This window comes from Canis aureus, chromosome 16, assembly GCF_053574225.1.
Source record: "Canis aureus isolate CA01 chromosome 16, VMU_Caureus_v.1.0, whole genome shotgun sequence".
Taxonomy (NCBI): domain Eukaryota; kingdom Metazoa; phylum Chordata; class Mammalia; order Carnivora; family Canidae; genus Canis; species Canis aureus.
This window is the reverse complement of record NC_135626.1, coordinates 67,455,837-67,527,747: the sequence shown is the minus strand read 5'-3', so window position 1 is coordinate 67,527,747 and position 71,911 is coordinate 67,455,837.

Sequence of the window (71,911 nt, the reverse complement as noted above, 5' to 3'; positions counted from 1 at the left end):
TGTAGACGTACCTGCTAACCTCCTTATGTTAGTGGCTGGGATAGGTTGTGCGAAAAGCATGTGTAAGCATTGGGCCTGAACTCCCGTGTATCTGAGTTGAATACAGCGATTTCCAACATCCTTCTTCAATAGGAGTGTAGCTAGGTTCCAACTCCCATGTCCGAGTGGGTAGCAGACATCTGCCTCCCATGCATACACACTTCTGAGAGTTGAGCTTATGGCCTGTAACCCTACATCCTGCCTGCCGCTACCTTTCGCTTCCAAAAGGCCTAGGCTCGCTGCTTGACGCAAGTGTTGGGAGAGGTAACTGGAATCTCCCGGCACACAAGACGAGTGCCTCCAAGCTCAATGAAGCGATTTCCTAGTAATTCCTGGGGTAGACTGGTGCTACGTACTAAGTTCCATACGTGAGTAGGTAGTTGAACGCCTTGTCCAAAAACATCTTACTTCTGAGAGTTGAGCTCACCCTCAGTCCCTCACAGTTCCACACTGCCTGCAGAGTGAGTTTCGCACGTCTTCACCAGAGACGTTTGCCAGAGGCTTCTGAGACGCAAGTTAACAATGCAGACCTGGAGGGTATCTCCAGGTGCAGTAGAGTGGTAATCTGGAAACCTCCTGTCTCAGAATACTGCTACCTTCACCCTGCCGTAAGAATGCAGCTAGTTGACAGCTGGCTTCAAGGCATGCTTCCCTGTGAGAGCTAAGGACAGGGCACAACCCTCCCGCATCCTGCTTGACTGTAGAAGGAGCTGCTAACGTCCTCATGTTAGTGGCAGGGAAAGGTTGTGCGAAAAGCATGTGGAATCGTTGTGCCTGAACCCACGTGTATCTGAGTTGAATACAGCGATTTCCAAAGTCCTTCTTCATCAGATAGTAGCTAGGTTCCCACTCGCATGTACGAGTGGGTAGCAGACATCTGCCTCCCATGCATACCCACTTCTGAGAGTTGAGCTTATGGCCTGTAACCCTACCTCCTGCCTGCAGCTACCTTTCGCTTCCAAAAGGCCTAGGCTCGCTGCTTCACCGAAGTGTTGGGAGAGGTAACTGGAATCTCCCGGCACACAAGACTAGTGCCTCCAAGCTCAATCCAGCGATTTCCCAGTAATTCCTGGGGTAGACTGGTGCTACATACTAAGTTCCATATGTGAGAAGGTAGCTGAACGCCTTGTCCAAAATCATCTTACTGCTGAGAGTTGAGCTCACCCTCAGTCCCTCACAGTTCCACACTGCCTGCAGAGTAGGTTTCCCACGTCTTCACCAGAGACTTTTGCCAGAGGTTTCTGAGACGCAAGTTAACAATGCAGACCTGGAGGGTATCTCCAGGTGCAGTAGAGTGGTAATCTGGGAACCTCCTTACTCAGAATACTGCTACCTTCACACTGTCATAAGAATGCAGCTAGTTGAGAGCTGGCTTCTAGGCATGCTTCCCTGTGAGAGCTGAGGACAGGGCAGAACCCTCCCGCACCCTGCCTGACTGTAGACGTACCTGCTAACCTCCTTATGTTAGTGGCTGGGATAGGTTGTGGGAAAAGTATGTGTAAGCATTGGGCCTGAACTCCCGTGTATCTGAGTTGAATACAGCGATTTCCAACATCCTTCTTCAATAGGAGTGTAGCTAGGTTCCAACTCCCATGTCCGAGTGGGTAGCAGACATCTGCCTCCCATGCATACACACTTCTGAGAGTTGAGCTTATGGCCTGTAACCCTACATCCTGCCTGCCACTACCTTTCGCTTCCAAAAGGCCTAGGCTCGCTGCTTGACGCAAGTGTTGGGAGAGGTAACTGGAATCTCCCGGCACACAAGACGAGTGCCTCCAAGCTCAATGAAGCGATTTCCTAGTAATTCCTGGGGTAGACTGGTGCTACGTACTAAGTTCCATACTTGAGTAGGTAGTTGAACGCCTTGTCCAAAAACATCTTACTTCTGAGAGTTGAGCTCACCCTCAGTCCCTCACAGTTCCACACTGCCTGCAGAGTGAGTTTCGCACGTCTTCACCAGAGACGTTTGCCAGAGGCTTCTGAGACGCAAGTTAACAAGCAGACCTGGAGGGTATCTCCAGGTGCAGTAGAGTGGTAATCTGGGAACCTCCTGTCTCAGAATACTGCTACCTTCACCCTGCCATAAGAATGCAGCTAGTTGACAGCTGGCTTCAAGGCATGCTTCCCTGTGAGAGCTAAGGACAGGGCACAACCCTCCCGCATCCTGCTTGACTGTAGAAGGAGCTGCTAACGTCCTCATGTTAGTGGCAGGGAAAGGTTGTGCGAAAAGCATGTGGAATCGTTGTGCCTGAACCCACGTGTATCTGAGTTGAATACAGCGATTTCCAAAGTCCTTCTTCATCAGAGTGTAGCTAGTTTCCCACTTGCATGTACGAGTGGGTAGCAGACATCTGCCTCCCATGCATACCCACTTCTGAGAGTTGAGCTTATGGCCTGTAACCCTACCTCCTGCCTGCAGCTACCTTTCGCTTCCAAAAGGCCTAGAATCGCTGCTTCACCGAAGTGTTGGGAGAGGTAACTGAAATCTCCCGGAACACAAGACTAGTGCCTCCACGCTCAGTCCAGCGATTTCCTAGTAATTCCTGTGGTAGACTGGTGCTACATACTAAGTTCCATACGTGAGAGTGTAGCTGAACGCCCTGTCCAAAAGCATCTTACTTCTGAGAGTTGAGCTCAGCCTCAGTCCCTCACAGTTCCACACTGCCTGCAGAGTGAGTTTCGCAGGTCTTCACCAGAGACGTTTGCCAGAGGCTTCTGAGACGCAGGGTAACAATGCAGACCTGGAGGGTATCCCCAGGTGCAGTAGACTGGTAATCTTGGAACCTCCTGACTCAGAATATTGCTAACTTCTCACTGCCATCGGAATGTAGCTAGTTGACAGCTGGCTTCAAGACATGCTTCCCTGTGAGAGCTGAGGACAGGGCAGAACCCTCCTGCATCCTGTCTGACTGTAGGAGTAGCTGCTAACATCCTTATGTTAGTGGCTGGGAGAGGTTTCGGGAAAAACATGTGTGAGCACTGGGCCTGAACTCCCGTGTATCGGAGTTGAATACAGCGATTTCCAACGGCTTTCATCAATCAGTGTGTAGCCAGGTTCCATATCCCATGTCCGAGTGGGTAGCAGACATCTGCCTCCCATGCATACACACTTCTGAGAGTTGAGCTTATGGCCTGTACCTCCACATCCAGCATGCTGGTACCCTTGGCTTCTAAAAGGCCGAGGCTCGCTGTTTGACGGAAGTGCTGGGAGAGGTAATTGGAATCACCCGGCACACAAGACTAGTGCCTCCAAGCTCAGTCCAGCGATTTCCGAGTAATCCTGTGGTAGACTGGTGCTACGTACTAAGTTCCATATGTGAGAGGGTAGCTGAACGCTTTGTCCAAAAGCATCTTACTTCTGAGAGTTGAGCTCAGCCTCAGTCCCTCACAGTTCCACACTGCCTGCAGAGTGAGTTTCGCATGTCTTCACCAGAGACGTTTGCCAGAGGCTTCTGAGACGCAGGGTAACAATGCAGACCTGGAGGGTATCCCCAGGTGCAGTAGACTGGTAATCTTGGAACCTCCTGACTCAGAATACTGCTACCTTCTCACTGCCATAGGAATGCAGCTAGTTGACAGCTAGCTTCAAGACATGCTTCCCTGTGAGAGCTGAGGACAGGGCAGAACCCTCCCACATCCTGCCTGACTGTAGGAGTAGCTGCTAACATCCTTATGTTAGTGGCTGGGAGAGGTTGCGGGAAAAGCATGTGTGAGCACGGGGCCTGAACTCCCGTGTATCGGAGTTGAATACAGCGATTTCCAACGGCTTTCCTCAACCAGAGTGTAGCTAGGTTCCAAATCCCATGTACGAGCGGGTAGCAGACATCTGCCTCCCATGCATACACACTTCTGAGAGTTGAGCTTATGGCCTGTAACCCTACATCCTGCCTGCCGCTACCTTTCGCTTCCAAAAGGCCTAGGCTCGCTGCTTGACGCAAGTGTTGGGAGAGGTAACTGGAATCTCCCGGCACACAAGACGAGTGCCTCCAAGCTCAATCAAGCGATTTCCTAGTAATTCCTGGGGTAGACTGGTGCTACGTACTAAGTTCCATACTTGAGTAGGTAGTTGAACGCCTTGTCCAAAAACATCTTACTTCTGAGAGTTGAGCTCACCCTCAGTCCCTCACAGTTCCACACTGCCTGCAGAGTGAGTTTCGCACGTCTTCACCAGAGACGTTTGCCAGAGGCTTCTGAGACGCAAGTTAACAAGCAGACCTGGAGGGTATCTCCAGGTGCAGTAGAGTGGTAATCTGTGAACCTCCTTACTCAGAATACTGCTACCTTCACACTGTCATAAGAATGCAGCTAGTTGAGAGCTGGCTTCTAGGCATGCTTCCCTGTGAGAGCTGAAAACAGGGCAGAACCCTCCCGCATCCTGCCTGACTGTAGACCTACCTGCTAACCTCCTTCTGTTAGTGGCTGGGATATGTTGTGGGAAAAGCATGTGTAAGCATTGGGCCTGAACTCCCGTGTATCTGAGTTGAATACAGCGATTTCCAACATCCTTCTTCAATAGGAGTGTAGCTAGGTTCCCACTCGCATGTCCGAGTGGGTAGCAGACATCTGCCTCCCATGCATACACACTTCTGAGCGTTGAGCTTATGGCCTGTAACCCTACCTCCTGCGTGCAGCTACCTTTCGCTTCCAAAAGGCCTAGGCTCGCTGCTTCACTGAAGTGTTGGGAGAGGTAACTGGAATCTCCCGGCACACAAGACTAGTGCCTCCAAGCTCAATCCAGCGATTTCCCAGTAATTCCTGGGGTAGACTGGTGCTACATACTAAGTTCCATATGTGAGAATGTAGCTGAACGCCTTGTCCAAAATCATCTTACTGCTGAGAGTTGAGCTCACCCTCAGTCCCTCACAGTTCCACACTGCCTGTAGAGTGAGTTTCCCACGTCTTCACCAGAGATTTTGCCAGAGGCTTCTGAGACGCAAGTTAACAATGCAGACCTGGAGGGTATCTCCAGGTGCAGTAGAGTGGTAATCTGGGAACGTCCTGTCTCAGAATACTGCTACCTTCACACTCTCATAAGAATGCAGCTAGTTGACAGCTGGCTTCAAGGCATGCTTCCTTGTGAGAGCTAAGGACAGGGTACAACCCTCCCGCATCCTGCTTGACTGTAGAAGGAGCTGCTAACGTCCTCATGTTAGTGGCAGGGAAAGGTTGTGAGAAAAGCATGTGGAATCGTTGTGCCTGAACCCACGTGTATCTGAGTTGAATACAGCGATTTCCAATGTCCTTCTTCATCAGAGTGTAGCTAGGTTCCCACTCGCATTAACGAGTGGGTAGCAGACATCTGCCTCCCATGCATACCCACTTCTGAGAGTTGAGCTTATGGCCTGTAACCCTACCTCCTGCCTGCAGCTACCTTTCGCTTCCAAAAGGCCTAGGCTCGCTGCTTCACCGAAGTGTTGGGAGAGGTAACTGGAATCTCCCGGCACACAAGACTAGTGCCTCCAAGCTCAATACAGCGATTTCCCAGTAATTCCTGGGGTAGACTGGTGCTACATACTAAGTTCCATATGTTAGAAGGTAGCTGAACGCCTTGTCCAAAATCATCTTACTGCTGAGAGTTGAGCTCACCCTCAGTCCCTCACAGTTCCACACTGCCTGCAGAGTGAGTTTCGCACGTCTTCACCAGAGACGTTTGCCAGAGGCGTCTGAGACGCAAGTTAACAATGCAGACCTGGAGGGTATCTCCAGGTGCAGTAGAGTGGTAATCTGGGAACCTCCTGTCTCAGAATACTGTTACCTTCACCCTGCCATAAGAATGCAGCTAGTTGACAGCTGGCTTCAAGGCATGCTTCCCTGTGAGAGCTAAGGACAGGGCACAACCCTCCCGCATCCTGCTTGACTGTAGAAGGAGCTGCTAACGTCCTCATGTTAGTGGCAGGGAAAGGTTGTGAGAAAAGCATGTGGAATCGTTGTGCCTGAACCCACGTGTATCTGAGTTGAATACAGCGATTTCCAAAGTCCTTCTTCATCAGAGTGTAGCTAGTTTCCCACTCGCATGTACGAGTGGGTAGCAGACATCTGCCTCCCATGCATACCCACTTCTGAGAGTTGAGCTTATGGCCTGTAACCCTACCTCCTGCCTGCAGCTACCTTTCGCTTCCAAAAGGCCTAGAATCGCTGCTTCACCGAAGTGTTGGGAGAGGTAACTGAAATCTCCCGGAACACAAGACTAGTGCCTCCACGCTCAGTCCAGCGATTTCCTAGTAATTCCTGTGGTAGACTGGTGCTACATACTAAGTTCCATACGTGAGAGTGTAGCTGAACGCCCTGTCCAAAAGCATCTTACTTCTGAGAGTTGAGCTCAGCCTCAGTCCCTCACAGTTCCACACTGCCTGCAGAGTGAGTTTCGCAGGTCTTCACCAGAGACGTTTGCCAGAGGCTTCTGAGACGCAGGGTAACAATGCAGACCTGGAGGGTATCCCCAGGTGCAGTAGACTGGTAATCTTGGAACCTCCTGACTCAGAATATTGCTAACTTCTCACTGCCATCGGAATGTAGCTAGTTGACAGCTGGCTTCAAGACATGCTTCCCTGTGAGAGCTGAGGACAGGGCAGAACCCTCCTGCATCCTGTCTGACTGTAGGAGTAGCTGCTAACATCCTTATGTTAGTGGCTGGGAGAGGTTTCGGGAAAAGCATGTGTGAGCACTGGGCCTGAACTCCCGTGTATCGGACTTGAATACAGCGATTTCCAACGGCTTTCATCAATCAGTGTGTAGCCAGGTTCCATATCCCATGTCCGAGTGGGTAGCAGACATCTGCCTCCCATGCATACACACTTCTGAGAGTTGAGCTTATGGCCTGTACCTCCACATCCAGCATGCTGGTACCCTTGGCTTCTAAAAGGCCGAGGCTCGCTGTTTGACGGAAGTGCTGGGAGAGGTAATTGGAATCACCCGGCACACAAGACTAGTGCCTCCAAGCTCAGTCCAGCGATTTCCGAGTAATCCTGTGGTAGACTGGTGCTACGTACTAAGTTCCATATGTGAGAGGGTAGCTGAACGCTTTGTCCAAAAGCATCTTACTTCTGAGAGTTGAGCTCAGCCTCAGTCCCTCACAGTTCCACACTGCCTGCAGAGTGAGTTTCACATGTCTTCACCAGAGACGTTTGCCAGAGGCTTCTGAGACGCAGGGTAACAATGCAGACCTGGAGGGTATCCCCAGGTGCAGTAGACTGGTAATCTTGGAACCTCCTGACTCAGAATACTGCTACCTTCTCACTGCCATAGGAATGCAGCTAGTTGACAGCTAGCTTCAAGACATGCTTCCCTGTGAGAGCTGAGGACAGGGCAGAACCCTCCCACATCCTGCCTGACTGTAGGAGTAGCTGCTAACATCCTTATGTTAGTGGCTGGGAGAGGTTGCGGGAAAAGCATGTGTGAGCACGGGGCCTGAACTCCCGTGTATCGGATTTGAATACAGCGATTTCCAACGGCTTTCCTCAACCAGAGTGTAGCTAGGTTCCAAATCCCATGTACGAGCGGGTAGCAGACATCTGCCTCCCATGCATACACACTTCTGAGAGTTGAGCTTATGGCCTGTACCTCCACATCCAGCCTGCTGGTACCCTTGGCTTCCAAAAGGCCTAGGTTCGCTGTTTGACGGAAGTGCTGGGAGAGGTAATTGGAATCTCCTGGCACACAAGACGAGTGCCTCCGAGCTCAATTCACGATTTCCCAGTAATTGTTGTGGTAGACTGGTGCTACATACTAAGTTCCATATGTGAGAAGGTAGCTGAACGCCTTGTCCAAAAGCATCTTCCTTCTGAGAGTTGAGCTCACCCTGAGTCCCTCACATGTTCCACAGTGCCTGCAGAGTGAGTTTCGAAGGTCTTCACCAGAGAAGTTTGCCAGAGGCTTCTGAGCGCAAGTTAACAATGCAGACCTGGAGGGTATCTCCAGGTGCAGTAGAGTGGTAAGCCTGGAACCTCCTGTCTCAGAATACTGCTACCTTCTCTCTGCCATAAGAACGCAGCTAGTTGAGAGCTGGCTTCCAGGCATGCTTCCCTGTGACTGCGGAGTTCAGGGCAGAACCCTCCCGCATCCTGCCTGACTGTAGACGTAGCTGCTAACAACCTCATGTTAGTGGCTGGGAGAGGTTGTGAGAAAAGCATGTGGAATTGTTGTTCCTGAACTACGTGTATCTGAGTTGAATACAGCGTTTTCCAAAGACCTTCTTCAATCAGAGTGTAGCTAGGTTCCAACTCACATGTACGAGTGGGTAGCAGACATCTGCCTCCCAGGAATACACAGTTCTGACAGTTGAGCTTATGGCCTGTACCTCCACATCCAGCGTGCTGGTAGCCTTCGCTTCTAAAAGGCCTAGGCTCGCTGTTTGACGGAAGTGTTGGGAGAGGTAATTGGAATCTCCCGGCACACAAGACTAGTGCCTCCAAGCTCAATCCAGCGATTTCCTAGTAATTCCTGTGGTAGACGGGTGCTACATACTATGTTCCATACGTGAGAAGGTAGTTGAACGCCTTGTCCAAAAGCATCTTCCTTCTGAGAGTTGAGCTCACCCTCAGTCCCTCAGAGTTCCACACTGCCTGCAGAGTGAGTTTCGAAGGTCTTCACCAGAGACGTTTGATAGAGGCTTCTGAGCACAAGTTAACAATGCAGACCTGGAAGTTATCTCCAGGTGCCCAAGAGTGGTAATCTTGGAACCTCCTGACTCAGAATACTGCTACCTTCTCTCTGCCATAGTAACGCAGCTAGTTGAGACCTGGCTTCTAGGCATGCTTCCCTTTGAGAGCTGTATTCAGGGAAGAACCCACCCGCATCATGCCTGAGTGTAGACGTAGCTAACACCCTCATGTTAGTTGCTGGGAGAGGTTGTGAGAAATCATATGGAATCGTTGTTTCTTACCTTACGTGTATATGAGTTGAATACAGCGATTTCCAAAGACCTTCTTCAATCAGAGTGTTGCTAGGTTCCAACTCACATGTACGAGTGGGTAGCAGACTTCTGCCTCCCAGGAATACACAGTTCTGACAGTTGAGCTTATGGCCTGTACCTCCACATCCAGCCTGCTGGTACCCTTCGCTTCTAAGAGGCCTAGGCTCGCTGCTTGACGGAAGTGTTGGGAGAGGTAATTGGAATCTCCGGGCACACAAGACTAGTGCCTCCAAGCTCAATCCAGCGATTTCCTAGTAATTCCTTTGGTAGACGGGTGCTACATACTAGGTTCCATACGTGAGAAGGTAGCTGAACACCTTGTCCAAAAGCATCTTCCTTCTGAGAGTTGAGCTCACCCTCAGTCCCTCACATGTTCCACACTTCCTGCAGAGTGAGTTTCGAAGGTCTTCACCAGAGAAGTTGCCAGAGGCCTCTGAGACGCAAGTTAACAATGCAGACCTGTACGGTATCTTCAGGTGCAGTAGAGTGGTAATCTTGGAACCTCCTGACTCAGAATACTGCTACCTTCTCTCTGCCATAATAACGCAGCTAGTTGAGAGCTGGCTTCCAGGCATGCTTCCCTGTGAGAGCTGAGTTCAGGGCAGAACCCTCCCGCATACTGCCTGACTGTAGACGTAGCTGCTAACATCCTCATATTAGTGACTGGGAGAGGTTGTGAGAAAAGCACGTGGAATCGTTGTTCCTGACCTTACGTGTATCTGAGTTGAATACAGCGATTTCCAAAGACCTTCTTCAATCAGAGTGTAAGTAAGTTCCAACTCGCATGTACGAGTGGGTAGTAGACTTCTGCCTCCCAGGAATACACAGTTCTGAGAGTTGAGCTTATGGCTTTTACCTCCCCATACAGCCTGCTGGTACCCTTCGCTTCTAAAAGGCCTATGCTTGCTGCTTGACGGAAGTATTGGGAGTGGTAATTGGAATATCGCGGAACACAAGATTAGTGCCTCCAAGCTCAATCCAGCGATTTCCTAGTAATTCCTGTGGTAGACGGGTGCTACATACTAAGTTGCATACGTGAGAAGGTAGTTGAACACCTTGTCCAAAAGCATCTTACTTCTGAGAGTAGACCTCACCCTCAGTCCCTCACAGTTCCACACTGCCTGCAGAGTGAGTTTCGAAGGTCTTCACCAGAGACGTTTGCCAGAGGCTTCTGAGCGCAAGTTAACAATGCAGACCTGTACGGTATCTCCAGGTGCAGTAGAGTGGTAAGCCTGGAACCTCCTGACTCAGAATACTGCTACCTTCTCTCTGCCATAAGAACGCAGCTAGTTGAGAGCTGGCTTCCAGGCATGCTTCCCTGTGACTGCGGTGTTCAGGGCAGAACCCTCCTGCATCCTGCCTGACTGTAGACGTAGCTGCTAACAACCTCATGTTAGTGGCTGGGAGAGGTTGTGAGAAAAGCATGTGGAATTGTTGTTCCTGAACTACGTGTATCTGAGTTGAATACAGCGATTTCCAAAGACCTTCTTCAATGAGAGTGTAGCTAGGTTCCAACTCCCATGTCAGAGTGGGTAGCAGACATCTGCCTCCCAGGAATACACAGTTCTGACAGTTGAGCTTATGGCCTGTACCTCCACATCCAGCGTGCTGGTAGCCTTCGCTTCTAAAAGGCCTAGGCTCGCTGCTTGACGGAAGTGTTGGGAGAGGTAATTGGAATCTCCCGGCACACAAGACTAGTGCCTCCAAGCTCAATCCAGCGATTTCCTAGTAATTCCTGTGTTAGACGGGTGCTACATACTATATTCCATACGTGAGAAGGTAGTTGAACGCCTTGTCCAAAAGCATCTTCCTTCTGAGAGTTGAGCTCACCCTCAGTCCCTCAGAGTTCCACACTGCCTGCAGAGTGAGTTTCGAAGGTCTTCACCAGAGACGTTTGATAGAGGCTTCTGAGCACAAGTTAACAATGCAGATTGGAAGTTATCTCCAGGTGCCCAAGAGTGGTAATCTTGGAACCTCCTGACTCAGAATACTGCTACCTTCTCTCTGCCATAGTAACGCAGCTAGTTGAGACCTGGCTTCTAGGCATGCTTCCCTGTGAGAGCTGAGGACAGAGCAGAACCCTCCCGCATCCTGCCTGACTGTAGACGTAGCTGCTAACATCCTCATGTTAGTGGCTGGGAGAGGTTGTGAGAAAAGCATGTGGAATCGTTGTTCCTGTCCTTACGTGTATCTGAGTTGAATACAGCGATTTCCAAAGACCTTCTTCAATCATAGTGTAGCTAGGTTCCAACTCACATGTACGAGTGGGTAGCAGACTTCTGCCTCCAATGAATACACTGTTCTGAGAGTTGAGCTTATGGCCTGTTCCTCCACATCCAGCCTGCTGGTACCCTTCGCTTCTAAATGGCCTAGGCTCGCTGCTTGACGGAAGTGCTGGGAGAGGTAATTGGAATCTCCGGGCACACAAAACCAGTGCCTCCAAGCTCAATCCAGCGATTTCCTAGTAATTCCTGTGGTAGAGTGGTGCTACATACTAAGTTCCATATGTGAGAAGGTAGTTCAAAGCCTGGTCCATAAACACCTTACTTCTGAGAGTTGAGCCCACCCTCAGTCCCTCACAGTTCCACACTGCCTGCAGAGTGAGTTTCGCACGTCTTCACCAGAGACGTTTGCCAGAGTTTTTTGAGACGCAAGTGGAACAATGAAAACCTGGTCGGTATCTCCAGGTGCAGTAGAGTGGTAATCTTGGTATCTCCTGACTCAGAATACTGCTACCTTCTCACTGCCATAAGAACACAGCTAGTTGAGAGTTGGCTTCCAGGCCTGCTTCCCTGTGAGAGCTGAGGTTAGGGCAGGACCCTCCCGCATACTGACTGTAGACATTCGTCCTGGCATCGTTATGTTAGGTGCTGGAAGAGGTTGTGTGAAAAGCCTGTCGAAGTGACAGGCCCGTTCTCACGTGTATCCTAGGTCAATATAGCGATTGCTAACATCCTTGTTCAATCAGAGAGTAGCTCGGTTCTAGCTCCCATGAGTAAGTGTCTGGCAGACATCTGCCTGCAAAACGGACCAACTTCTGAGAGTTGAACTTATGTCCTGTATCCCCACATCCTGCCTTCAGGTACCCTTTGCTTCTAAAAGGCCTAGTCTCACTGTGTGACGGAAGTGTTGGGAGAGGTAACTGGAATGTCCCGGCACACAAGACTAGTGCGTCCAAGCTCAATCCAGCGATTTCCTAGTAATTCCTGTGGTATACTGGTGCTACATACTATGTTCCATACGTGAGAAAGTAGCTGAACGCCTTGTCCAAAATCAACATATTTCTGAGAGTTGAGCTCACCCTCAGTCCCTCACAGTTCCACACTGCCTGCAGAGTGAGTTTCGCACATCTTCACCAGAGACGTTTGCCAGAGGCTTCTGAGTCACAAGTGGAACAATGCAGACCTGACGGTATCTCCAGGTGCAGTAGAGTGGTAATCTTGGAACCTCCTGACTCAGAATACTGCTACCTTCTCATTGCCGTAAGAACGCAGCTAGTTGAAAGCTGGCTTCTAGGCATGATTCCTTGTGACAGCTGAGGACAGGGCAGAACTCTCCCGCATTCTGCCTGCCTGTAGATGTAGCTGCTAATATCCTAATGTTAGGTGCTGGGAGAAGTTGTGAGAAACGCATGTGGAAGCCACAAGCCTGTACTCGTGTCTATCTGTGTTGAATATGGCGATGTCCTATGGCCTTCTTTTTTTTTTTTAATTTTTTATTTATTTATGATAGTCACCGAGAGAGAGAGAGAGAGAGAGAGAGAGAGAGAGAGAGAGAGAGAGAGAGGCAGAGACATAGGCAAAGGGAGAAGCAGGCTCCATGCACCGGGAGCCCGATGTGGGATTCGATCCCGGGTCTCCAGGAGTGCGCCCTGGGCCAAAGTCAGGCGCTAAACCCCTGCATCACCCAGGGATCCTTGTAGCTAGGTTCTAACTCCCATATATGTGTGGATAGCAGACATCTACCTCCCAGGCTTACAGACTTCTGATCGTTGAGCTTATGGCCTGTATCTCCCACATCCTGCCTGAAGGTACACTTCGCTCTTAACAAGTCTAGGCTCGATGCGTTACTGAAGAGTTGTGAGAGGTAAGTGGAAGGTGCCGGCCCACAAGACTAGTGCCTCCAAGCTCAATCCAGCGATTTCCTAGTAATTCCTGTCTTAGACTGGTGCTTACATACTAAGTTCCATACGTCAGAAGCTATCTGAACCCCGTGTCGAAAGGCAACTTACTTCTGAGAGTTGAACTCATACCCACTGCCTGCAGAATGAGTTTCAAACATCTTGACCAGAGACGTTTGTCAGATACTGGAGAGACGCAAGTGGAATAATGCAGGCATGGAAAGTGTCTCCCGGTGCAGTAGAGTGGTAATCTTGGAACCTCCTGACTCAGAATGCTGCTATGTTCTCACTGCCATAAGAACGCAGCTATTTGATACCTGGCTTCTAGGCATGTTTCGTTGTGAGAACTGAGGTCAGGGCATGACCCTCCTGCATCATAACTGCCTGTAGACATAAGTCCTAGCATCCTTATGTTAGGTGTTGGCAGAGGATGTGTGAAAAGCATGTGGAAGTGACAGGCTTGTACTCTCCTGTATCTCATTTCAATACAGCGATTATGAACACGTATAATGCCTCCTCAACCTGAAAAGCAGGAAAGGATAATAAATAGCAAATATCAGATAAAAATACTTCTTTTATATTAGACACCATATTGCAAGTGCATTTAAAATTAGCAATGCATAACATTTATTTCCTGACAATTGTCTTCCAAAGAGTTCACAGTGTTTCAGGGTCAGTTAAACCAGGGGAAGAATCTCAAGGAAGAATCCTTTACATAATAACATGATCATAGGTAATAGTGTGTCTCAGTTCTTTCCAAATCCATACAGATGCATTTCTTGATGAGTGACTGAGCTGTGAAGAAAGAGATGAGAAACCCTCATCCATCAGAATTACTTGTGTCAGAATATTTTAACCATAGTACTACGGATAGTAAATTATCCTTATTAACAGGAAATACGTCTCACATTGGAATCTGAGCAATCAGATGGGCAGAGAAAAACCGCTTTGACTGGCTCTTCATCTTTTAAATACAAAGGAGAGCTGTTCTATGTACAAAGTCAGTTTTCAAGATAGCCTTAGGGAATAAGAGTCTGCAGCATGGAATCCCACTGCACAACCACCCAGGTCTTCTTGATCCCAAATCCCTGGGCCTGTCCCCCAACATATGCTAGCACCAGAGGTCATTTGCAATTGCTCTCTTAGGAGCTCTGGGGAAGGGGGAAGGAGCTAGATAGGATGGGACATGTGGAGGCCAAGAAAATTAAGGCCATTTCACTTTATGTTCAGTGTTAGCACATGTACAGCCATCCCAGGCCCCTGTGAATAAGAGCTGAAATTTACATTACTTCAGTTACAGGAAAAAAAAAAAAGTTTACAGCTTAATGTCCTAGAAAGCCCCACATTACAATAAAATCTGAGCCCAAGCCAAGGGCAGGAAGCCCCTATTAGAATAAGAACAGAGCTCAATGCCCTCCAAGGCCCCATATCAAAATGTAAACAGAACTTGAGGAATTGCTCCAGCCCTTCTGGAGGTACCTGAGACCAGCCCTTAAAACTAAGCTAAAAACAAAAAACAAAAAACAAAAAACAAAACTAAGCTAAAACCCACCTCGGGGTCTAAGTCTCTGCTCTGCCCTGTCGGGTATACTTGGAGGCAAGCTCGAGTTGGTAAATCAACCCTCCTGTGTTTGAATCGGTGTCGGTTCCTTAGTGGTTTCTCGGATTCACAATCTTGAGCACAACACCCCCATGTCCCCTCCCCACCTGGGCTGACCCCCTGTCCCCTCCCACCCAGGTTGACCCTCAGTCACCTCCCAGCCCACAACAGCTGGGCAGAGGCCCATGGGACCTCTGGGCATGGTGCGCACTGCCGCCATCCCCGGCCTCCCAGGGGAAGGAAGGAGGTTTTGGCAGGACACACTCCCATGGTGACCCCAGGGCTCCCTGCCCAGGACGGCAGCTGGTGACAGGTCGGGGTCTGTGTCCCTGATGCCGGCTCCTCCTCCCCAGTTTTCGCGCAGGAAATGAAGGAGGAGGCCCTGGTCTCCTCCAGGGACATCACGCAGATAGGCCTGGACGTCAACAGGACGTTCGGCAGCCACACCATGTTTTGGGCCCGCTATGGGGTCGGTGAGGCTCCTGGGCCGGGGGGGGGGGGGTTGGGGCCCGAGGGGAGGCCCGGTAGCTTCTGGGTAGGAAACACGGGGCTTCTGAGGCCGGGGGTAGCAACAGCAGCCAACAACACACCGCCGCATGGTAAGGTGCTGGGGATGACCCCCGTGCCCCCACACCCGGAGTTCGGGGATGAGGAGGCCACTAGGATGGGGCCTCCAAGGGTTGCCATGTGAGCTGAACTCCAAAGGGTTGAGGGACAGCCGCCTGAAAGGCAAGGGGCTGGGGTGGGGTCCGTAGGGGGCAGTAAGGGGACCTGGGGGCCAGGCAGCATGGCCGTGGCTGGAGCAGGACACACATCGATCCGATGAGGGCCAGACGGCTCAGGGTGACACCCACCCTCGATGCTTTATATATTTCTAAAGTCTATGCATTTCATTTGAGACAATTTGCAATTTGTATACATACATAGTATGATGACCCCCAGATAATGCCCCCAGTCCAGCCAGGGCCCTGCACTGACCACGCGGGGCCCGAGGGGCAGGTGTCACAGCAAACCCCAGACTGGGGTCGCCTTTATCTGTACACGTCTCCGTGTGCATCTTAGAGAAAGGGATGCCTTGTGTCCGCAGGCCCCCCACGCCATCCCCCTCATACCCCACCTCCACACCATCCCCCTACATCATCATCCCCCATAGCATCGCCCCCATACCATCCCCCCTACACCATCTCCCTCACACCCCACACAATCCCCACCCACGCTATGGGTGTGTACATCCCCCACACTCCACCACCATCATACCTCTGCCCAACACCATCGGCTCCCAGCAAGGACCCGGTGCAGCTGCCCCATGTGGGACATGCTAAGCCTCCCCGGGGTTCTCTGGACAGCCTGCTCCCATCAGAAGCCCTGGTGTCCCATAGAGTACCGAGGGGTTGCAAGGAGGAGGGAATGCCGGGAGCCCCCAACAGGGTGGGTGCAGGTGGGTGGAGCACAGGATGCACTGTGCCCTGCCTCCTCCCACTGTCCGGCCTGGAGGGCGGCACACCCTGCACAGGACACCAGCCCCTAACCCAGAGGGACCTGGGCTGGCCTGGCCCCGGGCTCTGTGAGGGCTGGGGTGATTTGAGCCCCCCCCAGGCCCAACACAAAGACTAATGGGATCCAGCCCCCCCGGCCCTGGCTGGGCCTGGATTCTGGCTCTGGGCTGAGGGAGCCCTCTCACAGCTGGATGTGACCTCCTGGGTGTGCCCCACAGATCCAGGTCGCTGACCTAGGGCAGCCCTGGGGATCCCGGGACAGCCCAGAGTGGGGAGAACAGGGATAGGCCGGTTGGCCCCACCAACACCCACAGCAGGAGGCAGGCTCCTGCAGGTGTTGGGGCCCCAGGGGGCCCAAGGCCAGGGTCCAGCTGCCCTGCGGGGACCCAGCGCAGGAGCCCATGAGCTGCAGGTCCAGGTCAGCTCTGCTGTCCTCAGAACCGTCTCTCAGGCTGAAACCTGTGTTTGGGGGACACACGCCCCCAAACAGAGTCCACACATGCTTCCAGGTGGGGGACTCCAGCCCCCGCCCCCCCACCCCGTGTGATTCTTGCCCTCGCCTGAAGGACAGAAAGGGCTCCCTCCCCAGGGGAAGGTGGGCACCCTCGGCTCTGAGCCCGTTTGCCGTAGCAAGTCAAGAAAGTGTTGTGGTGCGAAAATGCACAGCCAGCCCATTTCTGTGTCTCCAGGAACTCTGTGCACGGGGCGTGGAGAGACCCCCAGAGAGGAGGAGGGGGCACCACCCAGGCCCCAACCAGCCCCTGCAGGGGCGCCGCCAGGCATACACACAGCTGACGTCCCCACGTGCCTACCAGGGGTGGCCAGACACCAGGGTCAGGACCCCACGGACTTTACTGGGACTCAGCCCGTGCCCCCGGGCCAGGAGGGGCTGGGACAGAGTGACAGTCAGGGAGCCTCAGGTCACCAGGGTCTGTGCAAAGCGACCTAGGAGGTCTGTGCTCCCTCTGTCCTGGGGGCCCGGGCTGGCCGGGTTCCGGGGCACTTCCTCCCCTCCCCGCATCCCCGTGCCTGTGTGCCTCGGGCACAGAGGGCCTGTGGGGCGGTCAGTGTGGCCCTGGAAGGGAGGTCAGGGCAGCAGGCCCTGGTCTTGTGCCCAAGATTGCAAATACGAGAAACCACCAAGGAGCTGACACCGATGCAAACACACGAGGGTTTATTTACAAGCTCCAGCATGGGTCCAAATATACCCGACACTGCGGAGCAGGGACTTGGACCCCGAGACTAAGAGGCGGCGTATCAGCTTTATAGGGGCCAGTGGCCCATGGGATTAACAGAAAGGTGCACAGTCATGCCGGTCCACACGCAGGTGGCCGATTGAATTACATCTTACCCTATAGTATCCATTTTAGCTGGCCTATTACTTTGGTCAGAATTGGCGCGCAGTTTTGGTGGCACAAAGCAGGGTTACATTGTTCTGAGCTGATTTCCGATTAGGGTGTGCCCAGCGGCTCCAATAGGGTGGGGCAGCGCCTTAAGCAATAAGCAGGTTATGTGGGGGTCATACAGGAGGTGGCAGGTGTAGCACAAAATGGAATCAGTCCTCCTCTGCTTGTCCAGGGGTAGGGGATTTTTGTTAAATTTCCTGGGTCCCACATTCCCCCTTTTTCAGAGGATCTTATGCAGGATCCAATCAAGGGTCCAGGTTGCTCTTAGGGTGAGCCAGGTGGAATGATTAAACCAGGATTTTAACCAACCTTGTTGCTGTTCTCGCTGCCATTTATATTCCAGCGAAGAAGCAGCATTCTACGTTTAAGGCAGCACATACCCCCCCCACACACCACACACACACCCTTTGTTGTAAGAAGACTAAGTCTAATCCCTTTCTATTTTGAAGGACAACCTCAGACTAGGGAGTCTTGGAGGTGTGAAATTAGTGAGAACGGTGCACTCTTAGCTTTAGGGGATTGTCCTTGTCCGGGTGGCTTTTCCATTCTGGAACAAAGTTCTTGAGAACGGTATGTGGGTCAGCTGGCTGGACGTGGGTGTAGTGGACCAGGGAGTAATCCCGTCGACCTTGAGAGCATTGGGAGTGGTCAGGATCAGGGTGTAGGTCCCTTGCAGCGAGGTTGAAGTGTCCGGTGTTGGTATCTCCACACGTACACATGTACACCCAGTCACCTGGCTGATATCGATGGGGATCCGGGGGTGGCCCAGTCTCATAGAGGGCCCTCAGCTTAGGCCACACCTGCTCATGGGTTCATGACATTTGGAGGGAGAAAAGAAGTTGGTGATCATCAAATTCAGCAAGCACCTCAAGTTTTAAAATGGGGATAACAGGTGGAGGAAGACCGAACATGATCTCGTAGGGAGTCAGTCCCATCTTATATGGGGAGTTCCTCACCCGATATAGGGCGAAGGGGAGGAGAGTCACCCAGTCCCCGCCAGTCTCCAGGGCTAATTTATTTTATTTTTTTTTTTAATTTTTATTTATTTATGATAGTTACAGAGAGAGAGAGAGGCAGAGACACAGGCAGAGGGAGAAGCAGGCTCCATGCACCGGGAGCCCGATGTGGGATTCGATCCCGGGTCTCCAGGATCGCGCCCTGGGCCAAAGGCAGGCACCAAACCGCTGCTCCACCCAGGGATCCCTCCAGGGCTAATTTAGTTAAGGTCTCCTTTAGTGTTCTGTTCATCCTCTCTACCTGTCCTGAGCTCTGGGGCCTATATGCACAATCTAATTTCCAATCTGCCCCAAGTACTAGTGCCACTCCCTGTGTTACCTTAGAGAAGAATCCTGGGCCCTTGTCTGACCCAATCTTAACAGGAAAACCATACCTTGGTAAGATGTCTTCCAGCAGTTTCTTGGTCACGGTCTGTGCCGTTTCATGTTTGGTGGGAAATGCCTCTGTGCATCCTGAAAAAGTATCTACAAACACTAATAAATACCTGTATCCATATTTTCCAGGTTTTACCTCAGTGAAGTCCACTTCCCAGTAGGCTCCTGGGCAGTCCCCCCGGAGCCAGGTGCCTGGGTTAGATCCATGGGCGGTGGCATTAGTTAACTGGCATGAGTGGCAGCTTGCCACGATCTGCTCGATCTTTGCTCGAGAGTCTTTAATAGTGATCTTTGCATGTCGTATGAGGTCTTCCATCTTCCTTGTTCCCGTGTGAGTACTCCGATGCGTTTTGGATAGGACTCGCCGTCCCAGTTCTTCTGGCAAGATGATGCTGGAGTCTGTGGCCCTCCACCAGCCACACAATCACTGGGTCATAGGCAAGCGTTTGATCCAGTGTAAGTCAGCATCACTATAGTTGGGGGTGTCCGGCAGGTTCCGATCCCCCAGATCAGGTAGCGTGGTTGCTAAGACCTGGGTCACCAAAAGGGACGCCTCCTTTGCTTTTAAATCGGCTAGCCGGTTTCCCCTGGCTACTGGTGTGTCTGCCTTTTGGTGCCCCGGACAGTGGATGATGGCTAGGGTCTTGGGCAGCCAGAGGGTCCTCAGGAGTTCAAGAATCTCCGTTTTGTTTTTAACAGTCTTTGCCTCTGCTGTCAGAAGCTCTCTCTCTCTCTGTAAAGGGCTCCGTGAATGTGAGCGGTGGCAAAGGCGTACCTGCTGTCGGTGTAGATATTTATTCGTTTACCTTCCTCCATGGTCAGTGCCTTGGCCAGTGGGATCAGTTCTGCCCATTGAGCCAACATTTAGGCTGTCAATGGCTCCGCCCAGACGGTCTCTGTCTCCGTGGTTATGGTATGGCTGCCCCCGCAAATCGGACTCCTTCTCGGACAAAACTGCTGTCGTCCGTGTACCAGGTGGCATTGGCGTTCGGCAGTGGCTGGTCCTGGAGATCAGCTCTGATTCCGTACACCTGTGCCAAAATTTCTTGACAGTCATGCAGAGGGGGGTCCCAGTCTGGGTTAGGGAGTAGCGTTGCCAGATTCAGGGTTGTCGGTGGCTTAAATAAAATTCTGGTGGGGTTTAGCAGTAGGCTCTGATAATGGGTCAGATGGGCATTGCTGATCCAGCTGTCTGGGGGCTGTTTGAGTACCCCTTTAATAGCGTGTGGGGTGGTAACATGCAGTTCTTCCGGACTTTTTCTATTATAGACTCGTTCTGCTATTGTCACTAAGTCCTGCAAGCTCTTCTCTCCCGGTCTCTCTACTCTTTGCAATTTCTTTTTAATGTTCAGAACGGCCTGGTTAACAAAAGCCATGATAATTGCGGCCTTTGTTTCCGGGGCTTCTGGGTTCATAGGGGTGTACTGCCTAAAAGCCTCTATTGCTCCCTCTAAGAAGGCTGCTGGACTCTCATCCTTACCCTGTCTCACATCATAGACCTTGGCCAGATTGGTAGTCTTGCACGCGGCAGCCTGGAGACCTGCCATTAGAGTCTGGCGGTGGACCCGGAGTCGCTCCTTACCTTCAGGCGAGTTGTGTGCTTTGGGGAGTAAAAACGGGTTTTAGCCAAGGAGGGGAATTCTCGATCATGTCCTGACAGGCAAGGATGTTGGGCATCTGGTCAGGGTGGCCATCTGGTTTGTCCCTGAAGTTCACGGCCTTAACCTGTAAGATAATAGGTAGGTGAAAATTTCCTTCTCGGGGCCATCCCACGTCAAAGGTTGGCCATTCTGATATGCAATAAATTTGGAATCTCTCTCTCTGTATGTCTATGCTCACAATAAGAGCTCTTTCCCTAACATCCGAGAAGTGGGAGAGCATAAGAGACAAGGGTATGGTTTGCATCTGCCTCATTATGTCCCCTGTCCACACCAAGGCACAGACAGTTACGACAGTTCACAAGTAACACAGTCAAACACACAGTTAACAAGAACACAGTAACACAGACCAGCACACAAACAGGTAACAGACCAGCGTGCAAAGAGGTAAGAAGAGCACAGTAACAGACAAACGTTCTAGTGCGGCTGCGGAGACAAGACAGAAAGTAATCCGAAGGGCTGGCAGCCAGCCCTCCTTACAGATGAGGACCCCCGTCCTCCATACAGACGAGGACCCCCATCCTCCTTACGGATGAGGACCCCCAGACCTCCTTATGGATGAGGACCCCTGTCGTCATTACGGATGAGGACCACATCCTCCTTATGGATGAGGACCCCCGTCCTCCTTACAGATGAGGACCCCATCCTCCATACAGATGAGGACCCCCGTCCTCCTTACAGATGAGGACCCCCGTCTTCCATACAGATGTGGACCTCCGTCCTCCTTACAGATAGGACCTCCATCCTCCAGGCAGGGGAAGGGACGTCTCCTCAAGACCCCCGGTTGATGGCCCACCAGCGCGTCCGCCTAAGCCAATGCTGACCTAATACAGATTGGAATTCCTACAGGTTGGAGCTCTCAGAGAATATACATGCAAAAGGTGGAAAAAGTTGAGTGCACTCACCACGCGTGAAATCCTCCGGATAAGGTCCTGGAGGTCTCTCAGATCCCGGACGAGCCCCCAAATGTTGTGGCCAAGATTGTGAATCCTAGAAACCACCGAGAAGCCGACACCGATGCAAACACAAGAGGGTTTATTTACAAGCTGGAGCGTGGGTCTAAGTATACCTGACACAGCGGAGCAAGGACTTGGACCCTGAGACTAAGAGGCATAGCAGCTTTATAGGGTCCAGTGGCCCATGGGATACACAGAAAGTTGCTCAGACATGTCGGTCCACACGCAGGTGGCCGATTGAATTACATCTTACCCTATAGTATCCATTTGAGCTGGCCTATTACTTTGGTCAGAATTGGCGCGCAGTTTTGGCGGGCACAAAGCAGGGTTACGTTGTTATGGGCCGATTTCTGAGTAGCGTGTGCCCAAAAGCTTGACTAGGGTGGGGCAGCACCTTAAGCAATAAGCAGTTTATGTAGGGGTCATACAGGGGGTGACAGGTGTAGCACAAAATGACATCTGTCCTCCTCTGCTAATCCCCAGGAGTAGGGGATTTTCGTTAAATTTCCTGGGTCCCGGGATCCGTGGGTGGCGCAGCGGTTTAGCGCCTGCCTTTGGCCAGGGGCGTGATCCTGGAGACCCGGGATCGATCCCATGTCGGGCTCCCGGTGCATGGAGCCTGCTTCTCCCTCTGCCTATGTCTCTGCCTCTCTATATCTCTCTTGCTGTGTGACTATCATAAATAAAAAGAAATTTCCTGGGTCCCACACTGCATGTACACTGCGCTTCTAAGAGGCCTAGGTTCGTTGCATGACAGAAGTGGTGTGAGAGGCAATTGGAAGGTGCAGGCCAGGGGACAAGTGTCTTGAAGCTCAATCCAGCGACTACCGAGGAATTCCTCTCATACATTGGCACTACATACTAACTTCTATACAAGAGAAGCTAGTTGAAAGCAGTGTCCAGGGGAACTTGATTCTGAGAGGTGAGACCACACGCAGTCACTCACAGTTCCACACTGACTGCAGATACAGTTTCGAACATCCTCACTAGAGATGTATGCCAGAAGCTCATGGTACGCAGGGGGCAAGTCGAAGGCTTCAGTGGTTGTGTCTCCAGGTGCAGTAGAGCAGTATTCATTGAACCTCCTGAACTACAGCTTTGAGCCATGTTTCCTTTTGAGACCTGAGCTCAAGACAGGACCCTCCCACATCCTGCCTGCCTGTAGATGTAGCTGCTAACCTCCTAATGTTAGGTGCTGGGAGCGGTTGTGAGAAAAGCATGTGGAAGCGACAGGCCTGTACTCACGTGTATCTGCGTTGAATACGGCGATGTCCAACGGCCTTCTTCAATCAGAGTGTAGCTAGGTTCTTTTTTTTTTAATTAATTAATTTATGATAGTCACACACACACACATACACACACATACACACACACACAGAGAGAGAGAGAGAGGCAGAGACATATGCAGAGGGAGAAGCAGGCTCCATGCACTGGGAGCCCGATGTGGGATTTGATCCCGGGTCTCCAGGATCCCACCCTGGGCCAAAGGCAGGCGCTAAACCACTGTGCCAGCCAGGGATCCCTGTAGCTAGGTTCTAACTCCCATGTATGAGTGGGTAGCAGACATCTGCCTCCCAGGCATACACACTTATGAGAGTTGGGCCTATGGCCTGTACCTCCCACATCTTGCCTGCAGGTACACTTCGCTCTTTACAAGCCTAGGCTCGATGCATGACTGAAGTGTTGTGAGAGGTTAAGTGGAAGGTGCCGGCCCACAAGACTAGTCCCTCCAAGCTCAATCCAGCGATTTCCTAGTAATTCCTGTCTTAGACTGGTGCTACATACTAAGTTCCATACGTCAGAAGCTATCTGAACCCCGTGTCCAAAGGCAACTTACTTCTGAGAGTTCAGCTCACACCCAGTCCCACAGTTCCACACTGCCTGCAGAATGAGTTTCGAACATCTTGACCAGAGACGTTTGTCAGAAGCTGGTGAGACGCAAGTGGAATAATGCAGGCCTGGAAAGTGTCTCCAGGTGCAGTAGAGTGGTATTCTTGGAACCTCCTGACTCAGAAAGCTGCTATGTTCTCACTGCCATAAGAACGCAGCTAGTTGTAACCTGGCTTCTAGACATGCTTCGTTGTGAGAGCTGAGGTCAGGGCATGACCCTCCCGCATCATAACTGCCTGTAGACATAGGTCCTAGCATCCTTATGTTAGGTGTTGGCAGAGGTTGTGTGAAAAGCATGTGGAAGTGACGGGTTTGTACTCTCGTGTATCTCAGTTCAATACAGCGATTGCCAACGTCCTTGTTCAATTAGAGTGTAGCTCGGCTTCTAGCTCCCATCAATAAGTGTCTAGCAGACATCTGCCTGCAAAGCATACACACTTCTGAGAGTTGAACTCATGCCCTGTACCTCCCACATGCTGACTGCAGATACACTTCGCTCCTATCAGGCCTAGCCTTGATGCGTGACAGAAGGGTTGTGAGAGGTTAGTGGAAGGTGCCGGCCCACACGACTAGTGTCTCATATCCCAATCCAGAGATATTTGAGGAACTGCTCTCTTAGTTTGGTGCTACATACTAAGTTCCTTACATGAGAAGCTAGTTGAACTCAGTGTCCAATGGGTACTTGCTTCTGAGACTTGAGCTCACCCCCAGTCCCTACAGTTCCACACAGCCTTCAGATGGAATTTCGAACCTCCTCACTAGACAAGTTTGTCAGAAGCTCATAGGACACAAGGGCCTACCTAGCTCAGGCTTCAATGCTTGTGTCTCCAGGTGCAGTAGAGCGGTGTACATGGAACCTCCTGACTTACAATGCTGCTATGTTCTCATGGCCATAAAAACGCAGCTAGTAGAAAGCTGGCTTCGAGGCATGCTTCCTTTTGAGAGCTGAGCTCAGGGCAGGACCCACCCGCATCCTGCCTTCCTGTAGACTTAGCTGCTAACATCCTGATGGTAGGTGCTGGGAGAGGTTGTGAGAAAAGCATGTGGAAGCGTCAGGCCTATACTCCCGTGTATCTGAGTTGAATACAGCGATTTCCAATGGCCTTCTTCAATTAGAGTGCAGCTAGGTTCTAACTCCCATGTAGGAGTGGGTAGCAGACATCTGCCTCCCAAGACTGATAAATCATGTTGATAGTATCTATCCCCTATATGATATAATAAAAATGGCAGTATAACTCTGTATATGATTCACAATCACAGTTCAATCATGAGATAAACAGACATGTCCCAACTGAGGGAAATTTTACAAAATACTCTACTTCTCAAAGTGTTCCAGTTCAACAACAATAAGGAAAGACTGAAAAACTGTCACAATCCAGAGGAGCCTAAGAAAACATGAGGACAAGTGTAATGTGATCTGAGGGATGGTAACTTAGCAAAAACTAAGGACATCTGAATAAAGTATGGTCTTTGGTTAATGCGAATATTTTAATATTGATTCATTAGCTAATATTTGTACCATACTAATATAAGATATTGATAATTGGAGAAACTGAGTGCGAGTCCATGAGAATTCTCTGTACTATCTTCTCAATTTCCCTATAAATCTTTTTTTTTTTTCTAATAAATAAGATTTATTTTGAAAATTGACTTAAATGAATCAGGCTCCAAGTGTGAAAACATTTTTAGAATAGTTTAATTAATTTTTGCCTTATTCTTAAAGAGTTCCTTAGATGAGAACAAAGTAAGAATTTTATATCAGAAGGAAAGAAAAACACTTATGAACACGAATAATGCCTCCTCAACCTGAAAAGCAGGAAAGGATAATAAATAGCAAAAATCAGATAAAAATACTTCTTTTATATTAGACACCATATTGCAAGTGCATTTAAAATTAGCAATGCATAACATTTATTTTCTTGACATTTGTCTTCCAAAGAGTTCACAGTGCTTCAGTGTCAGTTAAGAAATGATTCATGTGAAATTTTTATTAAACCAAATTTACTGGGAAATTACTGCCCAGATAATACTTTATTTTGATTTTATTGAGTTCCTTCCTAATCACTGAGCCTTTTCGTTAGAGCTTTCAACTATAGCAAATGCCTTAGAAGGCCAATTTTTAAGTTGCTATTATAATACTCTAATGGAATCACGTATCGTTTTCCTTCGCTCAGATATGGCACACAGTAGGCACCTGATAAAATACTGAATGAGTGAATGGATAAAATTGCTTTTTATCATTTCATTCAGCAATTTCATTCTTATCTTTGTCCATTTCATGTTCTAATGTTTATCAACATCAACTCAAGAAGGTTAGGGATCCATTAATTTATTAAGTATTTGGTGCATAGCTACTATGTGCAAGGTGCTAGGAATACCAAGTTAACCAGACATAGATGCAGTCCCTAGCTCCCTCCAGGCCATGCTGGTGGGAGAGACGGATACTAACCAAAAAGTGACCGAAAGACAACTAAACAAGATTTTTTTTTTAAAACTTTTTATTTTATTTATGATAGTCATACAGAGAGAGAGAGAGAGAGAGGCAGAGACACAGGCAGAGGGAGAAGCAGGCTCCATGCACCGGGAGCCCGACATGGGACTCGATCCTGGGTCTCCAGGATCGCGCCCTGGGCCAAAGGCAGGCGCCAAACCGCTGCGCCACCCAGGGATCCCTAAACAAGATTATAGTAGCCAATATAAAGGTAAATATACAGCTTACTACAAGTACATATATAAGAAGGCTTAGTCTAACTGGGGCCTCAGAGAAGATGACCAGAAGAAGCAACATTTATATTAAGACTTAGAGAAAGGAGAAGGTAAGTGGTGGAAGGAGAATATTATGAGGAAAAGGAAGGTTTCTGCCTCTGAATTGTAGGGCTCTGGACAAGTCCCTTGAGCTTAGGCTCTGAACCTACTTCTTTCTCTGCAAAACTGTGACAGTAATAATGCCTGTGCCATAGAGCTCTAATGAGTAAAGAGTTGGACTTTATTTGTACAATACCTAGGACGTTAGTAAGTACTTAATAAATATTTTCTGGTGGCCATAACGGCCTGGAGCCAGGCTTCCTGAGTTCGAATCCTTTAGTTGGCCCATCAAGACAACAGTATCTGCCCATAGGGTTGTTGGAGGATCCCATGAGTTCTTTTATGTGAAACATGACACAATTCTTGGCAAATAATATGTGCCATATGAATGTTAACCTATATTAGCAATAAAGAAATCCTACAAGAGTCTAATGAGGTGTTTAGAAATTATTCTATAGCTTTTAAGGGAATTGAAATTCAAAAAGAACCTAAGTGCCTGTCCGTGTTTATGTAGCTAACCAGTTCATTATCTGAAACCCAAACTCACAATTTCTGATTTTAACCTCACTCCAAGAGGCCTCCTCAAGCCCGAGGAAAAATTGCCTTCTTGGGATCTCAGGGAAGAATCCTTAATCTAATAATATGACCATTGGTAATAATGTCTCTTGGTTCTTTCCATATCCATAAAGATGCATTTCCTGATGAGTGACTGAGCTGTGAAGAAAGAGATGAGAAACCCTCATCCCTCTGAATTACTCGTGTCAGAATATTTTAACCATATACTATGGATAGTAAATTATCCTTATTAACAGGAAATATGTCTCAGTTTGGAATCTGAGCAATCAGATGGGCAGAGAAAAACTGCTTTGACTTGCTTTTCATCTTTTAAAGACAAAGGAGAGCTTTTCTATGTACGAAGTCAGTTGTCAAGATAGCCTTAGGGAATAAGAGTCTGCAGCATCGAATCTGGCTGCACAGCCTGGATGCCTGAGCTCCAGGTCTTCCTGATCCCAAATCCCTGGGCCTGTCCCCCAACACAGGCTGCCACCAGAGGTCATTTGCAATTGCTCTCTTAGGAGCTCCAGGGAAGGGGGAAGGAGCTAGATAGGAAGACGGGATGCGTGGAGGCCGAGAAAATTAAGGCCATTCCACTTTAAGTCCAGTGTTAGCACACGTCCAGCCATCCCACGCCCCTGCAAAGAAGAGCTGAAATTTCCATTACTTCAGTTACAGCAAAAAAACAAAAGTTTACAGCTTAATGTCTTTGAAAGCCCCACATTAGCATAAGAACTGAGCCCAGGCCTAGGGCAGGAAGCCCCTATTAGAATGAGAACAGAGCTCAATGCCCTTGAAGGCCCCATATCAAAATGTAAACAGAACTTGAGGAATTGCTCCAGCCCTTCTGGAGGTCCCTGAGACCAGCCCTTAAAACTCAGCTAAAACCCACTTCGGGGTCCAAGTCCCTGCTCCGTTGTGTCGGGTGTACTTGGACGCAAGCTTGAGCTTGTAAATAAACCCTGGTGCGTTTGCATCGGTGTCGGCTTCTCAGTGGTTTCTCGGATTCGCAATCTTGGGCACAACAGTCTGAGTAAAAAAAACAAAACCAAAAGAAGCTCGGAAGCAGGCAGAGTGAACGCAGGGTTCTGAGAGAAGCGGCAGAGACCCGGGGGCTTGGGGGCTCTTCTGTGGAGGCCCCTGCAGACTGGGGGGGCGGGATGCTCAGCCCCAGAGCCAGAGGACCCAGTGTCCCCACTCGCATCCCGCCCATCAGCGCCGAGTCTCAGGGAGCAGCACAGCGCCACCCGCTGGAGGTCAGAGGCGCTGACGCCCACCCCGCCTCTGAGCCCACAGATGTGCACCTGAGAATCAGCGCCAAGGCCCATCCCCAGACCCCGCACAGACCACTCGCTGCCACCAAGTTGTCGGACCACAGAGGCTGCAGAGCTTCAGCTCTGCCTGGAAAGTAGGGTTTAGCTTCCTTTGCACTTTGTGCTTTATTTTCATTTATTTACTTTGATTCTTTTTTATTAATTGCTTTATTTTAATTTTTATTTATGTACCTTATATATTTCTTATTTTTACTTTCATGGTACTTTAATTGTGTTTCTTATTTTGGGATTTAGAATCTTTTAACAACCAGGCCAAAATAATCTGGTGTTTTTTGGGGGAGGGCAGTTGTTATTGTTTTTCTTGTTTTTTCTTTTTCTTCCTTCTTTCTTTTCTGGAAAAAATAATGAGATGGAGAAATTCACCTCCATAAAATAACATGAGGTAGTACTCACAGCCAGGAAGTTCATCAATACACATATATGATGTCTAACTACAGTTTAAAACAATGATTAGAAAGATAGCAGCTAGGGATCCCTGGGTGGCGCAGCTGTTTGGGGCCTGCCCTTGGCCTAGGGCACGATCCTGGAGACCCGGGATCGAATCCCACATCGGGCTTCCGGTGCATGGAGCCTGCTTCTCCCTCTGCCTATGTCTCTGCCTCTCTCTCTTTCTCTCTCTGTGACTATCATAAATAAATAAAAATTAAAAAAAAAAAAAAGAAAGATAGCAGCTGGGCTGGAAAAAGAGCATAGAAGAAAACTAGAGAATCCCTTACTGTAGAACTAAAAGAACTAAAATCTAGTCAGGCCAACGTTAAAAATGCTATAACTGAGATGCAGTCCCAAGTGGAAGCCTTAAAAACAAGAAAGGTTATGGACCACAGAGGCCGACTGAGGGAACTCAGCCACTTATTAAAACAATAACATTCATATCATAGGAGACTCAGAAGATGAAGAGAGAGAAAAGGGGGTAGAAGTTTTATTTGAATGAATTATGTAAACTTCTATAACCTGAGGAAGGACACAGACACTGAAATCGAGAGACAGAGAACTCCCAATAAATTCTACAGAAGCTGACCATCACCCAGGCACCTCAGAGTCAAAGTCACAAAATACACAGACAAGAAAAGAATCCTGAAAGCAGTGGAGGTGGGGCTTGGGGGAGGTAGTCCTTAACCTACAAGGGAAGATGAATCAGTTTGCAGCAGATCTGTCCACAAACTTGGCAAGCCAGAAGGAAGTGGAAGGAAATATTCAATATGCTGAATGGGAAAAGTATGCAGCCAAGAATCCTTTCTTTTGTTTTCTTTTAAGAATAATCATCAAAATTTATTTAATCTCCCTAGGAAGAAATTAAAAATTTCTGAACATAAAATGCCGTTTTCCTCAATCATAATAGCAAAAATTTATTTTATGTTTTTAATTTTTTTTAAATTGGAGTTCAATTTGTAAGAATTCTTTCTCCAGCAAGGCTGTCATTCAGCATAGAAGGAGAGATAAAGAGTTTCTCAGACAGGCAAAAAATAAAGGAGTTCATGACCACTAAACCAGTCCAGTAAGGAATTTTAAGAGGGACTCTTCTAGTGGGGGAAAAAAAGAGACGAAAAGCAAAAAACTAGAAAGGACCAGAGAACATCACCAGCAACACCAACTCTACAGGTAACACAAAGGCACTAAGTTCATATCTTTCAATAATCACTCTGAATGTTGATAGACTAAATGCTCCAATCAAAAGATATAGGGTATCAGAGTGGCTTAAAAAACATGATCCGGGATGCCTGGGTGGCTCAGGGGTTGAGCCTCTGCCTTTGACTCAGGGTGTGATCCTGGAGTCTGGGATTGAGTCCCATATTGGGCTCCTGGTGGGGAGCCTGCTTCTCTCTCTGCCTAATTTTCTGCTTCTCTCTCTCTTAAATAAAATCTTTATTAAAAAAACAAGATCCATCTGTATGCTGCCTACAAGATGCTCACCTTAGACCTATAGACACCAGCAGATTGAAAGCCAGGGGATGGAAAATCATCTATCACGCTAATGGACAGCAAAAGAAAGCTGGAGGACCCGTACTTATATCAGACAAACTAGATTTGAAACCAAACCCTGGGGGACACCTGGTGGCTCAGTGGTTGAGCATCTGTCTTCGGCTCAGGGTGTGATCCTGGGATCCCAGGATCGAGTCCCACATTGCCCTCCCTTTGGGGAGCCTGCTTCTACCCCTAACCCTAACTGCAAACCTAAGCCCAACCCTAACTCTAACCATAACCCTAACCCCAACTCCTAACCTCCTGCCCTAATCCCTAAAGCCTAAACCCTAACCCTAACTCTAAATCCTGTCCTAACCCTAACCCCTTTCCCTAATACCTAACCCCCATCCTAACTCCTAACCACTGACTCTTACCCTTATCCCTCACCCTAACCTCTAATCTGTAACCATAAGCCTAATCACTAACCCCTAACATCTAACTTAACCCTAACCACTAACTGCCTCCCTTCCCCTGACCCTACCATTCATTCTACCCATTCACTTACCCTGTGGTTCTGAGTAGTCCCTTCTGATGTGGACGTGGCCCCCAACGGCGCCTCCAGAGTCCTCCAGGATGTCCTGAGGAAGCCGGGCTCCTGTGAGTGCGGACGCGGCCCCATGTGTTCCTGAGTCATAGTCAGCGGGTCCTGAGGACGACGGGACTCCTGTCACTGTGGACTATGCCTCACATCCTCTGGAAGCCTCACAGCAGGTCCTCAGGAGGCCGGGGGCTCCTGTCACCCTGGACATGGCCCCACGTCCCCCCGAAAACTCACTGCGGGTCCTGAGGAGGCTGTGGGCTCCTGGCAGCATAGACGCAGCCCCATATGTCCCGAAGCCAAGTGCATGTCCTGAGGAGAACGGGGGTCCTGTCAGTGTTGATGTGGCCCCACATTTTCCTCAAGCCTCACCATAAGACCTGAGGAGGTTGGGGGCTCCTGTCAGCATGGACGTGGCCCCAAAGCTTCCCAAAACTTCAGAGGGGGTCCTGAGGAGGCCGGAGACCTGTCAGTGTGGATGCGGTCCCCACATCTTTCTTAGGCCTCACCACGGGCCCTGACAAGGCTGGGGTCTTCTGTCGGCAGGGACACATCCCCATATTTCCCGAAGTCTACACCGGGGGTCCTGAGGAGGTCAGCGTCCTGTCAGTGTGGACGTGGCCCCACATCCTCCCGAAGCCTCACCGTGGGTTCTGAGGAGGCCGGGGCTCCTGTCAACATGGATGTGGCCCCCATCTTCCAGAAGCCTCAACTTGGGTCCTGAGGAGCCCGGGAGCTCCTGCCAGAGTGGACGCGGCGCCACATCTTCCTGAAGCCTCCCCGCGGGTCCTGAGGAGGCCCAGGGGCTCCTGTCACGTGGATGCGGGCCCACAGCTTCCTGAAGCCTCACCGCGGGTCCTGAGGAGACCGGGACTCCTGACAGCGTGAACACGGCCCAATGTCCTACTGAAGCCTCACCGCGGGTCCTGAGGAGGCTGGGGCTCATCAGCGTGGACGCGACCCCACGTCCTCCTCAGGCCTCACAAGCACAGGCGGGTTCCTGTTAGTGCAGGCGGAGGAGGCTTACTGCGCATGCACGCTCCTTGGGCGGGGCCTGGAGTCGGGTGCCACCTGCGGGACACTTACGCACTGCAGGAGGCCATGCAGGAGGCGGCCTCCCCGTCCCTAGGGCCGCACCTGCCTCCTTCCGGGCTCCAGCTGAGGCCTGTGAGCTTCGGAAACGTCTCACTGAAATGGAGCCCAACACCCGGACAGAGTCACCAGGTCCGGGTGAGGACCAGGCAAGGACCAGAATCACCAGGTCCAAGTGAGGTCCACATGGGGACCTAAGTCACCAGGTATGGGTGAGGCTCCGGTGGGGACCAGAATCACCAGGTCCAGGTGAGATGCAGGTGGCAACCACACTCAGCAGGTCCCAGTGAGGCCCAGGTGGGGACCAGAAGCACCAGGTACAGGGGAGGCCCTTGAAAGAACCAGAGTCAACAGTTCGAGGTGAGGCGCAGGTGGCAACCAGAGTCAGCAGGTCCAAGTCAGGCCAAAGTGGGGTTCACAGTCACCAGGTCAGCGTGAGACCCAGAGGGGAACCAGAGTCACCTGGTCCAGGTGAGGTCCAGTTGTGGAACACAGTCACCGGGTCCCAATTATGCCCAGTTGAGGACCATGGTCAACAGAGCCAGGTGAGGCCCAGATGGGGATCAGAGTCACCAGGTCCAAGTGAGGCCCAGGTGGGGACCACAGTCACCAGATCCAGGGTAGTCTCAGGTGCCGACCAGAATCACCAGGTCCAGGTGAGGCCCAGGTAAGGACCAGAGTTACCAGGTCGAGGTGAGTCCCAGGTGGGGAACACAATAACCATGTCCCAATGATATCCACCTCAGGACCAGAGTCACCAGGTCCTCTTGAGGACCAAGTGGGGACCAGATTCACCAGGTCCAGGTGAGGCCCAGGTGGAGACCAGAGTTACCAGTTAAAGGTGAGTCTAGAAGGACAGCACGGTCACCAGGTCTAGGTGTGGTCCATGTGAGAACCAGATCACCAGGTACAGGTGAGGCGCAGGTGGGAACCAGAGTCAGCAGGTCTGGGTGAGGCCAAGGTGGGGACCACAGTCACCAGGTCCAGATGAAACCAAGCTGAGGACCAGAGTCACCAAATCCAGGTGAGGCCCGGGGGGAGTGGGACTGGAGTCACCAGGTACAGGTGAGGCTAGAAGAACAGCAGAGACACCAGGTCCAGGTGAGGTTCATGTGGGAAACAGAGTCACCAGGTCCAGGTGAGGCCCAGGTGAGGACCAAAGTTAAATGTTCCAGAGTCTCACTTGGGAAACAGACTAAACATATCCCGATGATGCCCAGGTGGGTACAAGAGTCACCAGGTCCAGGTGGGGCGCACGTGAGGACCAGAGTCACCAGGTCCTGGTGATACCCAGGAGGGGACCAGATTCACCAGGTCCAGGTAAGACCCAGGTGGAACTCAGTCACCTGGTCTGGGTGAGGCCCAGGTGGGGACAAAAGTCATAAGACCAGTTGAGGACCAGGTGGGAACACAGTCACCAGGTCCAGGTGAGACCAAACTAAGTACCAGAGGCACCAGGTCCAGCTGAGGCCCGTTGGGGACTGGAGTGACCAAGTATAGATTAGGTTAGAAGGACACCACAGTCATAAAAATGCAGCTAGTTGAAACCTGGCTTCTAGGGATGCTTTCTTGTGAGAGCTGAGCTCAGGGCAGGACCCTCCCTCATCCTGACTGCCTGTAGACATAGCTCCTATCATCCTTAAGTGAGGTGCTGGAAGAGGTTGCGTGAAAAGCATGTGGAAGTGTCAGGCCTGTACTCACGTGTATCTGAGTTCAATACAGGGATTTCCAACAGCCTTGTTCAATTAGAGTCATGCTACGTTTTAACTCCCATGAACGAGTGGCAAGCAGCCATCACCTGCAAGGCATACACATTTCTGAGAGTTGAGCTTATGCTCTGGACCTCCCCCATCCTAACTGCCTGTACGGTCTACTTCCACAGCATTTCGTTGTATGCGGGACAGTAGTGAAGTGAGAACCAACTGTCTGCCTTGTCAATTTCGCGCTAGGGGACAGCTGCCTCCAAGGCATGCACACTCCTTTGGATTGAGCTTATGGCTTGTACCTCCCACATGCTGAACGCCTGTACGCTTCGCTTCCAAAGGATTTCGTTCGATACGGGACGCAAGTTTTGTGAGAGGCAAGTGTCTCTTAGCTCAATCCAGCGACTTCAGAGGAATTCCTCCCTCAGAAGGGAGCTACATACTAACTTCCAAACCTGAGTACCTAGTTGAAAGCTGTCACTCTGGGGAACTTCCTTCTGCGAGGTGAGCTGACACGCGGTCCTTCCCAGTTCCACACTGCCTGCACATGGAGTAACGAACATCCTCACTAGACAGGTTTGTCAGAAGCTCATGGGACGCAAGGGGCAAGCTGCAGGCTTCAATGGTTGCGTCTCCAGGTGCGGTAGAGCGGTATTGACGGAACGTCCTGACTTACATTGCTGCTACGTTCTCACGGCCATAACAACGCAGCTAGTGGAAAGCTGGCTTCGAGGCATGCTTCCTTGTGAGAGCTGAGGTCAGGACAGGACCCTCCCGCATCCTGACTGCCTGTAGACATAGGTCCTAGCATCCTTATGTTAGGTGCTGGGAGAGGTTGTGAGAAAAGCATGTGGAAGCGTCGGACCTGAACTCACGTGTATCTGAGTTGAATACAGTGATTTTCAATGGCCTTCTTCAGAGTGTAGGTAAGTTTTAACTACCATGTACGAGTGGGTAGCAGACATCTGCCTCCCAGGCATACACACTTCTGAGAGTTGAGCTTATGGCCTGTACCTCCCACATCCTGCCTGCAGGTACACGTCGCTTCTAAAAGGCCTAGGCTCGATGCGTGACTGAAGTGTTGTGAGAGGTAAGTGGAATGTCCCGGCACAGAAGAGTAGTGCCTCCAAGCTCAATCCAGCGATTTCCTAGTAATTCCTGTCTTAGACTGGTGCTACATACCAAGTTCCATAGGTGAGAAGCTAGCTGAACGCCTTGTCCAAAAGCAACTTACTTCTGAGAGTTGAGCTCACACTCAGTCCCTCACAGTTGTACACTGCATGCAGAGTGAGTTTCGAACGTCTTCACCAGAGACGTTTGTCAGAGGATTCTGAGACGCAAGTGGAACAATGCCGACCTGGAAGGTGTCCCCAGGTGCAGTAGAGTGGTAATCTTGGAACCTCCTGACTGAGAATACTGCTACATTCTCACTGCCATAAGAATGCAGCTAGTTGAAACCTGGCTTCTAGGCATGTTTCGTTGTGAGAGCTGAGGTCAGGGCAGGACCCTCCCGCATCATAACTGCCTGTAGACATAGGTCCAGGCATCCTTATGTTAGGTGCTGACAGAGGTTGTGTGAAAAGCACGTGGAAGTGACAGGCTTGTACTCTCGTGTATCTCAGTTCAATACAGCGATTGCCAACGTCCTTGTTCAATTAGAGTGTAGCTCGGCTTCTAGCTCCCATCAATAAGTGTCTAGCAGACATCTGCCTGCAAAGCATACACACTTCTGAGAGTTGAACTCATGCCCTGTACCTCCCACATGCTGACTGCAGATACACTTCGCTCCTATCAGGCCTAGCCTTGATGCGTGACAGAAGGGTTGTGAGAGGTTAGTGGAAGGTGCCGGCCCACACGACTAGTGTCTCATATCCCAATCCAGAGATATTTGAGGAACTGCTCTCTTAGTTTGGTGCTACATACTAAGTTCCTTACATGAGAAGCTAGTTGAACTCAGTGTCCAATGGGTACTTGCTTCTGAGACTTGAGCTCACCCCCAGTCCCTCACAGTTCCTCACAGCCTTCAGATGGAAATTCGAACCTCCTCACTAGACAAGTTTGTCAGAAGCTCATAGGACACAAGGGCCTACCTAGCTCAGGCTTCAATGCTTGTGTCTCCAGGTGCAGTAGAGCGGTGTACATGGAACCTCCTGACTTACAATGCTGCTATGTTCTCATGGCCATAAAAACGCAGCTAGTAGAAAGCTGGCTTCGAGGCATGCTTCCTTTTGAGAGCTGAGCTCAGGGCAGGACCCACCCGCATCCTGCCTTCCTGTAGACTTAGCTGCTAACATCCTGATGGTAGGTGCTGGGAGAGGTTGTGAGAAAAGCATGTGGAAGCGTCAGGCCTATACTCCCGTGTATCTGAGTTGAATACAGCGATTTCCAATGGCCTTCTTCAATTAGAGTGCAGCTAGGTTCTAACTCCCATGTAGGAGTGGGTAGCAGACATCTGCCTCCCAAGACTGATAAATCATGTTGATAGTATCTATCCCCTATATGATATAATAAAATGGCAGTATAACTCTGTATATGATTCACAATCACAGTTCAATCATGAGATAAACAGACATGTCCCAACTGAGGGAAATTTTACAAAATACTCTACTTCTCAAAGTGTTCCAGTTCAACAACAAGAAGAAAAGGCTGAAAAACTGTCAAAATCCAGAGGAGCCTAAGAAAACATGATGACAAGTTTAATGTGATATGAGGGATGGTAACTTAGCAAAAAAAAAAAAAAAAGGAAATCTGAATAAAGTATGGTCTTTGGTTAATGCGAATATTTTAATATTGATTCATTCGCTAATATTTGTACCGTACTAATATAAGATATCGATAATTGGAGAAATTGAGTGCGAGTGCATGAGAATTCTCTGTACTATCTTCTCAATTTCCCTATAAATCTTTTTTTTTTCTAATCAATAAGATTTATTTTGAAAATTGACATAAATGAATCAGGCTCCAAGTGTGAAGATTTTAGAATAGTTTAATTAATTTTTGCCTTATTCTTAAAGAGTTCCTTCAATGGGAACAAAGTAAGAATTTTATATCAGAAGGAAAGAAAAACACTTATGAGCACGTATAATGCCTCCTCAACCTGAAAAGCAGGAAAGGATAATAAATAGCAAATATCAGATAAAAATACTTCTTTTATATTAGACACCATATTGCAAGTGCATTTAAAATTAGCAATGCATAACATTTATTTCCTGCACATTTGTCTTCCAAAGAGTTCGCAGTGTTTCAGTGTCAGTTAAAACAGGGGAAGAATCTCAGGGAAGAATCCTTCACATAGTAATAGGACCATTGGTAATAATGTCTCTCAGTTCGTTCCAAATCCATAAAGATGCATTTCCTTATGAGTGACTCAACTGTGAAGAAAGAGATGAGAAACCCTCATCCCTCTGAACTACTTGTGTCAGAATATTTTAACCATAGTACTACGGATAGTAAATTATCCTTATTAACAGGAAATACGTCTCACATTGGAATCTGAGCAATCAGATGGGCAGAGAAAAAATGCTTTGACTGGCTCTTCATCTTTTAAAGACAAAGGAGAGGTTTTCTATGTACAAAGTCAGTTGTCAAGATAGCCTTAGGGAATAAGAGTCTGCAGCATGGAATCCCACTGCACAGCCACCCAGGAGGCTCGAGCTCCAGGTCTTCTTGATCCCAAATCCCTGGGCCTGTCCCCCAACACATGCTAGCACCAGAGGTCATTTGCAATTGCTCTCTTAGGAGCTCTGGGGAAGGGGGAAGGAGCTAGATAGGATGGGACATGTGGAGGCCAAGAAAATTAAGGCCATTCCACTTTATGTTCAGCGTTAGCACATGTCCAGCCATCCCAGGTCCCTGTGAATAAGAGCTGAAATTTACATTACTTCAGTTACGGGGAAAAAAAACAAAAGTTTACAGCTTAATGTCCTAGAAAGCCCCACATTACAATAAAAACTGAGCCCAAGCCAAGGGCAGGAAGCCCCTATTAGAATAAGAACAGAGCTCAATGCCCTCCAAGGCCCCATATCAAAATGTAAACAGAACTTGAGGAATTGCTCCAGCCCTTCTGGAGGTACCTGAGACCAGCCCTTAAAACTAAGCTAAAAAAAAACCAAAACAACAAAAAAACAAAACTAAGCTAAAACCCACCTCGGGGTCTAAGTCTTGCTCCGCCCTGTCGGGTATACTTGGACGCAAGCTCGAGTTGGTATTCAACCCTCCTGTGTTTGAATCGGTGTTGGCTCCTTAGTGGTTTCTCGGATTCACAATCTTGAGCACAACACCCCCATGTCACCTCCCCACCTGGGCTGACCCCCTGTCCCCTCCCACCCAGGCTGACCCTCAGTCACCTCCCAGCCCACAACAGCTGGGCACAGGCCCTCACAGAAGTCCCATGGGCATGGTGCGCACTGCCGCCATCCCCGGCCTCCCAGGGGAAGGAAGGAGGTTTTGGCAGGACACACTCCCATGGTGGCCCCAGGGCTCCCTGCCCAGGACTGCAGCTGGTGACAGGTCGGGGTCTGTGTCCCTGATGCCGGCTCCTCTTCCCCGGTTTTCCCGCAGGAAATGAAGGAGGAGGCCCTGGTCTCCTCCAGGGACATCACGCAGATAGGCCTGGACGTCAACAGGACGTTCGGCAGCCACACCATGTTTTGGGCCCGCTATGGGGTCGGGTGAGGCTCCTGGGCCGGGGGGGTTCCAGGCCCCAGGGGAGGCCTGGGGGATTCTGGGTAGGAAACACGGGGCTTCTGAGGCCGGGGGTAGCAACAGCAGCCAACAACACACCGCCGCATGGTAAGGTGCTGGGGATGACCCCCGTGCCCCCACACCCGGAGTTCGGGGATGAGGAGGCCACTACGATGGGGCCTCCAGGGGTTGCCATGTGAGCTGAACTCCAAAGGGTTGAGGGACAGCCGCCTGAAAGGCAAGGGGCTGGGGTGGAGCCGTGGGGAGCAGTAAGGGGACCTGGGGGCCAGGCGGCATGGCCGTGGCTAGAACAGGACACACATCGATCCGATGAGGGCCGGACGGGTCAGGGTGACACCCACCCTCGATGCTTTATATATTTCTAAAGTCTATGCATTTCATTTGAGACAATTTGCAATTTGTAAACATACATAGTATGATGACCCCCAGATAATGCCCCCGGTCCAGCCAGGGCCCTGCACTGACCATACGGGGCCCCTGGGGCAGGTGTCACAGCAAACCCCAGACTGGGGTCGCCATTATCTGTAGACGTCTCCGTGTGCATCTTAGAGAAAGAGGATGCCCTGTGTCTGCAGGCACCCTGAGCCATCCTGCTCATTCCCCACCCCCACACCATCCCCTACATCATCATCCACCATGGCATTGTCCCCATACCATCCCCCCTACACCATCTCCCTCACACCCCCACACAATCCCTGACCACACTATACCCCCACACCATCCCCCCTACACCATCCCCCACAATCCACCACCATCATACCTCTGCCCAACACCATCGGCCCCCAGCAAGCACCCAGTGCAGCTGCCCCCTGTGGGACATGCTCAGCCTCCCCGGGGTTCTCTGGACAGCCTACTCCCATCAGAAGCCCTGGTGTCCCATAGAGTACCCAGGGGTTGCAGGGAAGAGGGAAGGCCGGGAGCCCCCGACAGGGTGGGTGCAGGTGGATGGAACACAGGATGCACTGTGCCCTGCCTCCTCCCACTGTCCGTCCTGGAGGGCGGCACACCCTGCACAGGACACCAGCCCCTAACCCAGAGGGACCTGGGCTGGCCTGGCCCTGGGCTCTGTGGGGGCTGGGGTGATTTGAGCCCTCCCCAGGCCCAACACAAAGACTAATGGGATCCATTAGTCTGGCCGGGCCTGGATTCTGGCTCTAGGCTGAACGAGTCCTCCCACAGCTGGATGTGTCCTCCTGGGCCCTGGGCGTGCCCCACAGATCCGGGTCGCTGACCTAGGGCAGCCCTGGGGATCCCGGGACACCCGAGGGTGGGGAGAACAGGGGTAGGCTGGAGGGCCCCACCAACACCCACAGCAGGAGGCAGGCTCCTCCAGGTGCTGGGGCCCCAGGGGGCCCGAGGCCGGGGTCCAGCTGCCCTGAAGGGACCCAGCGCAGGAGCCCATGAGCTGCAGGTCCAGGTCAGCTCTGCTGTCCTCAGAACCGTCTCTCAGGCTGAAACCTGTGTTTGGGGGACACACGCCCCCAAACGGAGTCCACACATGCTTCCAGGTGGGGGACTCCGGCCCCCGCCCCCCCACCCCGTGTGATTCTTGCCCTCGCCTGAAGGACAGAAAGGGCTCCCTCCCCAGGGGAAGGTGGGCACCCTCGGCTCTGAGCCCGTTTGCCGTAGCAAGTCAAGAAAGTGTTGTGGTGCGAAAATGCACAGCCAGCCCATTTCTGTGTCTCCAGGAACTCTGTGCACGGGGCGTGGAGAGACCCCCAGAGAGGAGGAGGGGGCACCACCCAGGCCCCAACCAGCCCCTGCAGGGGCGCCGCCAGGCATACACACAGCTGACGTCCCCACGTGCCTACCAGGGGCGGCCAGACACCAGGGTCAGGACCCCACGGACTTTACTGGGACTCAGCCCGTGCCCCCGGGCCAGGAGGGGCTGGGACAGAGTGACAGTCAGGGAGCCTCAGGTCACCAGGGTCTGTGCAAAGCGACCTAGGAGGTCTGTGCTCCCTCTGTCCTGGGGGCCCGGGCTGGCCGGGTTCCGGGGCACTTCCTCCCCTCCCCGCATCCCCGTGCCTGTGTGCCTCGGGCACAGAGGGCCTGTGGGGCGGTCAGTGTGGCCCTGGAAGGGAGGTCAGGGCAGCAGGCCCTGGTCTTGTGCCCAAGATTGCAAATACGAGAAACCACCAAGGAGCTGACACCGATGCAAACACACGAGGGTTTATTTACAAGCTCCAGCATGGGTCCAAATATACCCGACACTGCGGAGCAGGGACTTGGACCCCGAGACTAAGAGGCGGCGTATCAGCTTTATAGGGGCCAGTGGCCCATGGGATTAACAGAAAGGTGCACAGTCATGCCGGTCCACACGCAGGTGGCCGATTGAATTACATCTTACCCTATAGTATCCATTTTAGCTGGCCTATTACTTTGGTCAGAATTGGCGCGCAGTTTTGGTGGCACAAAGCAGGGTTACATTGTTCTGAGCTGATTTCCGATTAGGGTGTGCCCAGCGGCTCCAATAGGGTGGGGCAGCGCCTTAAGCAATAAGCAGGTTATGTGGGGGTCATACAGGAGGTGGCAGGTGTAGCACAAAATGGAATCAGTCCTCCTCTGCTTGTCCAGGGGTAGGGGATTTTTGTTAAATTTCCTGGGTCCCACATTCCCCCCTTTTTCAGAGGATCTTATGCAGGATCCAATCAAGGGTCCAGGTTGCTCTTAGGGTGAGCCAGGTGGAATGATTAAACCAGGATTTTAACCAACCTTGTTGCTGTTCTCGCTGCCATTTATATTCCAGCGAAGAAGCAGCATTCTACGTTTAAGGCAGCACATACCCCCCCCACACACCACACACACACCCTTTGTTGTAAGAAGACTAAGTCTAATCCCTTTCTATTTTGAAGGACAACCTCAGACTAGGGAGTCTTGGAGGTGTGAAATTAGTGAGAACGGTGCACTCTTAGCTTTAGGGGATTGTCCTTGTCCGGGTGGCTTTTCCATTCTGGAACAAAGTTCTTGAGAACGGTATGTGGGTCAGCTGGCTGGACGTGGGTGTAGTGGACCAGGGAGTAATCCCGTCGACCTTGAGAGCATTGGGAGTGGTCAGGATCAGGGTGTAGGTCCCTTGCAGCGAGGTTGAAGTGTCCGGTGTTGGTATCTCCACACGTACACATGTACACCCAGTCACCTGGCTGATATCGATGGGGATCCGGGGGTGGCCCAGTCTCATAGAGGGCCCTCAGCTTAGGCCACACCTGCTCATGGGTTCATGACATTTGGAGGGAGAAAAGAAGTTGGTGATCATCAAATTCAGCAAGCACCTCAAGTTTTAAAATGGGGATAACAGGTGGAGGAAGACCGAACATGATCTCGTAGGGAGTCAGTCCCATCTTATATGGGGAGTTCCTCACCCGATATAGGGCGAAGGGGAGGAGAGTCACCCAGTCCCCGCCAGTCTCCAGGGCTAATTTATTTTATTTTTTTTTTAATTTTTATTTATTTATGATAGTTACAGAGAGAGAGAGAGGCAGAGACACAGGCAGAGGGAGAAGCAGGCTCCATGCACCGGGAGCCCGATGTGGGATTCGATCCCGGGTCTCCAGGATCGCGCCCTGGGCCAAAGGCAGGCACCAAACCGCTGCTCCACCCAGGGATCCCTCCAGGGCTAATTTAGTTAAGGTCTCCTTTAGTGTTCTGTTCATCCTCTCTACCTGTCCTGAGCTCTGGGGCCTATATGCACAATCTAATTTCCAATCTGCCCCAAGTACTAGTGCCACTCCCTGTGTTACCTTAGAGAAGAATCCTGGGCCCTTGTCTGACCCAATCTTAACAGGAAAACCATACCTTGGTAAGATGTCTTCCAGCAGTTTCTTGGTCACGGTCTGTGCCGTTTCATGTTTGGTGGGAAATGCCTCTGTGCATCCTGAAAAAGTATCTACAAACACTAATAAATACCTGTATCCATATTTTCCAGGTTTTACCTCAGTGAAGTCCACTTCCCAGTAGGCTCCTGGGCAGTCCCCCCGGAGCCAGGTGCCTGGGTTAGATCCATGGGCGGTGGCATTAGTTAACTGGCATGAGTGGCAGCTTGCCACGATCTGCTCGATCTTTGCTCGAGAGTCTTTAATAGTGATCTTTGCATGTCGTATGAGGTCTTCCATCTTCCTTGTTCCCGTGTGAGTACTCCGATGCGTTTTGGATAGGACTCGCCGTCCCAGTTCTTCTGGCAAGATGATGCTGGAGTCTGTGGCCCTCCACCAGCCACACAATCACTGGGTCATAGGCAAGCGTTTGATCCAGTGTAAGTCAGCATCACTATAGTTGGGGGTGTCCGGCAGGTTCCGATCCCCCAGATCAGGTAGCGTGGTTGCTAAGACCTGGGTCACCAAAAGGGACGCCTCCTTTGCTTTTAAATCGGCTAGCCGGTTTCCCCTGGCTACTGGTGTGTCTGCCTTTTGGTGCCCCGGACAGTGGATGATGGCTAGGGTCTTGGGCAGCCAGAGGGTCCTCAGGAGTTCAAGAATCTCCGTTTTGTTTTTAACAGTCTTTGCCTCTGCTGTCAGAAGCTCTCTCTCTCTCTGTAAAGGGCTCCGTGAATGTGAGCGGTGGCAAAGGCGTACCTGCTGTCGGTGTAGATATTTATTCGTTTACCTTCCTCCATGGTCAGTGCCTTGGCCAGTGGGATCAGTTCTGCCCATTGAGCCAACATTTAGGCTGTCAATGGCTCCGCCCAGACGGTCTCTGTCTCCGTGGTTATGGTATGGCTGCCCCCGCAAATCGGACTCCTTCTCGGACAAAACTGCTGTCGTCCGTGTACCAGGTGGCATTGGCGTTCGGCAGTGGCTGGTCCTGGAGATCAGCTCTGATTCCGTACACCTGTGCCAAAATTTCTTGACAGTCATGCAGAGGGGGGTCCCAGTCTGGGTTAGGGAGTAGCGTTGCCAGATTCAGGGTTGTCGGTGGCTTAAATAAAATTCTGGTGGGGTTTAGCAGTAGGCTCTGATAATGGGTCAGATGGGCATTGCTGATCCAGCTGTCTGGGGGCTGTTTGAGTACCCCTTTAATAGCGTGTGGGGTGGTAACATGCAGTTCTTCCGGACTTTTTCTATTATAGACTCGTTCTGCTATTGTCACTAAGTCCTGCAAGCTCTTCTCTCCCGGTCTCTCTACTCTTTGCAATTTCTTTTTAATGTTCAGAACGGCCTGGTTAACAAAAGCCATGATAATTGCGGCCTTTGTTTCCGGGGCTTCTGGGTTCATAGGGGTGTACTGCCTAAAAGCCTCTATTGCTCCCTCTAAGAAGGCTGCTGGACTCTCATCCTTACCCTGTCTCACATCATAGACCTTGGCCAGATTGGTAGTCTTGCACGCGGCAGCCTGGAGACCTGCCATTAGAGTCTGGCGGTGGACCCGGAGTCGCTCCTTACCTTCAGGCGAGTTGTGTGCTTTGGGGAGTAAAAACGGGTTTTAGCCAAGGAGGGGAATTCTCGATCATGTCCTGACAGGCAAGGATGTTGGGCATCTGGTCAGGGTGGCCATCTGGTTTGTCCCTGAAGTTCACGGCCTTAACCTGTAAGATAATAGGTAGGTGAAAATTTCCTTCTCGGGGCCATCCCACGTCAAAGGTTGGCCATTCTGATATGCAATAAATTTGGAATCTCTCTCTCTGTATGTCTATGCTCACAATAAGAGCTCTTTCCCTAACATCCGAGAAGTGGGAGAGCATAAGAGACAAGGGTATGGTTTGCATCTGTCCCATTATGTCCCCCGTCCACACCAAGGCACAGACAGTTATGACAGTTTACAAATAACACAGTCAAACACACAGTTAACAAGAACACAGTAACACAGACCAGCACACAAACAGGTAACACAGACCAGCGTGCAAAGAGGTAAGAAGAGCACAGTAACAGACAAACGTTCTAGTGCGGCTGCGGAGACAAGACAGAAAGTAATCCGAAGGGCTGGCAGCCAGCCCTCCTTACAGATGAGGACCCCCGTCCTCCATACAGACGAAGACCCCCATCCTCCTTACGGATGAGGACCCCCTGTCCTCCTTACGGATGAGGACCCCCGTCCTCCTTACAGATGAGGACCCCCGTCCTCCATACAGAGGAGGACCCCCGTCCTCCTTACGGATGAGGACCCCGTCCTCCATACAGATGAGGACCCCCGTCCTCCTTACAGATGAGGACCCCCGTCCTCCATACAGAGGAGGACCCCCGTCCTCCTTACGGATGAGGACTCCGTCCTCCATACAGATGAGGAGCCCCGTCCTCCTTACAGATGAGGACCCCCGTCATCCATACAGATGACGACCCCATCCTACTTACATATGAGGACGCTCATCCTCCATACAGATGAGGACCTCCATCCTCCTTACAGATAGGACCTCCATCCTCCAGGCAGGGGCAAGGGACGTCTCCTCAAGACCCCCGGTTGATGGCCCACCAGCGCATCCGCCTAAGTCAATGCTGACCTAATACAGATTGGAATTCCTATAGGTTAGAGCTCTTAGAGAATATGCACGCAAAAGGTGGAAAAAGAGTGCACTCACCACGCGTGAAATCCTCCGGATAAGGTCCTGGAGGTCTCTCAGATCCCGGACGAGCCCCCAAATGTTGTGGCCAAGATTGTGAATCCTAGAAACCACCGAGAAGCCGACACCGATGCAAACACAAGAGGGTTTATTCACAAGCTGGAGCGTGGGTCTAAGTATACCTGACACAGCGGAGCAGGGACTTGGACCCCAAGACTAAGGCATAGCAGCTTTATAGGGGCAGTGGCCCATGGAATACACAGAAAGTTGCACAGTCATGTCGGTCCACACGCAGGTGGCCGATTGAATTACATCTTACCCTATAGTATCCATTTGAGCTGGCCTATTACTTTGGTCAGAATTGGCGCGCAGTTTTGGCTGGCACAAAGCAGGGTTACATTGTTATGGGCCGATTTCTGAGTAGCGTGTGCCCAAAAGCTTGACTAGGGTGGGGCAGCACCTTAAGCAATAAGCAGGTTATGTAGGGGTCATACAGAGGGTGACAGCTGTAGCACAAAATGGCATCTGTCCTCCTCTGCTTGTCCAGGAGTAGGGGATTTTTGTTAAATTTCCTGGGTCTCGGGATCCGTGGGTGGCGCAGCGGTTTAGCGTCTGCCTTTGGCCAGGGGCGTGATCCTGGAGACCCGGGATCGATCCCATGTCGGGCTCCCGGTGCATGGAGCCTGCTTCTCCCTCTGCCTATGTCTCTGCCTCTCTATCTCTCTCTCGCTGTGTGACTATCATAAATAAATAAAAAGAAATTTCCTGGGTCCCACACTGACTGCATGTACACTTCGCTTCTAACAGGCCTAGGTTTGTTGCGGGACAGAAGTTGTGTGAGAGGCAATTGGAAGGTGCAGGCCAGGAGACATGTGTCTTGAAACTCAATCCAGCGACTACCGAGGAATTCCTCTCATACATTGCTACTACTTCCATACAAGAGAAGCTAGTTGAACGCAGTGTCCAGGGGAACTTGATTCTGAGAGGTGAGACCCCACGTAGTCCCTCACAGTTCCACACTGCCTGCAGATAGAGTTTTGAACATCCTCACTAGAGATGTATGCCAGAAGCTCATGGGACGCAAGGGGCAAGTTGAAGTCTTCAATGGTTGTGTCTCCAGGTGCAGTAGTGCGGTATTCATTGAACCTCCTGACTTTCGGCTTCGAGGCATGCTTCCTTTTGAGAGCTGAATTCAAGACAGGACCCTCCCGCATCCTGCCGGCCTGTAGACATAGCTGCTAACATCCTTATATTAGGTGCTGGGAGAGGTTGTGAGAAATGCATGTGGAAGCATGAGGCCTGTACTCACGTCTATCTGAGTTCAATACAATGATTGCCAACGTCCTTGTTCAATTAGAGTGTAGCTCGGGTATACCTCGCCTCGATAACTGTCTAGCAGACATCGGCCTGCAAAGCATACACACTTCTGAGAGTTTAGCTTTTGGCCTGTACTTTCCACATCCTGCCTGCAGGTACACTTCACTGCTAACAGTCCTAGGCTCGATGCGTGACAGAAGTGTTGTGAGAGGTAAGTGGAAAATCCCGGCATACAAGACTAGTGCCTCCAAGCTCAATCCAGCGATATCCTAGTAATTCCTGTAGTAGACAGGTGCTACATACTAAGTTCCATACGTGAGAAGCTAGCTGAACCCCGAGTCCAAAAGCATCTCTCTTCCGAGAGTTGAGCTCACACCCTGTCCCTCACAGTTCCACACTGCCTGTAGAATGAGTTTTGAACGTCTTCACCAGAGACGTTTGTCAGAAGCTTGTGGGACACAAGTGGAATCATGCAGGCCTGGAAGGTGTCTCCAGGTGCAGTAGAGTGGTATTCTTCGAACCTCCTGAGTTAGAACTGCTATGGTCTCACGGCCATTAGAACGCAGCTAGTTGAAAGCTGGCTTCTAGGCATGCTCTCTTGTGAGAGCTGAGCTCAGGGCAGGACCCTCCCGCATCCTGCCTGCCCATTGTCATAGCTGCTAACATCCTTAAGTGAGGTTCTGGGAGATGTTGGAGAAATGCGAGTGGAAGTATCAGAACTGTACTCATGTGTATCTGAGTTCAATATAGTGATTACGAACGTCCTTGTTCAATTAGAGTGTAGCTCGGGTATACCTCGCCTCGATAAGTGTCTAGCAACGTCGGCCTGCAAAGCATACACACTTCTGAGATTTGAGCTTATGGCCTGTACCTCCCCCATCTGACTGCCTGTGCGTTCCGCTTCCACAGCATTTCGTTGTATGCGAGAGAGTAGCGGAGTGAGAACCAAGTGTCTGCCTTGTTAATTTGGCTCCCAGCGGACAGCTGCCTGCAAGGCATGCACACACCTTTGGATTGAGCTTAGGACTTGAACCTCCCACATGCTGACCGCCTTTACGCTTAGCTTCCAAAGGATTTTGTTCGATACGGGACGCAAGTTTTGCGAGAGGCAAATGTGTGTTAGTTCAATCCAGCAACTTCTGAGGAATTCCTCCCTCAGATGGGAGCTACATACTAACTTCCAAACCTGAGTAGCTAGCTGAAAGCTGTCTCTCTGGGGAACTTCCCTCTCAGAGTTGAGCTGAAACGTGGTCCTTCCCAGTTCCACACTGCCTGCAGATACAGTTACGAACATCCTCACTAGACATGTTTGTCAGAAGCTCATGGGACGCAAGGGGCAAGCTGCAGGCTTCAAGGTTGTGTCTCCAGGTGCAGTAAAGCGGTATTCATGGAACATCCTGAATTACAATGCTGCCACGTTCTGATGGCCATCAGAACGCAATAAGTAGAAAGCTTGCTTCGAGGCAGGTCTCCTTTTGAAAGCTGAGCTCAGGGCAGGACCCTCCTGCATCCTGCCTGCCCATAGTCATAGCTGCTAACGTCCTTATCTTAGGTGCTGGGAGAGGTTGGAGAAATGCAAGTGGAAGTGTCAGGATGGTACTCACGTGTATCTGAGTTCAATACAGTGATTGCCAACGTCCTTGTTCAATTAGAGTGTAGCTAGTTTCTAACTCCCATGTACGAGTGGGTAGCAGACATTTGCCTCCCAGTTGTACACACTTTTGAGAGTTGAGCTTATGGCCTGTACTTCCCACATCCTGCCTGCAGGTACACTTTGCTGCTAACAGGCCTAGGCTTGATGCGTGACTGAAGTGTTGTGAGAGGTAAGTGGAAAATCCCCGCATACAAGACTAGTGCCTCCAAGCTCAATCCAGCGATTTCCTAGTAATTCCTGTCTTAGACAGGTGCTACATACTAAGTTCCATACGTGAGAAGCTAGCTGAACTCTGAGTCCAAAAGCATCTCTCTCCCGAGAGTTGAGCTCACACCTAGTCCCTCACAGTTCCACACTGCCTGCAGAATGAGTTTTGAACATCTTCACCAGAGACGTTTGTCAGAAGCTTGTGAGAAGCAAGTGGAATAGTGCAGGCCTGGAAGGTGTCTCCAGGTACAGTAGAGTGGTATTCTTCAAACCTCCTGAGTTAGAAGACTGCTATGGTCTCACGGCCATTAGAACGCAGCTAGTTGAAAGCGGGCTTCTAGGCATGGTCTTTTGTGAGAGCTGAGATCAGGGCAGGACCCTCCCGCATCCTGCCTACCCATAGTCATAGCTGCTAACTTCCTTACATTAGGTGCTAAAAGAGGTTGGAGAAATGCGAGTGGAAGTGTCAGGACTGTACACGTGTATCTGAGTTCAATATAGCGATTGCCAACGTCCTTGTTCAATTAGAGTGTAGCTCGGGTATTCCTCATCTCTATAAGTGTCTAGCAGTCATCGGATGCAAAGCATACACACTTCTGAGAGTTGAGCTTATGGCTTGTACCTCCCCCATCCTGACTGCCTGTACGTTCTGCTTCCACAGCATTTCATTGTATGGGCGAGTGTGGCGGAGTGTGAACCAAGTGTCTGCCTTGTCAATTTGGCTCCCAGCGGACAGCTGCCTCCAAGGCATGCACACTCCTTTGGTTTGAGCTTAGGACTTGAACATCCCACATGCAGACCTTCTGTAAGCTTCGCTTGAAAGGATTTCGTTCGATAGGGGCGCAAGTTTTGCGAGAGGCAAATGTGTCTCCAGGCCTCCTCTCCGGGCCTCTGTGGTCTGACAACTTGGTGGCAGCGAGTGGTCTGTGTGGTGTCTGGCGATGGGATGTGGTGCTGATTGTCAGGTGCACATCTGCCTGGGAGATGCACCTGCGGGGATCAGTGACGGGGTGGGCATCAGCACCTCTGGCCTCCAGCGGGCAGTGCTGTGCTGCTCCCTGAGACTCGGGTCTGATGGGGGGGAGGCGGGTGGGGACGCTGGTCCTCTAGCTCTAGGACTGAGGATTCCGCCCCCCAGTCTGCAGGCCCACCACAGAAGAGCCGCCAAGCCCCCGGTTCCCTGCCGCTTCTCTCAGAACCCTGCTTTCATTCTGCCCGCGTCTGAGTTTCTTTTGGTTTTGTTTTTTATCTCAGACTGTTGTGCCCAAGATTGCGAATATGAGAAACCACCAAGAAGCCGATTCCGATGCAAACACACGAGGGATTATTTACAAGCTCGATCTTGTGTCCAAGTATACCCGACATTGCAGATCAGGGACTTGGACCCGAGGTAGGTTTTAGCTTAGTTTTAAGGGCTGGTCTTGGGATCCCTGGGTGGCGCAGCGGTTTACCGCCTGCCTTTGGCCCAGGGCACGATCCTGGAGACCCGGGATCGAATCCCACATCAGGCTCCCGGCGCATGGAGCCTGCTTCTCCCTCTGCCTGTGTCTCTGCCTCTCTCTCCTCTCTCTCTCTCTCTCTGTGACTATCATAAAAAAATAAAAATTAAAAAAAAAAATTTAAGGGCTGGTCTTGGGGACCTCAAGAAGGGCTGGAGCAATTCCTCAAGTTCTGTTTACATTTTGATATGGGGCCTTCATTGGCATTGAGCTCTGTTCTCATTCTAATAGGGGCTTCCTGCCCTTGGCCTGGGCTCAGTTTTGATTCAATTGTGGGGCTTTCTAGGACATTAAGCTGTAAACAGCAAAGGTTCCACACATGGAAGGGGGACGTCACACTGTCCCTATTTGCTGAAGACGCGGTACTAGAAACAGGAAACCCAAGAGCCTCCACCAAAACCTGTTAGAACTAAGGAGTGAGCTCAGTAAAGTAAAGGGACACAAACTGACCCTACAAAGCAGAGTAGCCTTGCTGTGTCCCGACAATGAGCACTCAGGAAGGAAAGGAAGGACGTGAAGGCCTTCTCAGGAGCATCAAGGAGGATAAATAATGAGACTGAACCAAAGGAGCACAAGTCTTGTGCACTGAGCCATACCAGGCTCTGGGAGGCCGTCCTGGGCTCGTGGGGTCGGAGCCTCATCTTGTGAAAATGTCCGCAGTTCCTGAAGCCACCCTCAGTTTCATGTCATTCCTATCAAAATCATGGTGGCAGATCTTAGAAATAGGAAAAAAAAAACAAAACCCATAACATCCAACCCCCACAACAAATGACCCCGGAGGTCAAATCAGTATTGGAGAAGCATGACAGAGTGGGACGTGGCACTTTCCTATTTCAAAAGATGTCACAGAGACACAGGATAAAGCAGTGTGGTTCTCGGGCCCCCGGCTGGCTCCGTCGGTTAAGCATCCAACTCCTGACCTCACCTCCAGTCCTGATCTCAGGGGTCGTGAGTTCTAGGCCTGTGTTGGGCCATGGACGAGGCGTGGAGCCTACTTAGACAAACCAGACCCACGGGGGTGGTTCCGGCATAAGCTGAATGAGCAAAACAGAGAGTACAGAAGGAAATGTGCTCTGATAGAACTGATTTTTTTAACTTAATTTAAACCCAATTAATTAACGTATAGCGTATTACACTTTCAGAGGAAGAATTCAGGGATTCACCAGTTGGAGATAACAGCAGTGCTCGTGACATCACGTGACCTCCTTCATGCCGGTCCCCTGTTATCCGCCCCCTCCAGCGACCCTCAGTTTGTTTCCTATCATTAAGAGTCTGTATTTCCTGCATCTGTTTTCATCTTATTTGTTTTTCCTTCCCTTTACAGTTGTTCATCTGCTTTGCTTCTTTAATTCCACCTATGAATGAAACCACACGTCATTCTCTTTTCCGAGTGAGTTACTTCACTTAACATGATCCCTTTAGTTCTATCCACATCATTGCAAATGGCAAGATTTCCTTCTCTTTGATAGCTGAGTTCCATTCCTCTCTCTATGACCATCATCTATCTCCCATCCTCTTTATCCATCATCTGGCAGCGGACACCGAGGGTCCTCCCACAGTGTGGCTACTGTGGACCGGCTGCTGTGGACATTGGGGTGCAGGTGTCCCAAGTCTCACTGCATCTGTATCTTTGGAGTGAGCTCCAGGCCGTTCACCTGCTGGTCGCAGGGCGGCTCTATTTGTAACTTCCTGAGGGGCCTCCACACTGTTTCCAGGGCGGCTGCACCAACCCGCGGTCCCGCCCACAGTGGAAGAGGGTTGAGTGAGTTTTGCAGGACGTGGTAAAAGTCTGGTCCACATTTCCTTTCACGTCCTGTGGGCGCCAATTCCTTGTCCTTAAGTATTTCTGGGGAAGCCGGGTGTTGGGCTCCTTTTCAGTGAGATGTTTCCAAAGCTAACAGGCCCCAGATGAAGGCTGAAAGGAGGCAGGTGCAGCACAGAGAGCACCCGCTGCCTCCTGCACAGTCTCCTGTAGCGCCTGAGCATCCCGCAGGGGGCGCCTGAGCCCAGGCCCCTCCCATGGGGCATGCATGTGCAGTAGGCCTCCTCTGCCTGCACTAACAGGAGCCAGCCTGTGCTGGGGAGGCCTGCGGAAGACATGGGGACGCGTCTATGCTGATGAGCTGCAGCCTCCTCAGGACCCGCGGGGAGTCTTCAGGGGGAAATTGGGTCACATTCATGCTGACAGGAACCCCGGTCTCCTCAGGACCCGCGATGAGGCTTTAGGAATATGTGGGCCCACATCCACCCTGACAGGAGCCCCTGGGCCGCCTCAGGACCCGCAGGGAGGCTTCTGGAAGTTGTGGGCCCACATTCACGCTGACGGGAGCCCTGAGCACCTCAGGACCCGCAGGGAGGTATCAGGAAATTGTGGGCCCGCATCCACGCTGAGAGGCACCCCTGAGCAGCCTCACGACCCCCGGGGAGGCTTCAGGAAGATATGGGCCTGCATCCACACTGACAGGAGTCCCTGAGCTGCCTCAGGACCTGTGGGGAGGCTTCAGGAAGATGTGGCGACGCGTTCACTCTGGCAGGAGTACCCGGGTCCCTCAGGACATAAGTTGAGGCTTCTGGAAGCTGGGGGCTGCATTCATGGTTACAGGAGCCCCAGCCTCCTCAGAACCCTCGGCGACACTTCGGGAGGATTTGGGGCCACATGGACACAGCAGGACGCTGACTTCCTCAGGACCCCTGGTGTAGACTTGGGGAAATGTGTGGATGCGTCCATGGGGACAGAAGACCCCAGCTTTGTCAGGGTCTGTGGTGAGGCCTAAGAAAAATGTGGGTGCCGCATCCATAGTGACAGGAGTCTCCAGCCTCCTCAGGACCCACTCTGAAGTTTTGGGAAGATTTGGGGCCACATCCATGCTGACAGGAGCCCCCAGCCTCCTCAGGTCTTATGGTGAGGCTTGAGGAAAATGTGGGGCCACGTCAATGCTGACAGGTACCCTGTCTTCCTCAGGACCTGCACTTTGGCTTCGGGACATAAGGGGCTGCGTGTATGCTGACAGGAGCCCACAGCCTCCTCAGGACCCGCGGTGAGTTTTCTGGGGGACATGGGGCCATGTCCAGGCATACAGGAGCCCTCGGCCTCCTGAGGACCTGCTGTGAGGCTTCCAGAGGATGTGAGGCATAGTCCACAGTGACAGGAGACCCAGCGTCCTCAGGACCCGCTGACTATGACTCAGGAACACGTGGGGCCACGTCCACATGCACAGGATCCTGGCTTCCACAGGACCCCCTGGAGGACTCTGGAGGCGCCATTGGGGGCCACGTCCACATCAGAAGGGACTACTCAGAACCGCAGGGTAAGTGAATGGGTAGAATGAATGGTAGGGTCAGGGGAGGGGAGGCAGTTGGTGGTTACGTTAGGTTAGATGTTAGGTGTTAGTGATTATGCTTATGGTTACGGATTAGAGGATAGCGTGAGGGATAAGGGTAAGGGTGAGTGGTTAGGAGTTGGATGGGGGTTAGGGATTAGGGAAAGGGGTTAGGGTTAGTGTTAGGGACAGGATTTAGAGTTAGGGTTAGGGTTTAGGCTTAGGGATTAGGGCAGGATGTTAGGAGTTGTGGTTAGGGTTATGGTTAGTGTTAGGGTTGTGATTAGGTTTGCAGTTAGGGTTAGGGGTTAGGGAGTGAGTTAGGGTTAGTTGTTAGGGTTAGGGGTTAGGGTTAAAGTTAGTGCTAGGTTTAGAGTTAGGGTGAGTGGTAGGGTTAGGATTAGGGTTAGTGTTTGGTTAGGGGTAATGGTCAGGTCAGGGTCAGGGTAGGGTCAGTGTACGGTTTTAGAAAAATGGTAAGAGATAGGGTTAGGCAGTGGGTTAGGGTTTAGTTTTAGGGTACGGGTTAGGGTACAGTTTGGAGTATGAGATAGGGTTAGTATTAGAGGGTTAGGATTAGGGTACAGGATAAGGTTAAGAATAGGATTTGAATACATTAAGGTTAGGGTTAGAGGTTAGGGTTAGAGTTAGATTTAAGGTAGGGGTCAGGGTTAAGGAAACCTAAGAATAGGTTTAGGAGTTAGGGTGAAGCTTGGCCTGTAGGTTCAGTGAATGTGTTTCGGTCTTGGGGTTTGTGTTTGGTCTTTGATTAGTGATAGGTCTTGTTTAAGGTTTAGGTTAACATTAGGCTTAAGTGTAGGGTTAGGGATATGTCTGTGTATGGTTAGAGTTTGGGTCTTGGCCTGTGCGTGCACTGGGACTCCTAGTATCTTGGGCAGTTTAGTTTTATGCACACTATTTAGGTTTTGGGTTCAAAGATAGCTTGACTCCAACAAGTCAGTGGCCTCCCCAGAGAATCAAAATCCAGGCTTCTGCTGCGGTCAGAAAAGACATGGCAGGCTTCTCCCGAGCTGATCTAAGGAGGGGATTTGTGGCTCTAAATACTCTTTATTTGGATTTTCAGTTGCCTTTCTGATTTTATCTCTTGTGCACACATGTTTCATCAATACTAACAATTATTATTTTAAACTTTTATTGAATTCCTGTTTGTAAACACAGTATGATATAGTTTCAGGTTTACCACATACTGATTCAACCCTTGGATGCAACGCCTGGTACTGGTCACAGGTGCCCTCCACTATCCCCATCGCCTGATTCCCCATCCCCCCCACATTCCTCTGGTATCTATTAGTTTATTCTCTGTGGTTAAGAGTGAGTTTCTTGGTTTGCTTCTCTCATCCCACCCCATCGATCCCCTTGCCAGTTTGTTTGGTTTCTTAAAATTCACATGTGAATGCAATTGTATGGTATTTGGTATCTTTCTCTGACTGACTGAGTTCCTTGAGCATAAGTCCTTTCCACTTCTCCCACGTCATTGTAAATGGCTTCATTTCATCCCTTGTGATGACCGAGTGATGTCGCAGTGTGTATATTTACCACATCGTCTCTGCCCATTCATCTGTCGATGGACATCTGGGCTGTATCCACAGATTGGCTATTGTTGATAACGTCACTACAAACACTAGGCTCTGTGTCCCTCTTTGAATCTAAGAGACTACTTTTATATCCTCGGGATAAATACCTAGCTGTGCAATTTTGGAATCATAGGGTACTTCTACTTTTAACTTCTTGAGGACCCTCCACACTGTTTTCCACAGTAGCTGCACCTGTTCACATGACCACGAGGAGTGTAAGGGGGCTCCCCCTTCCCCATAGCCTCACCAACACCTGTTGTTTCTTGTGTTGTCAATTTTAGCCATTCTGTCGGCTGTCAGGTGACATCTCATTGTGGTTTTGGTTTGCATTTCCCTGATGATGGGTGACGCTGAGTGTCTGTCCGTGTGTCTGGTGGCCATCTGGATGTCTTGACAGAGACAAAGTCCATTCATGTCTTCTGCCCATCTGCAGTTGGATAATTTGTGTTTAGGATGCTGAGATTTATATTTGCTTTACGTATTTTGCATACTAACTGTTTATTGGACGTGTTGTTTACAAATATCTCCTCTCATTTTGTATGTTGCATTTTAGCGTTGCTTGTTTCCTTCACTTTGCAGAAGCTTTTCAATTTGATGAACTCCCAATAGGATTTTTGCTTTTGTTTCGCTCACCTCAGATGCATATTTGGAAAGAAGATCCAATGGCCAATGTCAAAGATGTTGCTGCCTATCTTTTCTTCTTTGTATGGTTTCAGGTCTCACATTTAGGTCTTTCATCCATTTTGAATTTATTTTTTATATATATGGTGTAAGAAAGTGGTCCAGTTTCATTCTTCTGCATGTGGCTGCCTGGTTTTCCCAACACCATTTGTTCTTATCCTGCGGTCAGGGTTAGGGTTTGTTGAAGACACTCTCTTTGTGCCATTGGATATTCCTTCCTGTCTTGTTGTCGATTAATGGACCATAGAGTTACAGGTTTGTATCTTGTTTCGGCTTTCCATTCTATTCTATTGATATAAGCATCTCCTGTTGGGAGATTCTTGATTGCTGATTCAATTTCTCTGCTGGTTATCTGTGTGTTCAAGTTTCTTATTTCTTCATCATTTTTGCTATGTTATATATTTCCAGGAATTGATCTATTTCTTCCAGGTTTGGGGTTGCTGGCATATAATTTTTCATAATGTTCTCTTATAAACGTTTGTATTTCTAGTGTTGGTTGTTATTTCTTTTTTCTCGTTTGTGATTTTATTTGGGTCCTTTCTTATCTTTATATCTTTTTCTTTTTTAAAGATTTTATTTATGTATTCATGGGAGACGCAGAGAGGCAGAGGTATAGGCAGAGGGAAAATGGGGCTCCATGTGTGGAGCCTGATGTGGGACTTGATGCCCCGGGATCCTGGGTTCGTGACCTGAGCCAAAGCAGGTGCTCAACCACTGAGGCACCCAGGTGTCTTGCTGAATCAATTCCTTTGCTACTTATGGGTCTGTTCACATTTCTATTTCTTCCTATTTCAGTTTTGATTGTTTGCACATTTCTAGGGATCTCTCCAATTCTTCCTGGTCTCCCAGTTTGTTAGCGTATAATCTTTCATAGTATTCCCTTATAATTGTCTTATTTTTCTGGTGTTGATTGCGATCTCTCTTCTCTCATTTGTGACTTTATTTATGTAGGTCTTTTCTCTTTTCTCATTGATATGACTGGCTAGGGCTTTGTCTATTTTATTAATTATTTTGAAGAACCAGATCTTAGTTTCGTTATTCCATTCTACTGTTTTGTTGTTTCTGCATGTTTATTTCTGCTCTCATCTTTATTTTTTCCCTTATTCTGTAGGCCTCAGGCTATGTTTGCTATTCCTTTTCCAGCTCATTTAGGTGTAGGGTTAGGTTGTGTATTGGAGACTTCTTGTTTCTTGAGGTAGGCCTGTATTGCTATGTACTTCCCTCTTAGGACTGCCTTTGCTACATCCCAGATGTTTTGAGAAACATGTTTTCATTTTCATTTGTTTTAAATTTCCTATTTAATTTCTTGGTTGCTCCATTCATTCTCTAGTAGGATGTTCATAATCTCCAAGTATTTTTGGTCTGTCCAATTTTTTTTTCTTACTGTCGACTTCCATTTTTATAGCGCCGTGGTCCGAAAATGTACATGGTGTGATATCAACCTTCTTGTACCTGTTGTACCTGTTGAGGGCTGATTTGTGGGCCATGATATGATCTGTTCTGTAGAATGTCCCATGTGCAGTTGAAAGGAATGTGTAGGGATCCCTGGGTGGTGCAGCAGTTTAGCGCCTGCCTTTGGCCCATGTCGCGATCCTGGAGACCCGGGATCGAATCCCACGTCGGCCTCCAGGTGAATGGAGCCTGCTTCTCCCTCTGCCAATGTCTCTGCCCCTCTCTCACTCTCTCTCTCTCTGTGACTATCATAAATAATAAAAAATGAAAGGAATGTGTATTCTGCTTTAGGATGAAATGTTCAGACTATATCTGTTGAGTCCCTGTGGTCCAGTGTATCAAGGCTATTGTTCCCCTGTTGATTTTCTGTATAGATGATCGGTCCATTGCCATAAGTGGGTGTTAAAATCCCCTGTCACTGTATTATTATCAGTGAGTTCCTGTACGTTTGCTGTTAATTGGTTTCTATATTTAGGTACTCCCATGTTGGCAGCATAAATATTTAGTTGTTTGATCTTGATAGTCTTTTTAATTATGAAATAATGCCCTTCTTCATCTCTTCTTATACTATTTGTTCTTTCTTTTTTGAAATTTAAATATTTTATTTATTTATTCATGAGAGATACACAGAGAAGTAGAGGCAAAACATAGGTAGAGGGAAAGGCAGGCTCCGCAAAGGGAGGCCGATGTGAGACTTGATCCTGGGATCCCAGGATCACACCCTGAGCCGAAGGCAGATGCTCAACCACTGAGCCACCAGGTGTCCCCCAGGGTTAGGTTTCAAATTTCGTTTGTCTGATATAAGTATGGGTCCTCCAGCTTTCTTTTGATATCCATTAGCGTGATAGATGATTTTCCATCCCCTGACTTTCAATCTCCTGGTGTCTATAAGTCTAATGTGAGCATCTTGTAGGCAGCATACAGATGGATCTTGTTTTTTAAATAATGATTTTATTTATGAGAGAGAGAGAGAGAGGCAGAAAATTAGGCAGAGAGAGAAGCAGGCTCCCCACCAGGAGCAGAATATGGGACTTGATCCCAGACTCCAGGATCACACCCTGAGTCAAAGGCAGAGGCTCAACCCCTGAGCCACCCAGGCATCCCAGATCCTGTTTTTTAAGCCACTCTGATGCTCTATATCTTTTGATTGGAGCATTTAGTCTATCAGCATTCAGAGTGATTATTCAAAGATATGAACTTTGTGCCTTTGTGTTTCTGGAAGAGTTGGTGTTTCTGGTGATGTTCTCTGGGCCTTTCTAGTCTTTGTTTCTTTTGGTCTCTTTTTTCCCCCCACTAGAAGAGTCCCTCTTAAAATTCCTTACTGGACTGGTTAAGTGGTCATGAACTCCTTTATATGTTGCCTGTCTAGGAAAATCTTTATGTCTCCTTCTCTCCTGAATGACACCCTTGCTGAAGCAAGAATTCATACAAATTGGACTCCAATAAAAATAAATTTAAAAACATAAAATAAATTCTTTCTAATATGATTGAGATAAATGGCATATAGGAGGAAAACCAGAAGCAGAAAGAGAAGAGGAGAGATTTTACCCTCTGTCGCCTTCACAGGGACCTGGTGTCCTTTCCTAGGAGGTGCCCCCTGTCCATAGGATGCTTCCTTCCCCTCTGTGCTCCTTGTTGGAACCCAGCAGGCACATCTCCGTGCCTCCAGCACGTCTGCAGTCATGGTTTATAGCGTCTTCCATGTATCCTATTGGGGATCACAGCGTCTTGTATGTAACCATCCGGCTGCTGTTAGACAACACTGGGGGGATTACGACTTTTGTTGGTTTTGGGGTGTGTGTGTCTCTATGACATGCAGCTATCACGTGCAGCTATTGGATCCTATGGCTGGGTAACCCAAAATCCCAAAATGATTGGCGAAACTTCATTTCTGGTGCTGGTGCTGGGTGGCTGCCAGCTGGGCTCTCCTGTCCACCCCAGGGCTGGCTCATGCAGTGACTTTCCGCTGGAGGGTCAGCTGAGCTGGAAGATCTGGCTCGGCCACATTCCCATGTCCGGCAGTGGGTCCTGCCAAGCGCTGGCTGCTTCTCTTCTCCCCAACGCCTCTCCAGCAGGGAGCCAGACATTTGGGCCACCCTTGGGGGGAGCTCCTGAGGAGCCGGCTGTCCATGGCGGGGAGCCATGGGGCTGCCTGTATGTGGGAGTCAGGGTGTGGATGGGGCTGGGATTGTTGGTCCCCTGTCCTGACTGGCCTTCAGGCCGAGCTCCATGCTCACCCACCCCCTACTCACTCGGGCAAGGAGGGTGCCCTCCACACGTTGGTGTGAGAGATCCAGCACCACAAGGTGTGCACACTGAGTCCACCTGGTGAGGGTGGCCCAGGTGCATGAGCTGTAAGTGTGGGACCCAGGAAATTTAACAAAAATCCCCTACCCCTGGACAAACAGAGCAGGACTCACTCCATTTTGTGCTACACCCGCCACCTCCCCTATGACCCCCAAATGACCTACTTATAGCTTAAGGCGCTGCCCCACCCTAGTCAGGCCACTGGGCACACCCTAATTGGAAATCGGCTCATAACAATGTAACCCTGCTTTGTGCCCGCCAAAATCGTGCACCAATTCTGACCAAAGTAATAGAGCAGCTCAAATGGATACTATAGGGTAAGGTGTAATTCAGTCGGCCAACTACATGTGGACCGACATGACTGTGCAACTTTCTGCGTATCCCATGGTCCACTGGCCCCTATAAAGCTGCCTCACCTCTTAGTCTCGGGGTCCAAGTCCCTGCTCCAATGTGTCGGTGCACTTGGACCCAAGCTCCAGCTTGTAAAGAGACCCTCAGAAGTTTCATCAGTGTCGGCTCCTTGGTGGTTTCTTGGATTCGCAATCTTGGGCACAACACAAGGGCCTGCTGTCCTGATATCACTTCCACGGCCACGCTGACCGCCCCGCAGGCCCTCTGTGCCCAAGGCACCCAGGCACGGGGATGCGGGGAGCGGAGGTAGTGCCCCGGAATCCTGCCAGGTCCGGCCCCCTGGACAGAGGGAGCAGTGACCTCTCAGGTCACTTTGCACAGACCCTGGTGACCTGAGGTTCCCTGACTGTCACTCTGTCCCGCCCATTCTGGCCCACAGGGCACAGGCTGAGTCCCAGTAAAGTCTGTGAGGCCTGACCCTGGCGTCCGGACACCCCTGGATGGCACGTGGGGACGTCAGCTGTGTGTGCCTAACGGCGCCCCTGCATGGGCTGGTTGGGGCCTCGGTGGTGCCCCCTCCTCCTCTCTGGGGGTCTCTCCAAGCCCCGTGCACAGTGTTCTGGGAGACACAGAAACGGGCTGGCTGTGTATTTTCGCACCACAACACTTTATTTAATTTGTACAGGAAATGGGCTCAGAGCAGAGGGTGTGTGCCATCCCCTGGGGAAGGAGACCTTTTTGTCTTTAGGGAAGGGCAAGAATCACACAGGGTGGGGGGGTGAGTGCTGGAGTCCCCACCTGGGAGCATGTGTGGACTCTGGTTGGGGGCGTGTGTCCTGAGGTTTCAGCTTGAGTGACGGTTCTGAGGACAGCAGAGCTGACCTGGAACTGCAGCTCATGGGCTCCTGTGCTGGGTCCCTGCAGGGCAGCTGGACCCCGGCCTCGGGACCCCTGGGGCCCCAACACCTGTAGGAGCCTGCCTCTTGGTGTGGGTGTGGGTGGGGCCCACCGGCCTACCCCTGCTCTCCCCACCCTGGGGTGTCCCATGATTCCCTGGTCTGCCCTAGGTCAGTGACCTGGATCTGTGGGGCACGCCCAGTGCCCAGGAGGCTACATTCAACTGTGAGAAGGCTTGCTCAGCCCGGGGCCAGAATCCAGGGCTGGCCAGGGCCATGGGGGGCTGGATCCCATTAGTCTTTGTGTTGGGCCTGTTGGGGGCTCAAATCAACCCAGCTCCCCAGAGCCTGGTGCCCAGTCAGCCCAAGTCCCTCTAGGTTAGGGGTTGGTGTCCTGTGCAGGGTGTGCCGTGCTCCAGGAGAGACAGTGGGCGGAGGCAGGGCACAGTGGGTCCTCTGCACCACTCACCTGCACACACCGTGTCGGGGGCTCCCTGTCTTCCCTCCTCCCTGCAACCCCTGGGTACTCTATGGGACACCCGGGCTTCTGATGGGAGAAGGGTATCCAGAGAACCCCGGGGAGGCTGAGCATGTCCCACAGGGGGCAGCTGCACCGGGTCCTTGTTCAGGGCCGATGGTGTGGTGGTGGATGGTGTGGGGGCATGGGTATGATGGTGGTGGGGTTGGGGGCTGGTGTAGGGGGGGATAGTGTTGAGGTATAGTGTGGGTGGGGATTGTGTGGGGCTTTGTGTGTGTGAGGGGGATGGTGTAGGGGCAATGCCATGGGGGATGATGATGTAGGGGGATGATGTGTTTCTGGGAAATGGGGGGATGGGGTGGGGGGCTGGTAGACACACGGCAAACCCTTTCTCTAAGATGCATGGAGAGACATCTACAGATAAAGGCGACCCCAGTCTGGGGTTTGCTGTGACACCTTCCCCTGGGGCCCCGTGTGGTCAGTGCAGGGCCCTGGCTGGACTGGGGGCAATATCTCGGGTCATCATACTATGTATGTTTACAAATTGCAAATTGTCTCAAATTAAATGCATAGAATTTAGAAATATATAAAGCACTGAGAGGGAGTGTCACCCTGACCCGTCCGACCCTCATCGGATCGATGTGTGTCCTCCTCCAGTCACAGCCATACACCCAGCCTCCAGGTCCCCTTACTGCCCCCCACGGCCCGCAACCCCGCCCCCTGCTTTTCAGAGGGCCGTCCCTCACACCTTTGGGGTTCAGCTCACATGGCAACCCCTGGAGGCCCCATCCTAGTGGCCTCCTCATCCCTGAGACCCCGGGGGAGGGGGCACGGGGTTCATCCCCAGCACCTTACCATGCAGCTGTGTGTTGCTGGCTGCTGTTCTTCTCCCGGCCTCGGAAGCCCTGTGTTCCCGACCCAGAAGCCCCTGGTCCTCCCCCGGAGCCTGATCCCCCCTGGCCCCTCAGCCTTACCCTACCCTGTAGTAGTACCAAAACATGATGTGACTGCTGAATGTCCTGTTGACGTCCAGGTATACATGCGTGATGTCCTAGGAGGAGACCAGGGCCTCCTCCTTTATTTCCTGTGGGAAAACCGGGGAGGAGGAGCAGGCATCAGGGATACAGACCCTGACCTGTCTCAAGCTGCTGTGCTGGGCAAGGAGCCCTGGGGCAACCATGTGAGTGTGTCCTGCAGAAACCTCCTTCCTTCCTCTGGGAGGCCGGGAATGGTGGGAGTGCCCACCGTGCCCATGGAACTGTGTGAGGGCCTGTGACCAGCTGTTGTGGGCGGGGAGGTGACTGAGGGTCAGCCTGGGTGGGAGAGCATAGGGGTTCAGCCCAGGTGGGAGGGGACATGGGGTGTTGTGCCCAAGATTGCGAATCTGAGAAACCACTACGGAGTTGACACCAATGCAAACACATGAGGGTTGATTTCCAAACTCGAGCTTGCGTTCAAGTACCCCCAAACCCAACACAGCGGAGCAGGGACCTGGACCCCGAGTTGGGTTTTAGCTTAGTTTTAAGGCCTTGTCTCATGGCCCTCCAGAAGGGCTGGAACAATTCCTCAAGTTCTGTTTACATTTTGATATGGGGCCTTCATTGGCATTGAGCTCTGTTCTCATTCTAATAGGCGCTTCCAGCCCTTGGCGAGGGCTCAGTTCTTATTCTATTGTGGGGCTTTCCAGGGCAATAAGCTGTAAACTTTTGTTTTTTTCCTGTAACTGAAGTAATGTAAATTTCAACAAATTTCACAGGGTTCTGGGATGGCTTGACGTGTTCGAACGCTGAACTTAAAGTGGAAAGGCCTTCATTTTCTCGGCCTCCTTGCATCCATTCCCATCCTATCTAGCTCCTTCCCCCTTCCCCAGAGCTCCTGAGAGAGCAATTGCAAATGACCTCAGCCTGGCATTGTGTGTTGTGGGACAGGCCCAGGGATTTGTAATCAGGAAGACCTGGCTCCTGGGCGTCCCAGCTGTGTAGTGGGATTCGATGCTGCAGACTCTTACTCCCTGAGGCTATCTTGACAACCGACTTTGTACATAGAAAAGCTGTCCTTTCTCTTTATAAGATGAAGAGCGAGTCAAAGTGTTTTTTTCTCTGCACTTCTGATTGCTCAGATTCCAATCTGAGACGTATTTCCTGTTAATAAGGATAATTTACTATCCGTAGTACTATGGTTAAAATATTCTGACACAAGTAAATCAGAGAGATGAGGGAATGTCTTCTCTTAGTTCACAGCTCAGTCACTCATCATCTTTATGGATTTGGAAAGAACTGAGAGACATTATTACCAATGGTCCTATTATTATGTGAAGGATTCTTCCCTGAGATTCTTCCCCTTTTTCAACTGACACTGAAACACTATGAACTCTTTGGAAGACAAATGTCAGGGAAATAAATGTTATGCATTGCTAATTTTAAATGCACTAGCAATATGGTGTCTATTATACTAGAATTATTTTTATCTGAATTTTGCTATTTATTATCCGTTCCTGCTTTTCAGGTTGAGGAGGCATTATACGTGTTCCTAAGTGTTTTCCTTTCCTTCTGATATAAAATTCTTACTTTGTTCCCATCGAAGGAACTCTTTAAGAATAAGGCAAAAGTTAATTCAACGATTCTTAAAATGTCTTCACACTTGGAGCCTGATTCATTTAAGTCAATTTTCAAAATAAATCTTATTTATTAGGAAAAAAACAAAGATTTATAGGGAAATTGAGAAGATAGTACAGAGCATTTGCATGCACTTGCACTCAATTTCTCCAATTATTGATATCTTATATTAGTACGGTACAAATATTAGCTAATGAACCAATATTAAAATATTCGCATTCACCAAAGACCATACTTTATTCAGATTTCCTTAGTTTTTGCTAAGTTACCACCCCTCATATGACATTCTATTTGTCCTCCTGTTTTCTTAGGCTCCTCTGGATTGTGACAGTCTTTCAGCCTTTCCTTGTTTTTGTTGAACTGGAACACTCTGAGAAGTAGAGTATTTTGTAAAATTTCCCTCAGTTGGGACATGTCTGTTGTTTATCTCATGATTGAACTGTTTTTGTAGATTATATACAAAGATATACTGCCATTTTCATTATATCATATAAAGAATAGATACCATCTACATGATTTATTAGTCTTGGCATCATTCTGATCATCTTGCTGAAGTACGGTTTGTCAGCTTTCTCCGTAGTAAACTGATTCTTTATTATTATTATTATTATTATTATTATTATTATTATTATTAATTTTATCATTATTATTTTAAGTTTCTCATAATATATTTTGTAGAAGGAAGTTACTATGTGTATTGCACACATAAGAGTGGGAAGATATGCTCATGAACTTGACGGTGGAATCTGCACAAATTGTTTGAAATTCTTCTACATGGGAGATTTCTCTTCCCTCTAGGTTTGTTTGATTGTTTTTATTCAAAGATGTTATTTATTTATTTGAGAGAGAGAGGAGAGAAAAAGCATGAGCGAGCGGGACAGAGGGAGAGGGAGAAACAGGTTCCCAGCTGAACAGAGAGCCTGCCTTGGGACCTGGATCATGATCCGAGCCTAAGACAGAAGCTTAACTGACTGAGTAACCCAGGTGCCACTCTTTGTTTCTTTCTTTTTTTAATAATAAATTTACTTTTTATTAGTGTTCTATTTGCCAGCATACAGAATAACACCCAGTTCTCATCCCGTCAAGTGGCCCCCTCAGTGCCCGTCACCCATTCACCCCCACCCACCGCCCACTTCCCCTTCAATCACCCCTAGTTCTTTTCCCAGAGTTAGGAGTCTTTATGTTCTGTCTCCCTTTCTGATATTTCCCACTCATTTCTTCTCCCTTCCCTTATATTCCCTTTCACTATCATCTATATTCCCCAAATGAATGAGAACATACAATGTTTGTCCTTCTCCAATTGACTTACATCACTCAGGATAATACCTTCCAGTTCCATCCATGTTGAAGCAAATGGTGGTTATTTGTCGTTTCTAATGGCTGAGCAAGGCCCACCTGTTCTCTCTCTTCATCTTCTGAGTCTCCTAAGATATGAATGTTATTGTTTTATTTTTATTTTTGTTTTTATTTTTGTTTTATTTTTATTTATTTATGATAGTCACAGAGAGAGAGAGAGAGAGAGGCAGAGACACAGGCAGAGGGAGAAGCAGGCTCCATGCACCGGGAGCCCGACGTGGGATTCGATCCCGGGTCTCCAGGATCGCACCCTGGGCCAAAGGCAGGCGCCAAACCGCTGCACCACCCAGGGATCCCCTGAATGTTATTGTTTTAATAAGTGGATGAGTTCCCAAAATCTGCCTCTATGGTCCATAACGTTTCTTGTTTTTAAGGCTTCCACTTGGGACTGCATCAGAGTTATAGCATTTTTAACGTTGGCCTGACTAGATTTTAGTTCTTTTATTTCTACAGTAAGGGATTCTCTAGTTTTCTTCTGTGTTCTTTTTCCAGCCCAGCTGCTATCTTTAATATCATTGTTTTAAACTGTAGTTAGACATCATATATGTGTATTGATGAACTTCCTGGCTGTGAGTACTACCTCATGTTATTTTATGGAGGAGAATTTCTCCATCTCATTAGTTATTCCAGAAAAGAAAGAAGGAAGAAAAAGAAAAACCAAGAAAAACAGTAACAACTGTCCTCCAACCCCCCCCCCCCCAAAAAAAAAAACAGATTATTTTGGCCTGCTCATTAAAAGATTCTAAATCCCAAAATATGAAACACAATTAAAGTACCATGAAAGTAAAAATAAGAAATATATAAGGTACATACATAAAAGTTAAAATAAGGCAATTAATAAAATAGAATCAAAGAAAATAAATGAAAAAAGAGCACAAACTACAAAGGAATCTAGACTCTACTTTCGAGGCAGAGCTGAAGCTCTGCAGCCTCTCTGGTTTGACAACTTGGTGCAGCGAATGGTCTGTGTGGGGTCTGGGCATGGGCCTTGGCGCTGATTGTCAGGTGCACATCTGCCTGGGAGTTGCACCTGTGGGGGTCAGAGGCGGGGTAGGCGTCAGCACCTCTGGGCTCCAGCAGGCGGTGCTGTGCTGCTCCCTGAGACCCGGCCCTGATGGGCAGGATGCGGGTGGGGTGTCTGGGTCCTCTGGCTCTGGGGCTGAGCATCCTGCCCCCCAGTCTGCTGGGGCCTCCACAGAAGAGCTCCCAAGCCCCCGGGTCTCCGCCGCTTCTCTCAGAACCCTGTGTTCACTCTACCTGCGTCCGAGCTTCTTTTGGTTTTGTTTTTTTATCTCAGACTGTTGTGCCCAAGATTGCGAATCCGAGAAACCACCGAGAAGCTGACACTGATGCAAACACACGAGGGTTTATTTACAAGCTTGAGCTTGTGCCCATGTATACCCGACACAGTGGAGCAGGGACTTGGACCCCGAGGTGGGTTTTAGCTTCGTTTTAAGAGCTGGTCTTGGGGAACTCCCGAAGGGCTGGAGCAATTCCTCAAGTTCTGTTTACATTTTGATATGGGGCCTTCAAGGGCATTGAGATCTGTTCTAATAGGGGCTTCCTGCATTTGGCCTGTGCTCAGTTTTTATTCTATTGTGGGGTTGCTGTGTCCTGACAATGAGCACTCAGGAAGGAAATGACGGATGTGACTCCCTTCTCAGGAGCATCACAGAGAATAAATAATGAGACTGAACCAAAGGAGCACAAGACTTGTGCACTGAGCCATACCAGGCTCTGGGAGGCCATCTTGGGCTCGTGGTTTGGGAGCCTCATCTTGTGAAAATGTCCGCAGTTCCTGAAGCCACCCTCTATTTCAATGTCATTCTTGTCAAATCATGGTGGCAGATCCTATAAATAGGAAAAAAAACCCATAACATCCATCCGCCCCCACAAATGACCCCGGAGAGCAAATCAGTATTGGAGAAGCAGGACAGAGTGGGACGCAGCACTTTCCTATTTCAAACGATGTCACAGAGACACAGGATAAAGCAGTGTTGTCCTCGGGACCCCGCCTGCCTCCGTCGGTTAAGCATCTGACTCCTGACCTCACCATCGGTCCTGATCTCGGGTTCGTGAGTTCTAGCCCTGGGCTGGTCCATGGACGAGGCCTGACGCCTACTTAAACAAACCAGACCCATGAGGGTTGGTCCCAGCCTAAGCTGAAGGAGCAGAACAGAGAGTCCAGAAGGAAACGTGCTCTGATTTTTTAACTTAATTTAATTTAAACCCAATTAATTAACGTATAGTGTATTATACTTTCAGAGGAAGAATTCAGAAATTCACCAGTTGGAGAAAACCGCAGTGCTCGTGACATCACGTGCCTTCCTTCATGCCGGTCCCCTGTTATCCTCTCCCCCGTCCCCTCCCCTGCAGCGACACTCAGTTTGTTTCCTATAATTAAGAGTCTGTATTTCCTGCATCTGTTTTCATCTTATTTGTTTTTCCTTCCCTTCACAGATGTTCATCTGCTTTGCTTTTTTAATTCCACCTATGAATGACACCACATGGTCATTCTCTTTTCCGACTGACCTATTTCACTTAAGATGATCCCTCTACTTCTATCCACATCATTGCAAATGGCAAGATTTCCTGCTCTTTGATAGTTGAGTACCATTCCGCTCTCTATGGCCATCATCTATCTCCCATCCTCTTTATCCATCATCTGGCAGAGGGCACCGAGGGTCCTCCCACATTGTGGCTACTGTGGACCCGGTTGCTGTGGACATTGGGGTGCAGTTGTCCCACGTCTCACTGCATCTGTATCTTCGGAGTGAGCTGCAGGCTTTACACATGCTGGTCGCAGGTCGGCTCTATTTGTAACTTCCGGAGGAGCCTCCACACTGTTTCCATGGTGTCTGCACCAGCCCGCAGTCCCGCCCACAGTGGAAGAGGGTTGAGTGAGATTACAGGACGTGGTAAAAGTCTGATCCACATTTCATTTCGCGTCCTTTGGGCTCCAATTCCTTCTCCTTAAGTATTTTTGGTGAAGCTGTGTGTTGGGCTCCTTTTCAGTCAGACGTTTCCGAAGCTAACAGGCCATAGCTGGAGCCTGGAAGGAAGCAGAGGTGGGCCCCGGGATGGGCACGGCCTCCTGCACAGCCTCCTGTAGTGCCTGAGGATCCCGCAGGGGGCGCCCAAGCCCAGGCACCGCCCAAGGGGCACGCATGTGCAGTAGGCCTCATCTGCCTGCACTAACAGGAGCCAGCCTGTGCTGGGGAGGCCTGAGGAAGACATGGGGACATGTCCACGCTGAAGAGCCACAGCCTCCTCAGAACCTGCGCAGAGTCTTCAGGGGGATATTGGGCAGCGTTCACGCTGAAATTCACGCTGACAGGAGCCCTGGTCTCCTCAGGACACACAGTGAGGCTTCAGGAAGATGTGGGCCCACATCCACCCTGACAGGAGCCCTTGGGCCGCTTCAGGACCTGCGGGGAGGCTTCAGGAAATTGTGGGCCCGCACCCACCCTGACAGGAGCCCCTGGGCTGCCTCAGGACCCGCGGGGAGGCTTCAGTAAGATGTGGGCCCCCATCCACGCTGACAGGAGCCCCTGGGCCGCCTCAGAACATGTGGGGCGGCTTCTGAAAGATGGGGCGCCACGTCCACTCCGGCAGGAGCTAAAGGGCCCCTCAGGACATAAGTTGAGTCTTCTGGAAGCTGGGGGCCGCATCCACAGTGACAGGAGCCTCGGCCACCTCAGAACCTGCAGTGATGCTTCGGGAGGACGTGGGGCCACGTCCACACAACTGGACGCTGATGTCCTTAGGACCCCCGGTGTAGACCCGGGGCTCGCGCCTGTAGTGAATTTCAGCTGGAGGGTCAGCTGAGGTGGAAGGTCTGGCTCGGCCACATTCCCATGTCCGGCAGTGGGTCTCCCCGAGCGCCGCCTGCTTCTCCTCTCCCTGATGCCTCTCCAGCAGGGAGCCGGACCTCGGGGCTGCCCTGGGGGGATCTCCAGAGGCGCCGGGTGACTATTACAGGGAGCCATGGGGCAGCCTGTGTGTGGGAGTAGGGGTGGTGATGGGGCTGGGGTTCCTCGGTCCCCTGTGCTGCCTGGCCTTCAAGCCGAGTCCCATGCTCACCCAGCCCTTACTCACTAGGGCGAGGAGGGTGCCCTCTACACGCTGGTGTGAGAGATCCAGCACCTCAAGGTGTGCACACTGAGTCCACCTGGTGAGGGTGGCCCACGTGCGTGATCTGCAAGTGTGGGACCCAGGAAAGTTAACAAAAATCCCCTACCCTTGGACAAGCAGAGCAGGACTAATTCCATTTTGTGCTACAACCGCCACCTCCCATATGACCCCCACATGACCTACTTATGTCATAAGGTGCTGCCCCAACCCAGTCAAGCCGCTGGGCATACCCTAATCGGAAATCGGCTCATAACAATGTAACCCTGCTTTGTGCCCGCCAAAACTGCACGCCGATTCTGACCAAAGTAATAGGCCAGGTCAAGTGGATCCTATAGGGTAAGGTGTAATTCAATCGGCCACCTGCATGTGGACCGACACGACTGTGCAACTTTCTGTGTATCCCATGGGCCACTGGCCCCTATAAAGCTGCTACGCCTCTTAGTCTCAGGGTCCAAATCCCTGCTCCACTGTGTCGTGTGCACTTGGACTCAAGCTTCAGCTTGTAAAGAAATCCTCGGGAGTTTGCATCAGTGTGGGCTCATCGGTGGTTTCTTGGATTTGCAATCCTGGGCACAACACAAGGGCCTGCTCTCCTGACATCCCTTCCAGGGTCACGCTGACAGGCCCACAGGCCCTCTGTTCCCCAAGCACACAGGCACAGAGATACGGGGAGGGGAGGAAGTACCCCAGAAACCAGCCAGCCCCAGCCCCCTTGACAGAGGGAGCACAGACATCCAAGGTCGCTTTACAGAGACCCTGGTGACCTGTGGCTCCCTGGCCATCACTCTGTCCCAGGCCCTCCTGGCCCGTGGGACACAGGCTCAGTCCCAGGATAGTTTGTGGGGTCCTGACCCTGTCATCTGGCCGCCCCTGGAAGGAATGTGGGGACGTCAGCTGTGTGTGCCTTGCAGTGCCCATGCAGGGGCTGTTTGGGGACTGGGTGGTGCCCCCTCCTCCTCTCTGTGGGTCTATCTACGCCCTGTGCATAGAGTTCTGGGAGACATAGAAACGGTCTGGCTGTGCATTTTCGCACCACAACACTTTATTAACATTCTACAGCAAACGGGCTCAGAGTGGAGGGTGTGCACCTTCCCCTGTGGAGGGAATGTCTGTCCTTTAGGGGAGGGCAAGAATCACATGGGTGGGGTGCGAGTGCTGGAGTCCCCCACCTGGGAGCACGTGTGGACCTCGGGTGGGGGCGTGTGTCCTGAGGTTTCAGCCTGAGAGACGGTTCTGAGGACAGCAGAGCTGACCTTGACCTGCAGCTCATGGGTTCCTAGCTGGGTCTCCGCAGGGCAGCTGGACCCCAGCCACGGGGCCCCTGGGGCCCCAGTACCTGGAGGAGCCTGCCTTCTGGTGTGGGTGTGGGTGGGGCCCACCGGCCCACCTCTGCTCTCCTCAACCTTGGGTGCCCCGGGATCCCCAGGGCTGCCCTAGGTCAGCGACCTGGATCTGTGGGGTATGCCCAGAGCCCAGGAGGCCACATCCATCTGTGAGAGGGCTCGCTCAGCATGGCGCCATAATCCAGGGCTGGAGAGGGCCATGGGGGGCTGGATCCCATTAGTCTTTTTATTGGGCCTGGGGCGGTGGCTCAAATCACCCCCGCCCTCACAGAGCCCGGGGCCAGGCCAGCCCAGATCCCCCTGGGTTAGGGGCTGGTGTCCTGTGCAGTGTGTGCCGCACTCCAGGAGGGACAGTGGGCAGAGACAGGGCACAGTGCGTCCTTTGCATCACTCACCTGCACACACCCTGTTGGGGCTCCCTGTCTTCCCTCCTCCCTGCAACCCCTGGGTACTCTATGGGACACCCGGGCTTCTTTTTTTTTTTTTTTTTGCTATTGCTTTTATTTTTTTTTTTTATTTTTTATTTTTTTTATGACACCCGGGCTTCTGATGGGAGCAGGTATCCAGAGAACCCCGGGGAGGCTGAGCATGTCCCACAGGGGGCACCTGTACCGCATCCTTGCTGGGGGCCGTTGGTGTGGGGGTGGATGGTGTGGGGGCGGGCGTATGATAGTGTTGGATTGTGGGGGATGGTGTAGGGGGGATGGTGTTGGGTATAGTGTGGGTGGGGATTGTGTGGGGCTGTGTGGGTTTGAGGGGGATGGTGTAGGTGGGATGCCATGGGGAATGATGATGTAGGGGGATGGAGTGGGTGTAGGGAATGAGTGGGATGTCGTGGTGGACCTGCGGACACAGGGCATCCCCTTCCTCTAAGATGCACTAGGAGACGTCTACACTTAAAGGTGACTCCAGGCTGAGGTTTGCTGTGACACCTGCCCCTGGGGCACGGTGTCGTCAGCGCAGGACCCTGGCTGGACCGGGGACATTATCTGAGGTTCATCATACTATGTGTGGTTGCAAATTGCAAATTGTCTCAAATTAAATGCATAGAATTTAGAAACATGTAAAGCACCGAGAGTGGGTGTCACTCTGACCCATCCAACCCTCATGGGATAGAAGTGTGGCCTGCTCCAGCCGCACCCATTCTGCCTGGCCCCCAGGTCCGGTTCCTGCCCCCCACGCCACCAACCCATCCCCTGCTTCTCAGGGGTCGTCCCTCTCCCCTTTGGGGTTCAGATCCCATGGCAAGTCCTGGAGTCCCCATCCTAGTGGCCTACTCATCCCCGAGGCCCCGGGGGTGGGGGCACAGAGGTCATCCCCAACACCCTACCATGGAGCGGTGTGTTGTTGGCTGCTGTTCTGCCCCCCGCCTCAGAAGCCCCGTTTTCCCTACCCAGAATCCCCCAGTCCTCTCCTGGGTCCTGATCCCCCCTGGCCTGTCAACTTCACCCTATCCTGTAGTAGTCCCAAAATATGATATGACTGCTGAACGTCCTGTTGACGTCCAGGTCCACCTGCGTGATGTCCCTGGAGGAGACCAGGGCCTCCTCCTTCATTTCCTATGGGAAAACCGGGGAGGAGGAGCTGGCCTCAGGGACACAGTCCCCGACCTGTCACCAGGTGCTCTCCTGGGCAGGGAGCCCTGGGGCCACCATGGGAGTGTGTCCTGCCGAAACCTCCTTCCTTCCCTTGGGAGGCTGGGGATGGCGGGAGTGCCCACCGTGCCCGTGGAACTGTGTGAGGGCCTGTGCCCAGTTGTTGTGGGTGGAGAGGTGAGTGAGGGTCAGCTTGGGTGGGAGGGGACAGGAGGTCAGTCCAGGTGGGGAGGGGTCATGGGGGTGTTGTGCCCAAGATGGCGAATCCGAGAAACTACTAAGGAGCCGACATGAATGCAAACACCCGAGGGTTGTTTTACAAACTCGAGCATGGGTTCAAGTATACGCCACACAGTGGAACAGGGACTTGGACCCCGAGGAGGGTTTTAGCTTACTTTTAAGGGCTGGTCTCGGGGACCTCCAGAAGGGCTGGAGCAATTCCTCAAGTTCTGTTTACATTT